Here is a 70,772-nt window from a genome sequence, read left to right as displayed (position 1 = left end):
CCCACAGGAGGTGCCTTTCTCTTGTGACCCAATTCTTTTCTTCCAAGAACTTGACAACTGATTCCACTATTTTCTATGAGTTCCTCTGTGAGGCTCAGTGGGGACAACCCCTTCCTTGAACTGCTGCCTCCAGCCTGACCCGCAGTAGTGGTTCTTGGAAGCCCCGTTTTCCCTACAACGTTATCTACTCCATTATCCAAAACCAGCTGGGCTTTTCAGGGGTAAATGTCCTCTTCCTCAGAATTTGCAGTGGAAAACCTTTCACACTCACAGGCCCGTCAAGTACAAGCCTGAAAACTATGGGAGGACACATTTTTCATTCTGTTGAATTAGGTTGATAGGAAACTGGTTTGAAGAGAATGTGCTTTAAAGAGAAAGAAATTGCCATAAAGAAAAAAATTCTGGTTTCAAGAGAGATAAAGGGAGTCTTCCAGTATCTTTCATATCAGTAATTCTAGTCCTTTCTAAGTCAGTTTCCCTGAACTATGTATGTCATTTTACTAATTATAAAATTAAAACCTGTTTTTTGGTTTACCTAATTCAAATGAATGAGCAAGCTCTTGACTGACTATTCACTACCTTTAATACCAACAAAAATGTATGTTCAAATTTATTAGACCTTGATATACATCCTAAACTTTTCTTCAAATATATTCATGTATGGGCAAATAACACATGGGACTGCACACCTGTCAGAACACCTAAAATAAAAAACACAAGGGCGCCTGGGTGGCTCAGTTGGTTAAGCGACACCTTCGGCTCAGGTCATGATCCTGGAGTCCCTGGATCGAGTCCCACATTGGGCTCCCTGCTCAGCAGGGCGTCTGCTTCTCCCTTTGACCCTCCCCCCTCTCATGTGCTCTCTCTCTCATTCTCTCTCAAATAAATAAATAAAATCTTTAAATAAAATAAAATAAAAAACACAAGAAACAACAAGTGTGGGCAAGGTTGTGGAGAAAGGGGAACCCTCGTGCACTGCTGGTGGGAATGGAGAACAGCATGCCACTGGAGAACAGCATGAAGGTTCCTCAAAAAATTAAAAATAGACTACCCTATAATCCAGTAATTCTACTAATTCAAAAAGATATGTGCATCCCTATGTTTATCGCAGCATTATTTACAGTAGCCAAGATATGGAAGCAGACCAAATGTCCATCAACAGACAAATGGATAAAGAAGATATGTATATATACATATATAGAGAGAATATTTACGCACACAATGGAATATTACTTGGCTGTAAAAAAAAAAAATGAAATCTTGTCATTTGCAACAACATGAATGGATCTAGAGGGTATCATGCTAAGTGAAATAAGTCAGAGAAAGACAAATACCATATGATTTCACTCATATGTGGAATTTAAGAAACAAAATAAATGAACAAAGGAAAAAAAGATACCGGGCGCCTGGGTGGCTCAGTTGGTTAAGTGACTGCCTTCAGCTCAGGTCATGATCCTGGAGTACCGGGATCGAGTCCCGCATCGGGCTCCCTGCTCAATGGGGAGTCTGCTTCACCCTCTGACTGTCTCCCCTCTCATGCTCTTTCTCACTCTCTCTCTCTAAAATAAATAAATAAAATCTTAAAAAAAAGAAAAAAGAAAAAAGAAAAAAAGATACCAAAAAGCAGAGAGAACAAACTGATGATTACCAGAGGGGTGGGGGGATGGGTGCAATAGGTGATGGGGATCAAGAGGACACTTATCATGATGGGCACTGAGTAATGTTTAGAATTGTTGAATGATTATAATGTACACCTGAAACTAATCTAACACTGTTAATAATTATACTGGAGTATTTTTTAAAAACCTCAAATTCAGAAAATTCCTAAAGAAAAACAAAAACTAAGTAAATATCTATAGCACTTGTGGGAAAAACCTTAAGTGTCCCAGGATGAGTTATAGTTACATATAGTGTGTGTGTATGTATATATATATATATATATATATATATATATATAGTATACATAACTCTATGCACAAATGATTTGAATATATTTATGTCAATTAGATGTGCCCAAAGGTACTCAATTCTAATACATCCTTTGTCTTACCCTCTCTAAAATTTTAAAAACCTGTCCAATGTGGAATCAATAAAAGGACAAAATATCCACAAAACAAAACAACACACGGGACTGGAATTTGGTGATAAGCTTCTTCCCGCTCTCATGGTCCAGGACATTGAATGTTAGAACTGATTTTCAGGCTGTTGCCTGCTCTTAACCCTCTTTAGGGTGAGAATGGTGATTTCAAACTGACTGTGTCTCGAGATCTCTCTCTCTCTCTCGGTTTCTTATTTTCTCTCTGATTAAGTATTCCTATAATTACTTCAGGGTTCTTCATTCTACCTGCCTCCAGCCTAGGGGTCCCTGTGTTTATACAACAAATGTGCATTAAATTGACATTGAAAGTAAGCAAGGCATTCTCACTCTGTTCATCCTTTCTTCTCCGAATCAGGGAAATCACTTATCTTTATTTCATTAAGGTCTTTTTCTGAGGTTTTGTCTTGTTCTTTCATTTGGAACACATCCTTCTGTTTCTTCATGTTCCTTGACTCTGTGTTGGTTTTTCTGCATTAGAAAAAACAGCCACCTCTCCCAGTCTTGGCGAGTGGCCTAGTGTGGGAGATAAAGCTTATCAGTTGACCCTGCCCTATCTCTTGGTTGTCTCTCAAACTCTGGTGATTGTCCAAGTACCCTACTTTCTTTTTAGTGGTTCCTATTAGTTGGAGGGTGTGCCAAGACGTGTCAGTGTCCCAGAGGGGAGGATCTCAGTCACCACTAGATTCAGGCTGATTGGAAGTTTCTGACCCTTAGGCAGGAGCTTTTAAACATGTACAAATAGGGGCATCTGCCTGATGCAGTTGGGCTCCGGTTGTGATCTCAGGGTCATGAGATCAAGTCCCACGTCAGGCTCAGCACTCAGCGCAAAGTCTGCTTGAGATTCTCTCTCCCTCTGCCCCTGCCACTCCTGCTTGTGCTCCAGCACTCTCTCTCTCTCTCTCTCAATAAATCAATAAATAAATATTTAAAAAAAACCCAACATGTACAAATATATCTCTTTCAGGAGAATATGGATGTTTCCATCTGCTTCCTCTGTGCTGAGCCTTGGGGTGCCAGCCCACTGAGAACTGGTTCTTTCTTCTCTTCTTTCCTGTTGAAACTGTGAACACAAGCCCCACTGGCCACCAGAGCCAGGCTATCAAGAGATGTACCCTCTGGTGACGCCTGGGTGGCTCAGTCGTTACGTGTCTGCCTTTGGCTCGGGTCCTGGTCTCAGGGTCCTGGGATCAAGCCCCGCATCGGGCTCCCTGCTCAGTGAGGAACCTGCTTCTCCCTCTCCCTCTGCCCCTCCCTCTGCTTGTGATCTCTCTCTCTCTCTCTCAAATGAATAAATAAAATCTTAAAAAAAGAAAGAGAGAGAGAGAGATGTGTCCTCTGGGCAGCAGGCACAAAAGCCGGCGTACCAGGCATGTACAAAATCTCTTTTCTCAGAGACACCACGGATCTGGGGTGGGGCAGAGGGAGAGAACAGATGGCACCCAAGATTTGCAATTCATGTTTTATGCCCCTGAGACCCATGCTTCCCCAAACCTCTAAAGTCACAGTCTCTGTGTCTTTCAACTGCATCCCTCTGGTCACAGGTTCAGGTCCGTAATGCATCATGTACTCAGCAAATACAGAATGGGTGCTTACTCTTTGTAGTCCCTTTTCTGAGCACTGGGGCTCACCAGGCAGAGGACTCAGGCTTCACTTTCCCTGATCTCCCTGACTCGCCTAGAAGAGAGAGCGAGACAGAAAGTAGAAGTAAGGTTAGGTTGGCATGCTCCAGGGAGGCAAGGGCAGAGACTCTCTTGCTCCCTTGAAGTTTTGTCTGATCAGTCCAGAGACCTGGCACAGTGCCCGGCGCCTAGGAGGTATTTAGTAAGTGTTTGTTTTACTGCTTGTGTGAATGAATGAATATGTATATGAGAAAGATTGTAAAGATAAGAAGAGGACAAATTCAGAGAGAGAGAGAGATATGCCTACAGAAAGAATATGAGAGACAAAAAGAAAGTCTGAGAGAGAGAGAGAGAAAGAGAAGCAGAAACTTGGAGGCAAAGCCAACATGTACAAATATATCTCTTTCAGGAGCCTGAGCAGATCCCCTGCTCATTGTTCTGCATTGTAGGGATTTGAGTGGAATAAAAGGAAAAGTTTATTCCCCCAATGGCCATTGGTTGGTTTTGCCTATCTTTGTCCCAGAAGAGAACCCATCCATCCTGAATATCAGGAAGAAGCACCACACATGTCCTTGCTTGGGCGGTGCCACGGAAGGTGCTCAGGGAAAGCCCCCAAAGGGGAACAAAGATAGTGGAGGAGACATTAGCATGGGTGGGCAGTGGCAGGCTGCCTGCCTGGCAGCCTGTGGGGCCATCTGCGAGTATCAAGAAAGTTTGGAAGCCTCGGTTCAGCAAGGAGCCTTGCCCCAACCCAGTTATGTCCTGGGGAGGTCATGTAACATGAGAGTCTCCTCCTCATCCATGTGAGGAATCTAGGGCTGTTTCATGCCAAAATGGGCCTTAGCAGGTGCAGAGTCAGCAAACCCAGGGCATGAGGACCGCTACTCCCTCCCTTCCCCAACACCCTATGAACATGTCTTCGTCCTTGCATTCTGTCTTACCGAGCCCTGAGCCACCCCAGGCTCCTTTGCCACCTTGCACTCTACCCAAGCATGGAATGAATCTCCCATACTGAATCTCATTTTACAGGATGGTCATGGATCTCCTAAGGCCACACAGGAGCCAGTGGGGCAGACACAGGGGGCAGCAATAGGAGCACCTGCAAACACGGGACGGGAGTGAAGTCTGGGCAGGAGATCTCAAAGGCGGCACTGCACAGGGTAATCATGTGCTTGCTGAGCAGTATGTAGAATGGCCAGAGGATTGGGGTGGGCCCCGCAATGATCCTGGGGGCACGACAGGGCTGCAGTGGACCGAGGCAGGAATACTGGGAATGGGGAGCAAGGTTCGGGACCAAGAGTCATAGCAGAGGGGGAGACAGATCTACAGGTTCCAACACTTTTGTGCAGAGCACTGGGTCCACACACAGAGGTCCACACACAGGTGCTGAGGCTAGGCAGGTAGAAGGCGAGGTGATGAGATCAGGTGTTCTGCAAGAGACATGGGTCTGGGCAATAAGACATTGGTTCTGCATGCATTGAGTTTAGGAGCTGCATGGAGGGCTGCAGAAACGGAAACTTCTTGTGTTCATTAAATAATCATGTGTTTGGTGCCCTTGGGTGCGTTTAGGAGAAGACGTGTGGCCCACAGACCTCGAGGTCCTCACATGTCAGAGCCACCGTCTCGGGTGAGGTGCTGGGCACGTGGAAGGCAGGTGGTTCCGTGGCATCTGCTATGTACACCTGGGCGCCCAGTGCGGACCCAGGCAGGGAGAGGGACAGCTGAGGCAGAGCTATGGTAGTCTACCAGGAGAACTGTGGGGCTGGGACTCTCCTGCTCGGAAGAGCCCAGAACCGCACAAAGAGAGCTCATGGTCTGTCACTTCATTCATCCATCAGATGTTCCAGGAGCTTCCACAGTTTTTGGAAACTTCCCACCTGCCTGCCACTGTTCTAAGCATTAAATCCTCCCAGTGACCAATGAAGACATTTCTATTCTATTTCCTTTCTAGAAGAAGGAAACACTGAGGCTCAGAGAGCTGAGGTGTGTTGAATATTCAGCCTCCTGATCCTGATGGTACAAGCCAACTAGGATCTGGGGCTTCTTTGGGGTACAATCCCTTTCCTCCCCTAGTACAGCCAGTGTTTCTCTGCCCAAGAGCTAGTGAGTTCATATGGTTAACCCTGCCCCCTGGAATATTGGCCACCCGAATCCTGGCTTCCTTGCCATCCACAAAGTTCAATCTTGCCACTTTGTTTTGCTTACTTCCCTGACCCTTAGCAACCATGCTGCCCAGACCTCCGTGGGCCTGGGTTTTCAGGCTCCCTCCTGCTATTAACAGCCCAGTGCCAATAGGCAAAAATCAGATAAAGAATTTTGCCTCTCGTTCTGGTTCACTTCCTTTTGCCATCTGCCCACTCAAATCCTAGTTCCCTAGGCGGCTCTCTGATGATGTCATACAGATTCATTTCTTAAAATCTTATTTCCCTTTTAATCTGGTTTTTGTGGGAGCATGAGGCTTTCCCCATCCACTCTATCATAGGCAGAAAAGGATATCTGGATTCCTGGTTTAAATGATGTCTATATCCTGATGACTCCCACAATTATATATCCTTCCCAGGCATCTAATGCTAGTTTAAAACTATGTAGCCTGTTGTCTTCTTAACATTTATACTTTGATGTTTAAAAGGCATCTCAAGCTTCCAATGTACATTTTCCCTGTGTCCCCATGCATAGTAACTGTCACTTACATTCATTCTCTTGCTCAGGCCCAAAATCTCAGTTTTTCTCGATTTCTCTTTGCTTGTGACCCTCCTCTTCTCTTATAGAACCCCATCTCTTCCTTCACATTTAGCTCAAATACTACCTCCACATAAAGTTTTTCCTAAAATTAAAAAAAAAAAAAAACTTTTCCTAAAATAACACTTTCCAACAAGAGTGGTCCTTTTCGTTATTTTGTCTTCATACCCTTAACAGCCCCTGTAATTCACTTGTAAATAAATTAAGTAAATTTATTTGTTTATCTATTTATTGTCTCTCCCCCTCAAAGGAATATAATTTCTTTGATGAAAGGAATCTGTCTAACTCACTTCTGAACCAACAAAGTCCAGGCTTGTTTCTGGAAACATAAGATTTAATTATAATCAGATGAACGAAGGAATGGATGAATCCATTTTAAGCTGATGAGAACGGCAAGTACCCGGAACACCACGGTTGCTAACAACCACGGGCTTACACAGAAGGGCTCCTGCCTGATGTAAGGACAAATACGAATGAGAAATGGGGCTTAATTTTCCCTGTTGAAAATAAAGAAAGAGATTTCCTTCCCTTCCCTTTTTTTAGAGCATTCAGTTGAGAAATTTTGCAATTTTAAGTTCTTTCTCTGTCTCTTCGAAGTGTATAAAATCTTCTTAGAAGCTAAATAAGACTCTTGCCAGAGTATACTTACTGTAATGAGCACTGAATAATGTATAGAATTGTTGAATCACTCTATTGTACACCTGAGACTAATAGAACACCGTATGTTAACTATACTGGAAAACAAACAAACAAACAAATAAATAAGACTCTTGTCAGCTCTATGACCCAGGAATGTCTTTCTCAAACACCTGGGAGCCATCCCTTTAAAATGTAAACTGGGGGGCGCCTGGGTGGCTCAGTCGTTAAGTGTCTGCCTTCGGCTCAGGTCATGATCCCAGGGTCCTGGGATCGAGTCCCGCATTGGGCTCCCAGCTCCGCAGGAAGCCCGCTTCTCCTTCTCCCACTCCCCCTGCTTGTGTTCCCTCTCTCGCTGTGTCTCTCTCTGTCACATAAATAAATAAAAAATCTTTAAAAAAAATAAATAAATAAAATGTAAACTAGGGAGATAGCAGCCCTCTCTCGAAGTTTCTGTGGGAGGGCAGGAGCCTACCTTCAGTGGATACCTTGTTCCCAGTTGAAAAACTATCTCCTGTCATGAAGATAAGAGTTTATTTTTCCTTTGTATAAAATCAATGAAGTAACACAGGTGGTCACCCCATTACCAGGTGAAGTTAGGATGAACTATGTAATAAATGGTGCTGTCAAGTCTTCTTTCTGGATGGCTAGTCATTTATTGTCTATCTTAGGAACATGTACGTAATGGGTTGTATCCGCTTGACCATATAAAAGGGTGAGATTCCTTTCTGTCTTTGTAATCTCTTCGTGACTGCTTATGATCCACATCACATTCTGGCTTGATGCTTATTCAATAATGAAATTTCTTTTTCTTCTACCTTAGTGGGGAGGTTTCCTGGGTTGGGAGATTTTTTTTTTTTAAGATTTTTATTTTTAAGTAATCTCTACAACCAATGTGGGGCTCAAACCCACGACCCTGAAATCAAGAGTCACATGCTCTTCCGACTGAGCCAGCCAGATGCCCCTGGGAGATTTTGTTTTTAATTACATTTCTCTGATGCTGACAAAGGTAGGGAAAAATTACTTCTCTTGAGGGTACATGAATTTTAGACATATTCCAAACACGCTCATTTGTCTCAGAAGCAATAAGCCAAAGGGCCAGATAAACATGAGTCGCATCCAACATAAACGAAGAATGAAGTAACAGTTGGAGGTCGAGATCTATAAATCGGAAGAGGTTTAGTTGTGCTTCATATTTTCCCATCTTTTCATGAGAAAAAATACAGTAGAACTAGATATTTTTTTTCTCGATAGACAAAATATCGAAGAATGTATATAGTATTTATTGCTGTGCAATCCCCACCTATTTCCTGTCTTTTCCTGAACAGATCTACATTTTCCAGAAAAATATCTGATGATCACATGGAGTTCAAGATGACGCCTCCATGGGGCTTTCCCAAGTGACTACCACCCATTACTGAACAGCCTTAGAAAAGAAAATGGCCTTTTTCTGGGGCACCTGGGTGGCTCAGTCGTGAAGCGTCTGCCTTCGGCTCAGGTCATGATCCTAGGGTCCTGGGATCGAGCCCCGCATCGGCCTCCCTGCTCAGCGGGGATCCTGCTTCTCCGTCTCGCTCTGCCTCTCCTATACGCTTGTTCTTTCTCTCAATAAAATCTTTAAAAAAAGAAAAAGAAAAAAAGAAAATGGCCTTTTTCTGTTCTGGGCAAATTAGGAAAGTGCTTAATTATAGATGACCTGTAAAAATTTGAGTGCTCATCAGTAGTTGTTTCTGGGGAGAGAAAGAGAAAAGTCTAAGTTTGGCAAAACGGGGACGATTATGTATGACTCCTGTACAGTGAGACTCGCTAGCTCCGCCCATCAAGATGGGCCCGTTTCACTGGGCTTCGTGACTTTTTTTTTTTAAGATTTTATTTATTTGACAGAGAGAGACACAGCGAGAGAGGGAACACAAGCAGGGGGAGTGGGAGGGGGAGAAGCAGGCTTCCCGCGGAGCAGGGAGCCCGATGCGGGGCTCGATCCCAGGACCCCGGGATCATGACCTGAGCCGAAGGCAGACACTTAACGACTGAGCCACCTGGGTGCCCCTGGGCTTCGTGACTTTCTTTGGCCCAGGGTCACACCCAGGACGTGGTGTGTGTGGCAGCCCATGGGCACTCAGGTGAGCCCACCTGGGTGCAAAGGGAAGTGATGCCTCTATGCTATGGAAGAGGAAGACGGTTTTGCCGTATTTCTCCATGTGGCATCTACTCCGCCATTCAAATTTAATTTCACTGTTTTTCTGGTGGAAAATTCTGCCCACCCATAGCAAACTAGTATTTAAACTGTCTTTTGGCTACTTAGATTTTCCAAGGTCTTTTTTCTTAATATCAGCCTTTAAAAAATTTATAATTGTACTTTATGGTTGATATACTTTCTTTCATACAGAAAACTAATTTAGGGACGCCTGGGTGGCTCAGTCGGTTGGGCGTCTGCCTTCGGCTCAGGTCATGATCCCAGGGTCCTGGGATCGAGTCCCGCATCGGGCTCCCTGCTCCGCGGGGAGCCTGCTTCTCCCTCTGCCTCTGTCTCTCTCTCTGTCTCTCATGAATAAATAAATAAAATCTTAAAAAACAAAAAAAAAACAAAAAAAAAAACCAGAAAACTAATTTAGGAGAACCCATACTTTTCTCGCCATAATTAGCTGTTTCTCTCATCTCAGTTTGGTCAGTTTCACCTTCCTGGTGAAAGCAAATCAGCAACTCTTACACCATGTGGGTGGAAATGCCCGTGGCTAACGTATATGATCTCATGATCTTGGAAAGAATCCTGTTGGACACTTCCCAATGAGAAAATATCTTTTCCTAAAATCAATAAGGATTTGGAGAAAATGTGATTTTCTGAACTTGCTCTAAGCCATATGGCAAGTTTCTCAGGTCCCCAGTAAGAGGAATAGAGCAGTTCCATTGATGGTCCTTTTGGAGATGGAAACCTCTGATTTGTCCACTGATCGCACTGAGATGTGTATCATACATACACTGTTGTCACCCCCTCCATCCCCCCTTGGCCCACCCAAGTTCACCTGCAACTGTAAAGCAAGAGGGCTTCCCCAGTGTGCTGTCATCTTTACATCCCAGGTTTGGGTGTCTTGTGTCTGCCTGAGGCTTTCTGCACCTGACATGAACCACATGGGTACCATATGTGGGTACCGCATGAACTTGCTTGGCTGCATAGACAGGCACCAGAGATAGGGGAATAAAGTTTCTGAGGGTTCCCCTCAAACCGTGGGGCATGGGAGTTGGTGGGGAAATGCTGCAGCCTCCCATACCGAACCGGGGTGATTCTGAGTTTGTTCCACACAGCATCTCAGAGTCCCTCAGTGGCAGTGAGCATAGACCTGCTCATTAATGCCACAGTGGATGGCTTTTCTACCTTCCTTATTTCCCCACTTCCTCATTTTTATTTTTCTGGGGACTATCTTCAAAATAAAGCATGCCATTTAAGTCCTTGTCTCGGGATCTTCTTTGGGAGAACCAATTCTAAGACCATTGGTATAGTGACAAGTCAACTGTTGGTCAGATGACAGTGAGGACTGTTTTGCTAGTGTTAAGTGCCACATGGGGAATGTTGGAAAGACCTGTGGTGGATTGGGACGAGGTACAGATGGAAAGTGAAGCACTAACTTACGCATTAGTCCTAGAATTTGAACTATATGTGGGGAAAGTGATTGGAAGGTCCTAGAGTCGGGTGTGTGGTCAATCATAACCTATGGACATGTTCTGAGAGCCAGAATCCCGCCACGGCAGCATTTAAATACACCCTCGTTTCTTTTCTTTTTTCTTTTTAGATTTTATTTATTTATTTGAGAGAGAGAGAAAGAGCATGAGCGGGAGATGGGGGGAAGAGGCAGAGGGAGAGGGAGAAGCAGACTACCCATTGAGCAGGGAGCCTGACACCTGGCTCGATCCCAGGACCCTGAGATCATGACCTGAGCCGAAGGCAGACACTTAACCAACTGAGCCACCCAGACGCCCCATGGACCTTCATTTCTTGTAGCAAGAAGGCAAACTGTGAAAATTAAGGCCAGGATTTCATTATAAGCGTAGTGGAATTAAAAGGATGTCAATGCGCAGACCTTGCAGGTCTTCTCTGCTAAATTAGGACACTAAAGCTGAAGGAGTAAGACCCTGATACCAAGGACAGGAACATATATTTGGATCTTCTGGAGACCAATGAACCCCTAAATTCCCCCTAAAAAATCTCTAGGTCTATGGAAGCAGTCGCCTTACCTTTGCAAGGGGAGAGCAGGGTCCCATTATCCTCTGGTCATACAAAGGCCTCCTGAAGTGGCTTCCTCCCAAGATGCTGTCTGCCCACCTCAAACTCCACTTCTGCCCCCTTCATGACCCCCAGGCCTGTAACTAAGTTCAGGTCTCAGCAGGGCCTTGGTGAGAAAGTAGCTGATTTACCAAATGAGTGGTATGCTGTGTCTCATTTGTACTGATGGGCCCTGGGGGAATAGGAGCAGAAGGGCATTGTGCGGGTTTTCACTTGCCGTGGAAAAGGCCGGGCACGGAAGTGTTTGTTGATATGAGGGCACTCACAGTGACTCAGGACTTGACATCTTGTAAAGACACATGACCCTGGCCCTTGACCCTGCTGGGAGAGCTCTTTGAAAATATGACATGATGACGCCACAGTAAATGAGGCAGAAATGCTGGAACTGCTATGGCAAATTGTGAGGGTCAGAGTTCTAGCAAAAGGACAGACAAGAATTGAATTATTAGGGGCGCCTGGTCGGTTCAGTCGGTTAAGCATCTGCCTTCGGCTCGGGTCATGATCTCGGGGTCCTGGGATCAAGCCCCACGTCAGGCTCCCTGCTCAGTAGGGAGTCTACTTCTCCCTCTCCCTCAGCCCCTCCCCACTGCTCATGCTCTCGCTGGCTCTCTCTCGCTCAAAGGAATAAACAAAAAATCTTAAAAAAAAAAAAAAAGAATTGAATTACTAGGGGCGCCTAGCTGGCTCAGTCAGAAAAGCATGCGAGTCTTGATCTTGGGGTCATGAGTTTGAGCCCCATATTGGGTGTAGAGATTACTTAAATAAATAAAACTTAAAAAAGAATAATTGAATTATTATGTGATTCCAGAGAAGCCACTAGAATGGTCCTGCAGCTGATTATGATTACTATAACCCAGCTGAGTATGGTCCTGGAGAGGACCTAGAGATTACTCCTTTCACAAAAGCAATACAGGATGCTTTAGTCAGATAGGCACCAGCATCACTGAGAAGCTCAGTGGTGAGGTTTTGTCCTCTGAAGGTCCTGGTGAGGACAGGAATGTGACTAAGAAAGTGGGCTCCCTAGTGTGAGTGGGGACAATAGGATTCCATATAATACAAGCGAGATGGTAAGAGCTCAGTCAGAAGCAAGATGGGTGTGACTGCTATGACGAGAAAAAAGTCTGGCTTTGCAACCTGGGGGCCTCTATCCACCGGGATTTGTGTCACTGGCAAATCGGCCTTCTTCCTAGGTATGAGATTGGATGGGCAGCCCCGGATGGCACTGCTTACCTTCTACAGATGAAGTGAGAAAGAATGGGATTGCAGAAGACTTATGTCAGCAGCCTAGCAGATTAACTGTGAGCTCTTATGCAACTTTGACATCTAAACCAGTTCACAGAGCCCATTGCTTGGATGGGGACCTGGGGACCTGGTGTCCTCGAGAATGGAACCAACAGAGCCTCTGTACGTATAAATAAACATATATTCATGGAGTCTTTTACCAATGGGACCTATGGCCATGGGCCCAAGTCCCTCCACACTGGAAAAAGAAGGATACCCAGATCTATTGAGGGCTATTGGATATAGATAAGGAGCTTACCCGATTACCAGGGTAACTCTAGGGAGAATTTTGTGAAAAAGTAAATAAGGATAATCAGGACTTGTAATTTCATGTTAATTATTTTGGGGAAGTCACTGAATTTTCATCCTCCTTGGATGGCAACTGCAATCTTCAAATCTGTAGTTCTTATGAATCTCCAAAGATCCTTAAAAGAAAAGGGCCTGGAAGCTGTTTCCAGTATTTGTAAAAGCGTATTGGAAATCATATCTACATTAAAGCTTCAGAAGCTAAAAAAAAAAAAAAAAAAAAAAAAATCTGTGCCCAGTCAGAGTCATGCCAATCACAGTGGCCGGAGCTGTGTTGTTTGCACAAGAAATTAGTCAAGTTTTGGAGAATGACAGTGTATATAGATTTCAGGGAGACTGTCTCTTCAATTTTTAATTAAGTCCAGAGGCCATATGGACGGCACCGTGTTCACGCAGGCTTCATGTGGGCTGGTGTGTTTATGTTGTATTGTGCTTTCTCGAGCAATCTGCCATCACCTCGGCTCTCAACATGCATTCAATGACTCACTGCCTTAGACAAATACATGTTTTCTATAATAAACACACACACGTCATTTCCCCGGGAGCACTTTAACCAAACCAATTCCTTTGGAAGTTAAACTTATATGGTGAGCCATTATCTTTCATTTAATGATAATTTGATATTTTGTTATATTTCACTTTTTCGGTTTCGGATTCCTGTCTATACATTCCTTGCTTGTTGATTTTTCTTCAGCTCCTTTTCTCTTATTCAAGGGCTGCTACCCTGCTTTCTTTCTTTCTTTTAAATTTTTATTTAAATTCTAGTTAGTTAACATGTCATGTAATATTGATTTCAGGAGTAGAATTCAGTGATTCATCACTTACATATAATACCCAGGGCTCATCATCACAAGTGCCCTCCTTAATACCCATCACCCATTTAGCCCATTGCCCACCCACCTCCCCTCCAGCAGCCCTCAGTTTGTTCTCTCTCTTTCTTCAATATAGATATTTCTATAGGCTTCTCTTATACTTTTTAGATAGTCTTATCACTATTTCGCTATTTATCATTATTTATTACTTAGTCTTTCATGTAGCGTTAGTGAAGCATTGATTCACTGGAAAAAACATCCTTCAACAGAAATGTAACCGGGCCACAGGGGTGCATGAGCACCTGGCTCCGGGCTCCCAAACAGACCAAGTGTGGCCACTCGCTGCTGACAAAATCCAAAGGCAGAGAGACCAGCGGTGGTGAAACAAGAAAGGAATTTATTTCAGGGAGGCCGACACCTAGAAGACAGCAGACTAGCATCTCAAAGATGGTCTCCAAAGTGCTGAAAATACTCCCAGGTTTATATAAGTTCGGTGGGTACATGCAGGTGGATAGTGAAGGTCAGGTCGATCTCGTCTTGGGGTCAGTCGCCATCATTGTCTTGCTGGCTCAGGGTGGTTCTTATTGCTTGAGGGGGTAGTTTCAGTTCTCACGGGGGATGCTTTGCCCACAGGGTCTTTGGCCTGAGTTAAGAGATAATGCTAGAAAGAACTGAATCAATTAGAAAGGAGGACTGAGGTCAAAATGGAGGTGCTTGAAGTCCTCTTTCAGACACATATAACAAGTATCTCTCTTTGACAGAAAACCAGGACTTCTTCATATTCTGATTCTATTATTAGTAGCCTGTGCCGTTCCAACTATCCATTTGCTCATTTCCTCTCTGTCTTCTCCCCAATCTCTCACCTACTTCTTTGAATAGCTTAAATATTTGGGTCTTCAAATATCTTAAACTATTGGCTTCTTAGTTCTGTGCCTCTGTGTTCTATGTCCCAAACTTCAACAATTTTCTGATCCAGAATCTCTCATCATGTTAAATATTCCATTAAATGTGTGGTTTGGGACTGGGATAAATTCCTTTCAATAAGCACACACACACATTTGGGCATTCTGTGTCCTATTGATGTGGGAAACAAAGGCAGAAGAAAAATTATTAAATTTCCTTACTACCTAGAGACCACTGACAAGTCCTTGAAATAGGCAGAGTGACATTCCTCTAGGGACTCAGCTGCCTCGATGTTAATACTTTGCTAAGGGCAAAAGACAATCCTAGCCCGACTCCCCCGCCCCCCCAATCCTGTAAGTCTACTTTAACATATAAAAATTCCTTTGGAAACTTCCTTTATCTCTAAACCCCCCAAGATACATGTTGGTAATCATCCTCCAAGCATATGACCCACTGATATACACCTGAAGGGTCTCATGACTAAGGTTTTATTAGATAGTAATAAATGACCTTTCCCCAACAAGAGCTAGCCCCCTCAAGGTCTTGAAAACCTTGCTTCCAGAATTCCTTAGAGATTACGCTCTCCCTAACCCCCTCCCAACCTGAAAGTATATAACGGGCCACCCCTCATGACCCTGGTGTAGCTCTTTCTGCCCACGGGTCCTGTCCCTGTGCTTTAATAAAACCACCTTTTTGCACCAAAGACATCTCAAGAATTCTTTCTTGGCCGTCGGCTTTGAACCCTAATAACGTCTTTCCTACATCACTATCACTTTCTGAGAACCCAGAGAGAATGGGATATTCTGCAGGATGGGTTATACTCGGAAAGGAGTTCAGATACGCTGGACCCTTCTGTTCCTAACTACTTTGATTTCATTTAGGGTAATCTTCTAAGGATACCTGTTTTATTTTATTTTTTTTAATTAAAGATTTTTATTTACTTTTGAGAGAGAGAGCATGTGTGAGTGAGAGCATGAGCAGCGGGGAGGGTCAGAGGGATAGGGAGAACAGACTCCCTGCTGAGCAGAGAGCCTGATGTGGGTCTTGAGCCGAAGGCAGATGCTTAACCGACTGAGCCACCCAGGTGCCCAGGATACCTGTTTTAAAAGTATTTTAGAATTCTACATTTTCCTGTGTCATCTTTTATAAAAATGTCTGGTTTTATACACAAATACTAGGAACATTATAATTTTTCTGCTTATAAAAGGAACAAAATCTTTGAGTTCCCATACTCTGATGGCATATGCTGGGAGATTCTCATTTGTTTCTGTCTCAGAGCCCAGTACAATTAAGGAGACAATAAGTGTCTCTCTCACCCAAAGTGCTTGTAATCATTGAGAAGCTGCCCACGTCCTTTACTTCAGTATATAATTGGACACGTAACAATGTAAGTCTGGAGGTTTCAGAGATTCAAATGATCCTTTTGGATAATTTTTAATTGTTATTTCTGACCCTAAACATATTTTCCTACCCCTGCTATTATTTGTTTATTCTTGTTTTTTATTCTGTTTTTTTCATCAACTCCTTCAGGTGGTATGAACGAGTTGATTGTTAAATGGAAGTGAAGAGTTGACTTGGGTAGCGGGTGGGTGGGTGATCCAGGGAAGTATTTAATGGTGACAATCACTTATCCCGGAAGGAAGCCTGAACGGAGAGGCTATTTTGTGACTGAGCTGAGAATTGGTCTCTTTCTATTGCTTGGTTTACTAAAATAACCCATATATGGTTGCTTACGTTATCTTTCACTTTCTGGATACGTAAAGCGTGTTTCTGTGCTTTGCTTGGGCGTCACCCATGTCCCCCTACTTCGTGGAAGTGCTGTGATTCAGCTTTTCCATCCTCTTGGCTTTGGTCTGGAGCTCCCTCTTCTGCCACCTTGCCTGGTCAAACAGCCTCCTGCATGGCTCCCTACAGCGGACTTCTTTTTTTTTTTTTCTTTATAACATTTTCTTTTTTAATGTTCAGTTAGCCTACAGCAGACTTCTATATGCACCATCTGACACACCGTCCCGGGAGGAGACTAAGCCATCTACTTGCTTCCTTTTCTTAGAAGATAAAACTCCCAATATTGGACTCTCACCTTTGTTTTATTGATCTGTTTTCCTATTTCCTAATTCATTCTCAAAACTATTAAAGCTATTTGTTGGCTTATAAAGATCTATTTACTTCTTTTCTTTCTTTTTTTAAGATTTTATTTTTAAGTAATCTCTATACCCAACGTGGGGCTCGAACTCACAACGCCAGATCAAGAGTCACATGCTCCACTGACTGAGACAGCTGGTGACAAGAGCTTCATCATCATAGCTCTGTATGTGTAAAATATTTTTCACATAAGTCCTATTTTACTCCATATTTAAATCTGAGCTTAAATATTTAAATTTAAAATATCCAGACAACTTAAATATTTAAATTAAAAATATAAAGCAATAAAATTTTGCAAAAAAATCTACATGACTACATCTAAAATTTAGGGGCAGGGACAACCATATCAAAGAAGATAAGAAAGCAGAAACTCTGTAATAATAAAATGGAATTACTTGATTAAATACCATGTAAAAACATTTGTGTGATAATATGTTCTATAAACACAATACACAATTAGCACATAAATAATCGATCTAGTAAAAATGTACTTTGCAGATTATAAAATTTGATTAGTTACACAGAAGTAATAACTCTTATGAATTTCTGAGGAAAGACTAAGGGAAAACTGGGGAAAAGGTATGAATTTTCAGTTCACAAAGACCAACCCAAAAAGATACAACCTCCTAGAAAAATATTCACATACATTTGGGTGAAGAAATGCAAATTAAAGTAACAATGGCAGGGCGCCTGGGTGGCTCAGTCAGTTAAGCATCTGAATTTGGCTCAGGTCATGATCTTGGGGCCCAAGGATCCAGCCCTGCGTGCAGCCCCATGTTGGGCTCTGTGTTCAGCCAGAAGTCTGTTTCTCCCTCTCCCTCTGCCTCTTCCCCAACCCCCATGCTCTCTCTCTGTCTCTTTCAAATAAATAAAATCTTTAAAAATAATAGTAAAATAACAATGCCATATCACTTTCTACTCGCCAAACTGAGGGAAACACTGAAATTACTAATGCACACTCCTACTTTGCTGGTAGAACTCTGATTTGTTTCAACCCACCTGGAAATCCACGATCCTCGTCCTCTTCCCTCGTCTCCCTCCCTCTTCTCCGTTTCTCCCAGTCTTCCTTCTCTCCCTCTTTCCTTTCTCTAAAGCAGCATCCCACTCCTGTGAGTCTGAATCTGCCATAAGAATAAAGAAACAAGAATAAGCTTGCTACAAAGCTGCAATCAGCAAACATCTAGGTTCTTATATACTCAGTAAAAAATATAATGAGGCTACTAATATTGGAGACTGTGGAGTGTAAAAGTGAAAGACCCCAGAGCCAGTTCAAATCTCAGCTGTGCTACTCATCAGATATGTGAATATTGGCAAGTTATTTAATCTGACAGTGTTGCATTTTCCAGATCAGTGACATGAGGATAACATTGTATCTAACCTCATGAGTTTGTTTTGATAATTAAAATAGATCTTAACCCACTGAGGCACCCAGGCACCCCACCCCCATCTACTTATTTAATGTGAACATGATTTTTTCAGTGTGTATCTGTGAAAACAAAGGGTAAATACAGAACTGATGCTGGATCCTGAGTAATTCCAGCAACAAGTAATATTCAAGGGTATATACACAAATAACTGAAAAACATCAGCACCATGCATCTCATTAAGAGATGTATACTTAGGAGCACCTGGCTGGCGCAGTTGGAGGAGCGTATGACTTTTGATCTTGGAGCCGTGAGTTAGAGGCCCACACTGGGTATAGAGATTACTTAAATAAATAAACTTAAAAAAAAGAGAGAGAGAGATTTAATAAAAATTTACTTCTATGTTAAATAACTATCAAAATTTATAATATATGCTGTTTTGATCAATATGTACTACTGTTTGTGATAACTCAACCCAAAAGAATTTTATTAACACTTTATATCCTATGGTCACAGGAAATTGAAAACATCAATTCATTGCATATTTCTGTTGAAGAAAATTAGAAAAGCCTGACCAGTAAAAATTTGTAACATAACATTGTGTATAAAATTGTAGGGAAAGTAGAATGAAAATTCTACTCATTCAAGGAAGAAAAGTATGTAAAATTTCAAACTGCGAGCTCATCCATATGTTTGGTTACGTCAAATCACCATAGAATGTAGATTCCACTGGATACATCTTAAAGAATGACTTTCACTTTCAACATTTTTATTTTAAAACGTGTGCATTTAATCATTTGTAACCATTTAAACTTAGGGTGAAACATTTTACATGCCACTTAAAAAATATCTAAGTGGGGGCGCCTGGGTGGCTCAGTTGGTTAAGCGTCTGCTTTCGGCTCAGGTCATGATCCCGGGGTCCTGGGATCGAGTCCCACATCGGGCTCCCTGCTCAGCAGGGAGTCTACTTCTCCCTCTGCCTGCCGCTCCCCCTGCTTGTGCTCTGTCTTTCTCTCTCTCTGTCAAATAAATAAATAAAATCTTTAAAAAAGAGAGAGTTTTGGGGCGCCTGGGTGGCTCAGTCGTTAAGCGTCTGCCTCCGGCTCAGGTCATGATCCCAGGGTCCTGGGATCGAGCCCCGCATCGGGCTGTCTGCTCAGCAGGGAAGCCTGCTTCTCCCTCTCCCACTCCCCCTGCTTGTGTTCCCTCTCTCGCTGTGTCTCTCTCTGTCAAATAAATAAATAAAATCTTTAAAAATAAAAAATAAAAAATAAAAAAGAGAGAGTTTTAAAAAAATATCTAAGTGGGGTGTGGGTGCCTGGGTAGCTCAGTAGGTTGGGTGTCTGACTCTTGGTTTGAGCTCAGGTTATTGTCTCAAGGTTGTGGGATCAAGCCCCACGTCGGGCTCCGTGTTCAGTGCAGAGTCTGTTTGGGGTTCTTGCCCTCTCCTTCTCCCTCCCCCTCTGCTCCTCCCGCTCTCTCTCTCTCTCTCTCAAATGAAATAAATAAATAAAATCTTTTTAAAAAAATCTAAGTGGGCATCAAATTTAGAGGGATTGAAAGCAAAAATTTTGGAGACTATTATGGTACACGCTGTGGTCAATCAGAACAGTACTGAGAAAGCAGAGGCACCTGGGTGGCTCAGTTGGTTAAGCCTCTAACTCTTGATATCAGCTCAGATCTTGATCTCAGGGTCTTGAATTCAAGTCCCAGGTTGGGCTCCACATTGGGCTCCATGCTAAGTGTGGAGCCTACTTAAAAAGTAAACAAACAAACAAACTAAAAACAGTACTGAGAAAGTATACTCCACCTCCCAGAACTATGCGGCATGTCCCTATTTAAGGCCATTCATCAAGCACTGGGACCTACAGAATTTATGATACCCAATAACCTCTGAACTTTTCCTTTAAAGTTGGTGTGTGTTTTGTTTTGTTTTGTTTTAAGATTTTATTTATTTATTTGACAAAGAGAGAGGTAGTGAGAGCAGGAACACAAGCAGGGGGAGTGGGAGAGGGAGAAGCAGGCTTCCCGCCGAGCAGGGAGCCAGATGTGGGGCTCGATCCCAGGACCCTGGGATCATGACCTGAGCCAAAGGCAGACACTTAATGACTGAGCCACCCAGGCGCCCCAAAAGTTGGTATTTTGAGGGACTTTTGTTCCAAGTGGTAGAAAGAGCTATCGTTTAGTGCTCATGGAAAGAGCACTCCATCCCAGGATTCCTCAACTCCACTCAACAAGGCTGAACCTGAACAAGGCGGATTCCATATAAGATAACTTTCCACTTTAAGATTCTGTGAGTTAGTATTAGAAACCTTCTAAATTAAAGGTTTCGATAAACTGAATACAGAGTTTTGACTACTGATGAAATAAGTAACTGCATATGAAGCTGTGGCAATTTATAGTACTGTCTACACACCCAAAGCTGTCCTAGATACAATGATTGCTATACAGATAAAAATACAAGAATTCAGTATTTGGGTAGGACACATCTCTACATTGCTAGGTCCAGGTTTGGCAAGAACGACTAAATTCTGGAGCGGTAATGGACAGTACATACCACCCTTAAAAAACTGAAATAGAAACTCACGAGATTTAGGCATGACAGAATTTGGAGTTGGAAGAAATAGGTATGAGTTGTAACCACATTCTTAACTTCAGAGTTCCCTTCCTTCAGGGCGCCTGGCTGGCTCAGTCAGTGGCGTGTGTGACTCTTGATCTCCAAGTTGTGGGTTCGAGCCTCACATTGTGTGTAGAGTTCACTCAAAAATAATAAAAAAAATCTTTAAAAACAAAGTTCACTCTCTTCTGCTGTCAGGCATCTCAGCCTTGAAAAGACATTTCCTCCCTCACCCACCCACTCCCACACACGTCGTAATTTCATTATCAACAAACTGGAAATAAAAAATATCTCGTCCAGCCTGTTTTTCACAGCAACTACGGGAGTCCCAGCAGGTAAAGTGGACATACTAATCTGCAAACTTTTGAGTAGGAAAAGGGTTATATTCTTTATTATTTGTTTTTACTCAGGGAGGGTCTTGGGCAGAAATTACCTAGATATATAATTTGCCTGGAAAATGTATCAAAACCATATAAATAATGTCAACTGCCTTGTACTATAATATTTTCAATAATGCAAGTAAGCTGTTGGTAAATACTCTATGGTTTTCCCTTCAATACTGATATAGATTACTAAATATTAACACCAAAGTAATAATATGGAAGATTAAGAAAGGATTAAGAAATGTTTTGTTCCTTCCTGTCTTTTATTGTCTGTTGATTTAACACGTGTCACTGAACTTCCTAGTGACTGCCCTTCTTACCTCAGAGATAAAGATCAACTTTTAAACATTTAATCGCAAAGTTCTTGGTGCCTATTCTTTATCAAATGATCCCCTGCAGATAGTCTTTACTAGCTCTTTTTCTGGCATCTTCTAAAATTCCATTTTTGAGATCATTTTCTTCTAATGTCCAATTGTTCTAGAGAAATAAATGAAGCCACTTAATTGCATCAGACAAAATTCATTCCAAATGGCCTGAGGAAAGAACATACTTGAAGGATTTAGACTTCACTTCCTGGTCAATGCGGGATCTCTGTGAGAATGAGTACTTCACGTGGAACTTGCTCTCTCCTACCATCAAAGGCTGCATATTTTCATAGCTCTTCTGCCACCATGAAGGAGGTTTTCTCGAATGCCGTCCTTGTCCTGGCCATCTCCGTGTGGGCTGCCCTTGCAGTTGGTGAGTTATGTATGTATCCTTGCTCTGCCCACGTTTTCTGGGGTATATCCAGTATTACAGTAAAATCAGAGGCAGGAGTGGAAGTGCTGTTCAGTTTTGTTTAATACTAATTCCTTTATGTTACAGATGTAGAAACTGAAACCCAGAGGAAGAGAGGATTCATTCCCTCAATGTCATTGGTATCAAAGCTGGGAGTCAAATCCAGACCTTCCAAACCCAGGACCACTGAACTTTCCAAAATACCTGATTACTATCGAAGCATTCAAACCTTAAAAACATTCATTTCCAGAATCTGTATATTTACATTTCTCAAACCCCAAAGGGAGTGTCAGGCAGGACAGCGAAGCAGAGACTGCCAGGAGGCGGTGGTGAGGGGCTATAGTTACAGGGCGGAATGAGGAAGTATGGGGACTTATGGAATTTTCCCTTTTTTGGTAATCTGAGGAACTGTGCGTGGCTGTAACTGGTCAGTTAGGGCCTATGGCTATTTCATGTGGATTGCTTCATGAGCCTGTTGGTGTTAGCTTGGTTGTCGGTGGTCACTGTGGGCCCTCTTGCCTTCTTCAGATTTCTATTGCACAAGCCTGTTGCCTAAAAGCAGCCTCTACACTCAACAGGTCCTGTTTCCATCTGGACTCTGAAATTCTCATTTATCTTCAATTTTTTACGTTCTATTGGTGCTTTCTCTCACTTAAAACATTTTTTTCAAGCCTCTCACATCTTAAGAGGCTCTGTAACAAATTGAAAACTGTTCTTCCTGCCTCTAGTATCTTATGGGGAAAACCCCTTTTCTTCGTCTACTGAAGAAAAAACTATTTCCTTCTACTCCAACACTTCTGACACCAAATGTGTGGGTTTTCCACACCAAGCAATCCTCCCATTTTCTGTGGACACCAACTGGGTATCCCACAATTAAATATAATTATGGCACTACTATCTGGCATCCATCCAAACACCACAGTTAAGGACTCAGTCCCACAAGACTGCCCCTACTTGGGACAGCAGTCACAAGACTGGGCCTCCAGTACTTCTAACCAACAAGTTATAAGTCAGGAGTTCCCCTGACACCCTCCTCAGGTTCAGTAACTTGCTAGAATGGCTCACAGAACTCAGGATAGTGCTTTACTTACTGTTACCAGTTTATTATAAAGGACACAACTCAGGAACAGCCAAATGGAAGAGATGCATAGGACAAGGTATGTGGGAAGGGGCAGAGAGCTTCTATGACCTCTCTGAGCATACCACCCTCCTAGCACCTCAGTGTGTTCAACCTGGAAGCTCTCCAAACCTTGTGGTTTAGGATTTTTATGGAGGTTCCATTATGACAGTGTCAACTGAGAAAAAGAGGCAAAACTGAAGAAGAACAAAGGCTTCTATCTGTCTCGGAATTGCAATTTGGCAAGCACGGTTTCCAGAGTAACCAGAAAAGTGTCCTGCTCACATGGGAAAGCAAGAGGGGTTTTATGAGAAAGAAAGAGGGTAACTACAGGATATAAAGAAGAGAAAAGAACTTAATTCGGTGCTAACCGGTTGAGCTGCTTTTGGTGACTACCTAGTCGATTATTTTATAGGTGCTATCAAACAAAACTCCTCCTGGAATGCATTAGTCAATGCTTCTGTCTTCATAAAGGTCATGTCAACAGTTTTATGGTCTGAGGACCTGTTGTTCTGTTGGATTTTACAAGCAACTGTTTGTAATACAATGACCCCTTCTGGCCCAGTTCAAGAGTTCATTAGTTAGAAAGGAAAACAGAGCTTCAAAATGGAATCTCTCCTGTCTAAATATTTTATACAATTCCACAAAGGCACGCTTGATTAAATCATTGGTCACTGGCAATTAATTTAATCTCCACCTTCTGATGGGATATGTTGCTTCCTGGGTGCCAAGCAGGGTCTCCCTCATCCTAGCTTTTTTCCCCTAAGGTCAGAAGACAGAGCAGCAACTCTTCCGAATGTGTTTTTGTCTTCCAGATTTCCCTCTTCCTACAGGCACAGGGGCTCGCCTACGAGAGACAAAGGTGAGCTCTACTTCCTTGGTTCCCAAGAACAAGAATGGCGAGTAAGCCAGTTTCCTGGATAGTCCCCAGAGCTTTCTTCTGAGAGGTGGGGGCAGAGGGGACTTGTGTGGGAATAACACCACAGTAAAAGCTGGGTCATCAACTGTGTGTAGCACATTTCATATGTTCCTGGGCCCTCTTCCCATGCATCATTCCAACCAGTTCATACTCTCTTGTGGGATAGAAGCCAAGTATTTTGAACCATTAAATGGATGATGAAGTCATGGCTCAAGTTCAGGTCTGTCCTATGCTGCAGTGGACATTCTTTCAGCCGAGACAGGCCAAAATGTACATCCTGCCTCCCCCACACTAAGGCCTCACAAATATTCTCTCTGTCCCCTTCCTTCTATACCCTACCTCTGCTGTGGTAAGTTTGACATCACTGTTGTCTGAAGCACCACACACAAGTCACTCAGTAATGTTCATAAGAAAAGTCTAACCTTCAAGACATGTTCCTTTCTGTAATCTAACAATCACATTTTGTGGTTGGTAGGGCAGGGATTTTCATCCTAATGAGGAACTTACATTTTAGACTGGGGAGTTCACAGATTATATGTTACATTATAGTATATATTATATTATAGTCATATTGTTGGGTATGTGCCAGGAGTCAAACCCCAAAGCTGCTAAAGACTGTTCCCTGGATGCTTGGTCTCGCATTCCTTCTTCAAGCCCCCTACCCCACTACCAGTGACAATGGTCAGAGGTCCTGGAGGAAGGCATCTGAAGCAGTAATCTGTGTCTCATCTTCAGGCGCAGTGCACTGGGAATATAAATAAGTGCTGGATTTTCTCTTACATCAAGCCAAGTGAACCCATATGTGGCAGTGACCAGGTTACTTACAGTGGTGAATGCCATCTCTGCTCCCAAATCCTGTAAGTCTTGATTTTTATTTTCCCTTCTCCCAGTCAGGAGGCTAAAGGTAGCCAAGATAGGAGTAACCTCTTCAGAACGCTTCCTACTGGTTAGATCTTCCCTCCAGTGACTCCTCCATGATTTGTTCCTCCATTTCTTCGATCTTCCCTTATGCTCTCAGAAGTGATCCCATTCACACAATTGCAGAAACAGAAACCCACTGAGTCGAGAGTGTTCTGTCTGGCCTGGACAAGTATCAAGTGGAAAGTTCTCAGCAGCAACGAGCCACAGCAATCAGATCATGTGACCGCAGATGAGGGTTACCCTCAAGCCCCCTCAGGCCAAAGAATAAAAGCCTGATGAAGAAGAGGAAGAGGGGGCCAGGTGCAGAATCTTCCCAGCTGTTGCTTTATTGATCCTTAAATGGGTATTATCCTCTCAAACAACTTTCTTTAGCTTCCAACTTTCTTTTAGCTTTCATGCTTTAACTTTCATGGCTTAGTCTTTGGGTCCATCATATGTTAGGCATGAAGTGGCCAATGCTTTGGTCTAAGAGGAACAGCAAGGCACAGAGGTTTTCATCAAGGAGGCTGCCTTACAGAGTTTGGAGGAAGATTCCCTGACATCTGCTTTCTCCTTTAAGGAAAAAGCAACACCTTTGGATGACTAAGATTTAGAGATTAAGTCCAGTATTTTAAGAGAGAGAAAAAGCAAAGACAGGAGAGTAGATAAAATTTTCTTTCTCTCCTTCCTCTTGTCTTCTCCTTAAAAGAAGAAATAATAACCCTGGTCACAATAAGAGATGTCAAGCTGGGCAGGATTGGACTTTCTTGCATGCCTTGCTGCATAAATACCAAAATTTACACTAGAACCCATAAAAGACTTGTGAGGTGAACAACTTTAGCATCAGCCTCCAGGACCGGCATAGACAGCTGACGATCAGAATGCACAGTCTGGGGGTTTAGGACATCACAGACCCAGAGAAGGCTAAAACCAGGAGATACTTGAGAGACAGATGACTTTCAAAGAACTCACACTGACTAGTATTTTCTGAAATATATTCTTAGTAGTTAATAGGGGAATGAAAGGATTTTACTGTATAATAATCTAGTTTGGACTGATACCACATTAATTACCAAAGTATTTTTAAAAACTTTGCTCCTGATAGCTCCATTCTACCCCCTCTTCTTTGTATATTATCATGCAAATTATACCTTCATACATGGATGCCCATCAATACAGATTGGTAATTATTGCTTTACGTAGTTGCCTTTTCAATCAGAGAGGAGAAAAAATTATAGACAAAACATACATTTACACTGTCTTTTCTCTTTCCCTATATAGTTACCTTTACTGGTTCTCTTTGTTTCTTCATGTGGATTTGAGGTTCTGTCTAGTGTCTTTTCACTTCAGCCTGAAGGACTGTCTTTAGTATTTTGAAGCAACAAATTCTCTCATTTGGGTTGTTTCCTCATTTTAGCTATTGTGAATAGTGCTGCTATGAACATTTATGTAAAGGTATGTACTTGAGCACCTGTTTTCAATGTTTGGGGTATAAACTTAGGAGTGGAATTTACTGGGTCCTATAGTAATTATATGTGTAACTTACTGAGAAACCACCAAATGTTTCCCACAGGGACTGGACCATTTTACATTCCTGCCAGCAACATTGAGGGTTCCAGTTTCCTCACATTCTCCCCGACATTTTTTAATATCCATCCTGTGGATGTGAAATGATATCTCATTATGGCTTTAATCCACATTTCCCTAATGACTAATGATGTTAAGCATCTTCATGTACTTGCTGGCCATCTGTACACCTTCTCTGGAGACATGTCTATTTGAGTCTTTTGCCCCATTTTTTAAAAAGATTTTATTTTATTTATTTATTTGAGAGAGAGAGAAACAGCATGAGAGGGGAGAGGGTCAGAGGGAGAAGCAGGCTCCCCACTGAGCCAGGAGCCCGATGCGGGACTCGATCCCAGGACTCTGGGATCATGACCTGAGCCGAAGGCAGACCGTTAACGACTGAGCCACCCAGGTGCCCTTTTTCTTTTTTTTACTTCATTCTTTGTCTTTTTATTTTTGAACTGTAAGAGTTCTCTATATATTCTTAATACTAGATATTATAATTTGTAAATATATTCTCCCATTCTGTAGATTGTCTTCCACTTTCCTGATAATGTATTTTGATGCACAGTTTTGAATTTTGATCAAGTTCAATGTATATATATGTATTTTTTCCTGCTGCTTCTCCTGCTTTCAGTGTCATACCTAAGGAGCCTCTGTAAAATCCAAGGGCATGAAGACTTACCCCTATGTTTTCTTCTAAGAGTTTTATAGTCTTGGCTATTAAATTTAGGTTGTAGGGACACCTGGGTGGCTCAGTCAGTTAAGCATCTGCCTTCAGCTCAGGTCATGGTCCCAGGGTCCTGGGATCCAGTCCCACATTGGCCTCCCTGCTCAGCGGGGAGCCTGCTTCTCCCTCTCCCTCTGCTGTTCCCCCTGCTTGTGCTTTATCTCTCTGTCAAATAAATAAGTAAAATCTTTAAAAAAAATTTAGGCTGTAGATCTATTTTTGAGTTAATTTTTGTTATGGTGTGAGACAGAGGTCCACCTTCATTCTTTTGCATGTGATTATCTAGTTGTCCCAGCACCATTTGTTGAAAAGACTATTCCTTCTATCACTGAAAGGCTTTGGCACCCTTGTCAAAAATAAATTTGTCATAGATGTTTGAATTTATCCTGCACTCTCAATTTCATTCCATTGTTCTATAGGTCTATCCTAATGCCAGTGCCACACAGTTTCCATATCTTGGTAGTAAGTTTTTGAAATTGGGATTTTGGGGTTCTCCAGCTTTTCTTTTTTTCAATGGTTCTGGCCACGCAGGACCTCTTGCAACTCCGTATGAATTTGAAAGTAGGCTTTTCCGTTTCTGAAAAAAAAAAAAAAAATGCCATTGGTATTTGGATAGGGATTACATGGACTTTGTAGTTTGCTTTGGGTAGTATGGACATTTCAACAACATTAAGTCTTCCAATCCATGAGCATGGGAGAGTTTCCATTTATCAGGACTTCATTAATTTCTTTCAGAACTGCTTTTTAGTTTTCAGTGTACAAGTCTTTCACCTCCTGAGCTAAATTTATTCAGAAGTATTTTATTTTTTTGGATGCTATTGTAAATGGGATTGTTGTTGTTGTTTCTTTGTTTTTTAAGTAGGCTCCATGCCCAGCATGGGGCTTGAACTCACGACCTCGGCAGAGTTGCATGCTCTACCAACTGAGCCAACCAGACTCCCCTGTAAATGGAATTTTTTTTTAAATTTTTTTTAGAGATTTTATTTATTTCAGACAGAGAGAGAGCGAGAGCATGAGCGGGGGTGGGGGGTATAGGGGCAGAGGGAGAAGCAGACTCCCCACTGAACAGGGAGCCTGACGCAGGGCTCAATCCCAGGACACTGGGATAATGACCTGAGCCGAAGGCAGATGCTTAACCAACTTGAGCCAGCCAGGCGCCCCTGGAATTGTTTTATTAATTTTATTTTCAGCTTGTTCACTGTTGCTATATAGAAACACGACTGATTTTCATGTGTTGATCTGTACCCTGAAACAGTGCTGAATTTATTAGCTTTAGTAGTTTTAATATGAATTCTTTGGTATTTTCTATATGTAGAATCATGTCATCTTCAAATAGAGATGGTTTTACTTCTTCCTTTCCAATTTGGATCTCTCCCCCTACCCCAGCTTTATTGAGGTAAAATTGACAAATGAAATTTTGGATGCCTTTAATTTCTTTTTCTTGCCCTGGCTAGAACTTTCAGCATAATGTCGAATATCAGTGGTGAAAATGGGTATCTTTGTCTTGTTTCTGATCTTAGAAAGAAATCTTTCAGTCTTTCACCACTGAGTATGATATTGCTGTGGGTTTTTCATAAGTGTTGTTTATCAAAAAAAAAAAAAAATAAGTGTTGTTTATCATATCAAGGAAGGTCCCTTCTATTCCTTGTTTCTGAGCGTTTTTATTATGAAAAGGTGTTGAATTTTGTCAAATAAGGGATTTTTTTAATGTAAATTGAGATGAACATGTGCCTTTTACCTCCTTCATTCTATTAATGTGATGCTATTGCATTGGTTGATATTTTTGGGTTGAACCACCCTGCATTCCTGGGATAAATCCTGGTCATAGTGTATAATTCTTTTAATATGCTGTTGGATTCAGCTTGCTATAGTTTAGTTGCGAATTTTTACATCTATATTCATAAGGGATTTGGTCTATAGTTTTGTGTGTGTGTGTGCGTGTGTGTGTGTGATGTCTTTGTCTTTGCTATCATGGTAATTCTGGTTTCATAGAATGATTAGCAAGTGTTTTTTCCTCTTCTAGTACTTGAAAGAGTTTGAAAAGGATTGGTATTTGCTCTTAAATGTTTGGTAGTATTCACTAATGAAGAAGATACCTGGTCCTGAACTTTTCTTTATTAAGAGGTTTTTTATTACTGATTCAATCTTTTTACTTGGTACAGGTCTGTTGAGATTTCCTATTTCTTCTTGAGTCAGTGTGTTTCAGTACTTTGTCCATATTTCTTCTAATTTGTGTTTTTCTAGGGATTTGTCCATTTCATCTAGATTATCTAACTGTTGACATAACAATAGTTTATAGTATTCCTTTATAATCATTTTTATTTCTGTAAGGTCAGTAGTAATGTCTTACCTTTCATCAAATTCATACTTTAATTTTACTGCATATTCTTTTTATGATACTCTGAATTTCTACTTAAATATTCAAGATTATTTTTAATTTTCTATATTTGATTTAAGGCTGAGTATGTTTCACATATCAAATATCTTTGACAAATAAAGATCTATAACAATAGGGATTTTTAAATATTTGCTACATAAGAATTCACTACAAGCAGTGTTTTTCCTTCTCAAATTTAGCTAAAGATTATCAAGTGCAATTTAGTTGTAATTTATAATATGCCATAAAGCAAAAATAATCATTTCAAAATATAATTTCTTTCAGATACAAAGGGCTTAACATAACTAAACTGTACGATGGACCATGTGTAAGTAAAGTCACTCTCATTTTTCATTTTTAGGAGTAAACCAGATATACTGATATGCTGTAGAGAGCTTTAAATGGTTTGTTATAAAAAATTTCAAACATAACATAAAACTAGATACAAGATAATATCATATGCCTGTCATATCAATCCAACAAAGTATAAAGTGTTTGCCACATTTCCTTCCTTTATTATTCCTTTTTTTTTTTTTTTTGCCTAAATATATTAATGCACGTCTTGGACATCATGTCATTTTACTAAGAAGTGTGGACATTTCCTTACATGCCCACAATGCTGTAATCACACCTAATTAGTACCCTGTCATCTTCTAATATGTACTTCATGTTCAAATTTTCCCAGCCACCTCAAAAATAATATCTTCTGGGGAAATAAAAGTATTTCAGCCTAATAATTCAGTAGTTAAGAACATCCAGTCCACCTTTCTGTTCCCTGCCATACCCAATTTCTGGGATTTTTTTTTTTTAAAGATTTTATTTATTTGAGAGAGAGAGAGAAAGCATGCACGAGCAGAGGGGAGGAGCAGAGGGAAAAGTAGACTCCCTGCGGAGCAGGGGACACTCGATCCCAGGACCCTGGGATCATGACCTAAGCCGAAGGCAGACACTTAACTGAGCCACCCAGGGGCCCCCCCCAATTTCTGTGATATTGACAAAAGACACTAACTGGAACATGAAAGGTTATTCAGAGAGTGAATGGACCAGGTCTTGCTTAGCTCTGGCCTAGATATTGTGTCTTTGACTTCAGGGTCATAGGGCCAAAACAAGAACTCAGCTGATGCCATAAAGATCATTGTAGAGTTATGAAGCACAGAAACAAGACTGGGGAAAGTCATCTTGGAACAAAATGTAAAAAAGGTGGAAGGTAAAGCAGGTAAAAAAGACAATTATATACTTTTGTAATAATTTTATGACAATATCTTCTGACACAATCTCAACAAGTTGACAAGACTCAACTGATGTACAGACCAGCATACATATTACTCACTTGGGGAAGGTCTATAACCTGAAAGTTCTCTAGTTCTACTAAGAGAAACATAAAGACTTTTAGGCATTTCCATGATTTGGGGTAACTCTAAAGAGACCTTACATTTCCTCTACCTCTGTCAGATGCCTTTGACCTGGGCTAATTCATAAAAAATCCTGCTGAATCCCCTTCTCTTATATCTGGACCATAGCCCTTTCCAAATAAACTTCTGGTCTTACATCTTTTTCAAATTTGTAACTTCAAAGAGATGCTTTTAATCTTAAGGATATCAATAAGATGGTGTCTGAAAGCTTTCTGCTGGCAGAATTTCTTTTTGCTCAGAGAGGTTGGTCTTTTGTTCCAATAAGACCTTCAGCTGATTGGATGAGGTCCACCCACCTTGTGGCAGGTAATCCTGGATTAAATGTTAAATGTTTTTTTAATTGAGTTTATTTTAATTCTAATATAGTTTATACACAGTATTATATTAGTTTCAGGTGTACAATATAGTGATTCAACAATTCTATACATTACTCAGTGTTCATCATAAGCATACTCCTTAATTCCCATTAGCTATTTCACCCATCCCCCTCACTCACCTTCCCTGTGGTAACCATCAGTTTGTTCTCTATAGTTAAGAGTCTGTTTCTTGGGGGTGCCTGGGTGGCTCAGTCAGTTAAGCATCTTCCTTTGGCTTAGGTCATGATCTCAGAGTCCCAGGATCAAGCCCCGCATCAGGCTCCCCACTCAGCGGGGAGTTTGCTTTTCCCTCTGGCCCTCCCCCCTCTCATGCTCTCTCTCTCTCTCTCAAATAAATAAATAAAATCTTAAAAAAAAAAAAAAGAGTCTGTTTCTTGGTTTGTCTCTTTTCTTCCTTTGCTCATTTGTTTCGTTTCTTAAATTCCACAGATGAGTGAAATCATATGGTATGTGTCTTTCTCTGACTGACTTATTTTGCTTAACATAATACCCTCTAGTTCCATGTCATTGCAAATGGCAAGATTTCATTCTTTTTTTTTTTTTTAAGATTTTATTTATTTGACAGAGAGAGAGAGAGACAGTGGGAGAAGGAACACAAGCAGGGGGAGCGGGAGAGGGAGAAGCAGGCTCCTGGCCGAGCAGGGAGCCCATTGTGGGGCTCCATCCCAGGACCCTGGGATCACGACCTGAGCCAAAGGCAGATGCTTAACGACTGAGCCATCTAGGCGCTCCAAGATTTCATTTTTTTTATGGCTGAGTAATATTCCATTGTATATTTATATCACATCTTCTTTATCCATTCATCTATCAATGGACACTCAGGCTGCTTCCATAATTTGGCTATTGTAAATAATGCTGCTCTAAACAAAGAGGCCTGTGAATCCCTCTGAATTAGTGATTTTGTATTTTGGGGATAAATACCAGTAGTGCAAGTACTGGATCATATGGTAATTCTATTTTTTAACTCTTTGAGGAACCTCCATACTGTTTTCCATAGTGGTCGCACCAGTTTGCATTCCCACCAACAGGGCACAAGGGTTCCTATTTCTCTGCATCCTCACCAACACTTGTTTCTTGAGTTTTTTATTTTAGCCATTCCGACAGGTGTGAGTTGATATCTCCTTGTAGTTTTGATTTGCATTTCCCTGATGATGAGTGATGTTGAGCATCTTTCCATGTGTCTGTTGGCCATGCGATTAAATGCTGAATGTTAATCCCATGCAAAACACTTTCATAGAAATATTCAGAATAATGTTTGATCAAATATCTGGGCAGCATGGCCCAGCCAAGTTGACACATAAAATCAGTCATCACAAAGCCTGTCTGAGAAACACTGGTTGGAAGACAGCTGGCCTCCAGTGCAAAGCACCTACCTGCCCCAGGGACCACTACATGTGCAGGCAATGAACTTTTTATTTTATTCAAGTCTTTTCATGTTTGTCTATTTACTAAATGGCACTTGAGTCTGCCTAAGACAAAAATGAAGATACTATAATCATCAATCCCAGGGTGGGCTTAGCCACAAACTATTAACACTATTAAGGGGATTCTGAAATTGTGCTGGAGGCAAGATCAGTCCACAAAATCAATAAGAGTTCTTTATAGCAGTAACACCCAATTAAAAAATAAAATAAAAAATAATACATCACTCAAAATAGAAACAAAAACTATAAAGTATCTGGAAATTAACTATAAAAGAATAAAAATGCTCAGGACTTCCATAGAAAAAAACTTTAAAACTCAAAAGGTATTTAAAATCATATGAATAACGGAGAGACCGTCCATGCTCCTAGATTATAACTTAAGTAATATGATTGTTAGTTTTTTCTAAACTATTCTAAAAATTCATTTCATTCCCAATCAATATTTCAGTTGGGTTGAAGATCTCCGACAAGTAAAGGACACTATGGTAAGTTAGTAGACAGCTGACAGAACTGGAGGATATTTGCCATTCCCAAAAACAACAATAAGCTAATATTGAGAATATGTGTCTAAATAAGCAGCAAGAAAATATACAGCAAACCAACAGGAAAATAGGCAGAGGCTACGGTTTTATACAAGAAAGATAAAGACTAATTAGCATAAGAAAGATGTTCAAAAGCTCGTGAATAACCAGACGGGTTCAAATTGAAACAACAAGGTACCAATTTGCACTTGTTATACGAGTAAAAATCAGAAAGCTGGGTCATGTCTAATGCTGTACTCTTCATGACATGTGGTAAGAGTGAAGACTGTCCCAGCCACTCTTTTTTTTTTAAAAAAGATTTTACTTATTTATTAGAGAGACAGCAGGAGCAGAGGGAGAGGGAGAGGGAGAAGCAGATTCCCTGCTGAGCAGGAAGCCCGACACGGGGCTCGATCCCAGGACCCCGGGATCATGACCTGAGCCGAAGGCAGCTGCTTAACCGACTGAGCCACCCAGGCGCCCCTGTTACAGCCACTCTTGAGGAGCAATCGACCACTTCCTAGGCAAAGTAAGAAATTAAATACACGCATATCTAGCGGGCCAGCATTTCCAAACCTAGGAAATCACAAAGCAATTCTCTCATAGCTTTGTAAAGTGACATACATGTTTATTGCCGTGTTATTCATGGTGGCAGGTGGCCATTTTGAGGGCAGCCTGGGTGAGACTAGTCCAGAAATCAACTAGTAAACTGTGGAAGGTGTCTTCATAGAGGTCCATGCAGCTTTCAGAATAAAACAGATGTACATTTTGGCAGTGTGAGTAGATCTCACAACATTGCACTGAGTGAAAAAGAGAATAATTCAAGTACCTCAATACCATTATGTAAACTAAAAATAACCACAAACAGTACATATTTTATGCAAACACATAAACAAAAAGAGACATACTGAACTCATTAAAATGTTTGGCTGTAATGTGAGGAGAAAGGGAATAAATGAATAAATGAATGAATGAATGAATGGTGGCCCCTCCCCATAGCCCTTTACCAAAGCACAGTGGCAACTGTTTTTGACAAGATCGAAAAGAAAATAACAATATCCTTGGTGGGAGGACTAACAGTTACCACTTATCGACTGCTAGCTGCGTACCTCGCCCTGTGTCCCATGCTTTGCCTATATCTCCTCCCCCATGTTTCTACAGCCCTCACCATGAGGCAGGTGTTGCTATTAGCTACATTTCATATTGAAAGATGGAGAGGTCTACAGAGGGATGTGACTTGCCCAAGGCCACACAGCTAGGAACGGGCAGGGCTGAGTCTTGAACCCGGCTGGTCAGCCTCCAGACCCTGTTAATAGCACTTTTTATGCTGCCCATGGCACCCCATAGGCCTCTGACCAGACTCTGCTTCACCAATGTCACTGCCTCTATTCTCCACCTTTCTGCCCCCTGGCTCTCCTGGGGTTCAAAGACTCACATAGCCATCTGCATCCTTAGCTCTCCTCTTCTCTTCCCACTTCTACTCTGTGCTCCTGTTCTTCATTGACATTAGAATGTCTCCAGTCTGCCTTAATTCACAGAATAATGGTTTAGCCATTCCTCCTGCAGGACTGTGGGTGTAGTTATCAATGTGGTAGTTTTTCTCTTAACTTTCCCAAATTTGATTTCTCTAAGCCGATACTTCCCTTGCAGGAAAACTCCTGAACTTACCGTGAAGAATTATAGAACTTGCTGAATCCCCGACGATCAAGGGAAACATAATGGTTGTCACTTCCAGTATCATCCCCTGTGGAGGAGAATGCTGATGCTGGAGGAAACCAATGGTTAGAGGATCAAACTCCTTGATGTTTGCTTCTTCAATAAATGATTCTCAGTAGAAATTCTGGCTGGCAAACATTTCTCTTGGTTAATCAGAATCTGTTAAAAATATCAACTATTCTGTGTTCACATCCCAAAACTACAGGACTTATGCCATAGATTCCCTCTGTTCTCACACAGATTGTGAGCAAATGACCCCAGAAATCTAAACGATGGGATAGGTGCCTCAAGAGCAGCTATAGATACAACTCGAAGGCTCTGGTCATTATGGGGCTGAATATGTGTCTTGTGAGCGACACGGATTTCAATACACCAGGATCTGGTTTGAGCAATTTCAACCATACCATAAAAGAGAAACTTTTATCCAAAGAAAATGTATTGAGCACAATACTGCCTGGCCACAGTATGGTTTCTACTATACAAGCACTAACTTACTTAAGCCTCACTACAAACTTAAGAAGTACATCCTCATTTTATAGACAAAGGAATGGAAGCTTAGAGAGTTGCACACAATTCCACACTGAGGATTCTACTAGAACAAACTGCATAGATCCTTATATAAAACATACGGTAATGGTCCTAGGGAAACACATATATACACATGTACACATTAAACTGAGAAAGATGAGGAAATACATGCTTGTGTTAATGTATGTTTATTTCTTAACATGCTTTAATGCTTTTCCGCTTTCCCAAAATTATAAGTTGCAGACTAATGATATCACTTAGGACTAAGGACATTTACTCGAAACAATCTAGAAGTTATAGTCATTTGCTCCAATTTCTTGTCACTTCTTAGGACACAGCATAAAAAGAATGAAAAGAATAGAATGAGATTCTTTTTTTTTTTTTTTTAAAGATTTTATTTATTTGAGAGAGAGAGAGCATGAGGGGGGAAGGGTCAGAGGGAGAAGCAGACTTCCCGCCGAGCAGGGAGCCTGATGTGGGACTCAATCCCGGGACTCCAGGATCATGACCTGAGCCGAAGGCAGTCGCTTAACCAACTGAGCCACCCAGGCGCCCTAGAATGAGATTCTTATCAGAAGTTCTGAAATGAACCCCAGGCAACATGCAGTAAGAATGAAAAGCCTCCCAAACTCAGAAATTCTGATGCAAAACTAGAATTAGGAACCATTTGACTCAATTAGCTTCTTGAGGTCCCATGCAACAAGAGTCCTACAATTCTAAAGAGAAAATTGCTTATATCTGATGGCACTGGGTGGTTAGTGTAAACATGTCTTTTCCTCAGATATGAGAGACCAGACAATGTCTATAGAAATAAAAGAAGTGGACAGAGATTTAATATGAGGATGAAATTGTTTAAGATGCAAAGAGGGGGCGCCTGGGTGGCTCAGTCGTTAAGTGTCTGCTTTCTGCTCAGGTCATGACCCCAGGGTCCTGGGATAGAGCCCCACATCGGGCTCCCTGCTCGGTGGGAAGCCTGCTTCTCCCTCTCCCACTCCTCCTGCTTGTGTTCCCTCTCTCGCTGTGTCTCTGTCAAATAAATAAATAAAATCTTAAAAAAAAAAAAAAAAAAAGACGCAAAGAGGAGGGGCGCCTGAGTGGCTCAGTCAGTTAAGCATCAAACTCTTGGTTTCAGCTCAGGTCATGATCTCAGGGTTGTGGGACCGAGCCCCGCATCACGCTCTGTGCTCAGTGTGGAGTCTGCTTCAGATTCTCTCTCCCTCTCTCTTCCTCTCTCTCAAATAAATAAATAAAATATTTTTTAAAAAAAAAGAGGCAAAGAGGAGATGAGATTAAGGGACAAAGTAGAAACCTCCCCTGAATTCATGTTAGTGGGCTTGAATCTGTTCCAACATGCCCCGCACACATGCATAAAATGACATCTGTATGATAATAACACCACAAAGGAGCAGGCGGATGGACTTACAGAGAAGCAAAGTTTTGTACAGTATTAAAATTAAGTTGGAATTAACATGAACTAAATTATTATATGTTAAGATGTTAATTGTAATCCCCAAGGCAATCATTAAGGAAATAACTAAGAAATATAATAAAAGAGGGGCGCCTTGGTGGCTCAGTCAGTTGAGCATCCAACTCTTGATTTCAGCTCAGGTCATGATCTCAGGGTCATGGGATTAAGCCCCATGTTGGGCTCCATGCTGAGTGTGGATCCTGCTTGAGATTCTCTCCCTCTGCCCCTCCCACTCGCACATGCACACACACTCTCTCTCTCTCCCCCCAAATAAAAAAGTAAAAGAAATGACAGGGGAATTAAAACAGTACCCTGAAAAATATTTAACACACAAGAAAAGGCAACAACAGAGAAATAGAGGAACAAAAAAGACATAAGACAAATAGAAAACAAATTACAAAATTACAGAGGACAATTCTACCTTATCCACAACTACATAAATGGATTAAACATTAAAACCAAAAGCAGAGATTGACAGAATGAATAAAAACATGATCCAATTAGATGCCAGCTACAAGAGACACATTTTGGATTCTAAGACACAAATAGGTTGAAAATAAAAGGATGAAAAAAACTCATGCAAAACAGTAACAAAAAGAAACCTGACATGGCTATACTAATATCAAACAAAGTAGAATTTATCCAAAAATTGTTACCAGAGACAGAGGATATTTTATAATGATCAAAGAGTCAATCCAGCAAGAAGACATATAAACATTTTTGCAACTAAAAATAGAGCCCCAAAATACATGAGGCAAATTAAAGAGATAAATAGACAATTCCACAATAACAGCTGGAGGTTTCAACATTCCATTTTCAATCCTGGATAGAGGAACTAAGCAGAAGATCCAAAGTAAAAGAGAGTAACTATACCTATACAGACATCACAGACCTAACTAGACATCTATAGAACACTCCATCCAACAACAGCAGAATTACACATATTTCTCAAGTGCACATGAAATATTCTCCAGGATAAACCATATCCTGGACCATTAAAAATGTTCAATAAATTTGAAAGGATTGAAATCATACTAAATATATTCTCTAATCACAATGGACTAAAATTAGAAATCAATAGCAGAAGGAAATACCTAACAAAACTATTGGCAAATACCTAACAAACCTAGGTACATACTTTCCTTCCAAGCCAGTAATCTCACTCCTAGGAATCTACTACTCTGAAGACACACCTCTATACAAAAATATATATGTGCAAGGTTATTCACTGCAGCATTGTTATTGCAAATAATTGAAAACAACCCAAATGGGGCGCCTGGATGGCTCAGTCGTCAAGTGTCTGCCTTTGGCTCAAGTCAGGATCCCGGGGTCCTGGGATTGAGCCCCACATCAGGCTCCCTGCTCCTTGGGAAGCCTGCTTCTCCCTCTCCCACTCCCCCTGCTTGTATTCCCTCTTGCTGTGTCTCTCTCTGTCAAATAAATAAATAAAATCTTAAAAAAAAAAAACAAACCTAAATGTCTACGCATAGGGGAGTGGTTAAATACACTACGGTACGTCACACAATAAGGAACAATGCAGCTGTAAAAGAAAAGTAGAAGGTCTCTGTGAGCTGATATGGAGTGTTTTCCAGGGCATTCTGGAAGTGGAGAAAGCAAAATGCCAAAGAGTATCTACAGTATGCTACATTTGTGTAAGAAAGAAGAGGATAAGATAAACTACGCCTGTATCTGCCCATTTGTGCAAAGGGAATATAGACAGGGTAAACCAGAAACAAAAAAGAATGGTTCCCTATAGGGAGTAGGTGGGGAAATGATGGAAAGAAATGGGGAAGGGGAACAAGATAGCAGGAATGAGGGGGGAGCAGCACTTCTCTGAGCATATCTTTTGGTACAGCTCCCTTGAAACCACAGTTATGTTTCACATACACAAACATAAACAATTAAAACCAACCAGGATGTGGGGGGACTCGAAATGGAATACAAACATTAAGGATTGCACTAGCTGTGTTTTAAATTGCATAACCACACTGAAGGGGGTAGGGAAGAAAATAACCAAGCTAAGTAACTTTATGGAACAGTATCTTGACTGGCTACTGTAAGGCTAAAGACAAGAACTCTACGTAAATGCTATCATCCAGTTGGTAATTGTTGAGGGAGAAGATGCTGGATTTTGTGGGGGACATAACAGATTTGATATGAGGATTACATTTTAAGGGCAGATGTGCTGCAGGCAATTGGGAGTGACTGGAGCTCCAAAGAATGTTAGGGAGAGCCATCCACCCTCGCCTAATAGATCACAAGTCTTTACTTCTGCATTAAGAAATGACTCCTCCGGACGCTCCATTCAAGACAATTAGAACTCTAATCCAAAGAGCGGTAGAAGACAACTCATTTCTTCTTTTGTAACTTGCCTGGACATGTTTTCACTTATCAATTTGTAGAGTCGTATTTATTAGCCATTAGGTAAGGGACATTTATTTACTGTAGTTGCCAACAAGCTATAATTGTTTACAATACAGTCTACAGTTCATTCTTGGTCTTTTATGGCATTTATTTACTTATTTAAGTGGCCTAGCCTTTCCTTTATGGCCTCTAGACCATATCTTGCTTGGGAAAGTCTCCTCACCACAAAGGATATAAAAATATTTTCCTAAATTTCATTCCAACATTTTCATCGTTGTATTTCACTTTTACCCATTTAAAGCCAGGCAGAATTTATCATGTATGTGGTTGAGGTTAAAGTGTAGGTTTCCTTCCAGATGAATTCTCAACCTTATGAACATTACTCTTTCCCATGGAATACCATTGACTTTTATATATACATATACTTCACTATTTGATGAAAGTGGATTTATAAGAAATATATTTTGTAAGATAAGTCTATACCCAATCATTTTTCTTTTTAAAAATAATTTTGACTGTTTTTCAAACATTTGTTCTTCTATACACAAGACCCTCATTCTGAAAGTTTTGTCTGTGACTGACATAATCCTATTCCAATGCCATAATTTTAATTATTGTAGTTTACATTTAATATCTAAGCACTATCTCATTACTCCCATTTCTTAAGGTTTTCTTGCCTGCTTTTTTCTGTCATCTTTAAAAATATTTTCTTAAATATTCCCCAATCTCATTTGTAATATTGATTTTAACTGCCGGCATGATGCTTGAAATGTTCTGTATCATGATCTGGGTGATGGTTACTCAGGTGTAGATATATTTAGACATCGCATACTTAAGATTTGTTCACTTTGCTGTATGTGTAACCGCATAAAAATTTTAAAATAAACTTGTATTTTGATACTTTTTTTTCATTTTGAGAAATCTCTGCTCTTAGTTTTAACTCTGCCTTTTTTAGTTTATTTTTTCTAACTTGTAGAGATGGATGGAGCTTAGATGATGGATTCTTCAACCTTCTTTTCTAATATATGTATTTTAGGTTTCAGCAGTATTCTTCAATTTAAAGCAAATTATACCTAAGGACAAGGTACATACAGAAGTCATGTAAGCTTAAGCAGGATGAAGCACCTCCTCAGTACTGTTAGTAAATGTTTTCTATTACTACTGTTAGTTGTCCTTTGCCTCTTTTGTATGCATAAGGACCCTGGTGGTGGGAAAGGGGTTGGGAATGGGACAAAGGGGAGGATTCTGGGATTCCATCTTTATTAGTGCATGGACTTCTTCTGTCCTCTCCATGGGAGAAGATTTGTGCGTTTCTTCAAGTTTGGTTCATGTTGGAAGACTGAATTCTGGGATCCCATCTAGGTCAGGGTCTGGAATTTGGGGAAAGAGCTGGTTTCATATAGCTTCCTGTCTTTTGTTCAGCTGGGTTGTTAGCTTGTTTCTGGGCTTCTCCTGGAATCCCAATGATTGTGCTAGAGAAATTGGGGAACGGTAATGCTGGCTATGGCTTCTATCTCCTGGGTTATGGTGGTCATTGTATTGCCGAGGTTTCTTTTGCTGTGTCTTAGGACAAGGGCTTTATTGAGCCATCCGTGTTTCTTTTGCTGTGTCCTAGAGCAAGGGCTTTACTGAGCCATCCATCTGTGTCTGAGAGCTTTACCACTTACTAAGGACAGTTCTCTTCCATCATGGGTCTAGGATGACCTGCTGACTGAGGCTACTGTGTTGGGACATAGAAGTATGGTCACAGTGACTGGGACTTTCATTGCCCATCTTCTGAGATTTGAAACTTCGTTCAGGCTTGCTGCTAGTCTACCACATCCTGTATTTAGGGGAGTTTTTCTGGCTGTTTTTTTTTTTTCCCCCTGGTTTTCCAGGAGTCCTATTGTTTCATGTTCTGTGCCTGGTGGATTAATTTGCTGGCATTCATTCACTATGTCCTCTGGCCTATGCAGTTTGAGTTGCTGTGATTCCCCTTGTCTGTGGCTCATGGTAGGGTGAAGTACTGCCTTGTCATTTGTAGAGTCAGGGTTTGGGGTCTGGGGTTCCCGGATCCTGGAGGTTAGCAGTTTATGGGTGAGGGTTCAAAGGTTAGAATCCATAGGTCAGGATTTAGGGATTAAGGGCAGGATTACAAGGTTAGAAGATAAGTATCAGGGCCTCAGGATCTAGAAACCAGGTCTAAGGTTAAAGGGTTATAAGTTTAGGGACTAGGGCTTGGGTTAGGGTTAGAAAGTAGTGTCAGAGGAGTTAAGGTTAGAGTGGTGGTCAGGGACTGTGCCGGATTAGATGTTAGGGCTGTGGCAAAGGCCTGAGGTTTAGGGCTTCAGTTTAAGGATCAAGGGTCAGAGTTACAAGGTCAGTGTCAGAAGAGAATGAGTCAGGGTCAGAAGATCTAGGTTTAGGTTACAAGTTAAGAGTTAGATCACTGCCAGTGGTGCAGTTAGGGGTCAGGATATAGAATTTAGAGTAAAAGGTTACGTACTAGGGTTGGAATTTGCTAGGGTTAGGGAAGCAGAGTGAGGGTAACTTCTCTTTTTTCCTTGCTGTGGGCAGATTGTCCAGGAAGATAGAAGGCTTCAGGTTCTATGGTTCCATAAGCCCCAACTCCCAGAGGACACACGTCAAGGTTTCACACTAACTACTCCACTGCACACCCGATTTGACCATGGCAACACTGGGCCCTGAGGTTCAAAGGATCAGTAGTAGAGCGAGGCCAATCTCCCTCTCCTGCAGGCACTTCCCCATATCTGAAAGTCGGACTCTGGAGTCCTCTTCACTTGGCTCAGGGGAATCACCTTTCCTCCTCCAAAGCAACCTACACACACACACACACGCAGGGAAGAAGCAAGTGGACCTGGAGGGCAGCTAGCCAGATTTTCCTCTCATTAATAAAGCCAGAAGAAAGGGTGGGCTAGAGTAACAAAGATAGGTACAGGTACTGAGGAAAAACAGAGAAGGATAATGGGAAAGAGAATGCAGGGAGTGGGTGTGGCTTTAGATCGTGAAATCTGGCCAGGCTCTCTGAGGAGGTGACTCAATGCTGAGTGAATGGAACAATATTGGGTAGAAGAGCTTTCAGACAGAGTGAGCAGCTCCTGTGGAGGCCCTGAAGTGGGAACAAGGTGGTGGAATGGTAGGAGTGAAAGGGAGAGTGGTTTGTGAGGAAGGAACAGAAGTCAGCACGGGCCAAGTCAGGTCGTGCATTAAGGGCCATGGTGAGGAGTTTGGCTTTTGTTCTTAGTAGAGCAGCAAAACACGGAAGTGCTTTAGGCAGGAGAGTGACGTGACCTGCTTTATGCATTAAAAAGATCAATATGGGGGCGCCTGGCTGGCTGTCAGTGGAGCGTGCGACTCTTTGATTTCTGGGTTGTGAGTTTGAGCCCCACAATGGGTGTAGATTACCTAAAAATATCTACTTATTTTAAAAAATAAAAATTAAAAGATCAATCTGATGGCTGTATGAAAAACAAGCCACAGAAGGGATAGACAGTACATGAAGGGATGAGGCTGGCTTGGGCTAGGAGATGGCCAGAGGTGATCTGATTTAATGTACAGCTGAAGGTTAAGTGGACAGGTTTGCTGAGGGATTGTTGAGGGGAGTCTGGCAAAAAATGAAACCAAGAATCATGCCTGAGTTTTTGGAAAACTGGATGGCTAAAGGCAGGAGTGCAGCTCAGGGGATTGAAAGTTCTGTTTTATAACATTTATGGCAAAAGAAAAAATACACACTTCATCTAAAAAGCGAGTGTGAGGGTGTTTAAATATTTTTTTTTAATGGAAAATATGTTTCAGCAGTTGTGAGCAGAGATGGTGATTCAAAGTTAGAAACTTCTATCAGGATTTTTATTCTTAAAAGTAAATGCTCTCTCAGTTATGATCCACTTGGTTTGTAAATATTCATTAGCTAAACTTGACTAAACTAATCCTTGGGACTTAATCTCCTGATTAAACAGGCCAGTGACTAAACTGGATATGAAATGGGTTCCAAATATTTGTATTAGTGTCTAGGATTCCCTTGCTCTTTTTGGCATTGTCTGCTAATATTCAGGGGTTTAAATACTGTTATACAGCCCATGCCCCCAAAACAACATTCAACTCATGTTGTCACCTCGGAAGGAAACTGAAACCCTCAGGGCTAACATGGACCAGAGCTGAGTCTGCTTAAAAGGGAGAAGGTCAGAGATTCTGAGAAGGGAAATAGCAGACCTGGCCTAACTGATGATGGGGCTTACAACGGATACTGATAAGGCATTATTCATCCAGAAACAGCCTGACACATACACCTCACTGGAACTCTAGAGGTCTTCTGGAGAACCCATAAGCAAGTGAAGTTGATATTTTATAATCCATTCACTTGCCCCAGGGAAGAATACTGGCTCTTTGTTGGCTGCTAGCTGATGAGCAGTCTACCCACAGGAAACAAAAGCTACAATTTTCACACAATCTGTGGTTTTTCCTTCTTCCCTCTCTGCTCTTTCTTATACATAAATCGTTTTTGCTGCTAAATTAAATCAATTATTGTTTTCCCTTATATACAAGTAGTTTTTCTTAAGTTTAGGTATTTATTTAAGTAATCTCTACACTCAACATGGGGCTTGAACTCACGACCCTGAGATCAAGAGTTGCTGCTTTTTCGACTGAGCCAGCCAGGCGCCCCTTTATAAATAAGTTTTTAAATGACAGGGGAAGGATTGGTCTTTGACCTTGTCTTCTGTCTGCATTCTTTCCCATGGTCGGTTCTTCACTGACGTATTTCTGACTATCACCACTCTGATAACTCCCAAACCTAACTATCCAACCACCACCAAGCTAGTTCTGCTTGAATGTCCCACCATCACTCCAAACTCACATCCCAAATGAATTCATTTTCATCTTTAAGCCAACCTCTTAACCAATTCCCAAACACACAGGCTGAAACCAAAGAGTTATTTTCAACTCTATTAGAAAGGGAATGCTTCCTGGACTGATTCCTTGCGTCCACGAGGATTTCCTCTATACACTCCTGAACTCTTAGGGTAACTCTCCTCCCCTGGCTGAAGCTTCCGGGACAGAGAGCCAGGTTAAGTGTAGCTTTGCCCTTTTTTCCGTTCCTTATTTTGGAAGCCAGCTGCCCACAGGTTCTGCTGCTCTGTGTTGGAAGTTTCACAGGAATAGGCTCTGCCTTTTGGCAGAGGTGGAGGGATGAATGAATGAAAACATTCCTTTTCAAAGGAATGTTAGGATCTCTTGTTTTGGCAGAGAACATAAAAGAGAGACCTGGTGAGGAATTTGGGAGTGAAATATCACATACAAGTTGAGGCTATGATGGGACCAGCACTTGAGGCATTTCAAACACTTTTCAAGTTGGCCATGTGGAAATGCTGGCCACTTTGTTCACTGGCCAGAGTTTTTATAACTCCGATTTTATGTACAGGCAGGGATGAATGAGTACCTTAGCGAAATGCCAGTCACGTGGCTCAGCAAAGGCACTGTCCTTACACAAGCACTAGGGCTTAAGCATGTCAGGGTTAAGGTGTGGGCACTGACCTTGGCCTTAGCACAGACCCACTGCCTTCCTTTGTGGGGTATCTGCAAAGCCTAAGCAGCAGAGAAGACCTTGGTGAGCAGGCCCTGCTGAGGCACAGACTGGACTACAGGGAAGTCTTTCCCTCTACACGCCTTTTAGATATTGGGGTAAAACAAGTATTTGGTCCTTTACTATGTTTTTTAGCTAGTTCGACAGGCCAGGGGCTTTAAAATGCAATTAAATTCCACACATGCTAAGGAACACAAGTGTGTAAGCTCCAAACTTTGTTAGTCCCAGTCCAGCAGAAAGCATGAAAAGGCTGTCCCAAATTCCATCCCTTATGTTCTGAGCTAGACTCAAAGCCAAAGGCTAAAACCAGAAGAATTCATGTGTTGTTGTTTTCTTTTCTCCATGGTTTAAGGGTCACTCCCCACTTGCAAGTCTGTTTGTCATAACTCTGGCTAGGGTTTTATAGTTCTGAGATTTACAGTGCAGCTTCAATCTTAAAAAGATGGTAGGTTTTATTTATAACAACAGAAACAATGCCCTTATTACAAATAAAATATGTCATCTTCTCAGACTGAAGCAGAAAAACCACTCAATGCAATAACCACAGCCACAGAGGTTGACAAGGTGAGAAAAGCCTGTGCCTGGAACACAGTCTTAAGGAATCACGCATGTTCAGGAAGTCCAGGAAGAAATGCATAGCTTTAGAAACCTACTCCATCAGATTGGAAGCAGTACAAGAATGAAAACAAGGAAAAGAGATTTTTTTTTTTTAAAGAGAGATTTTCTTAGAAGAAAGTTGACATCTTGGAAAACAATTGACAGACAAATCTCCAGGGCATGGCCCTGGTTCCTTCCCTACTTTCTGTAGCCTAGCAAAGAGCTGGCTCCAAGGTCTTCCTTTTCTCCAACAATAAAAATGCCAGAAATTCACTGAGCCTTCTGGAAAGGAGTAGGGGAACACAGGCGGAAAAAATTGCCAAAAGAGAAAAGTGTCTGAAAGAAATGCTACTCCCCATGTGACCCATCCAGAACCTGAAGACAGTATCTTGAGGAATGGCAGAGATCTCAATTCTCACTGGGTCCCTGAAGCAACAAACTTTAGAAGCAAGAACATCAGCTTCAGGTTAAAAAAAAAAAGAAAAAAAAAACCCTGCCAGAGTGATTCTCAACTGGAACTTATGGGGTAAAGGACCACCCTCCTGCCCTCCACACACAGGAGCCAAGTGTCCTGGGCCTGACCAACTTAACAGCAGAAGGCAGGGGCCAACTGAGGGCTGCTCACAGTGGGGCTGGGTAAGCTAGGTCCTAAGAGCCCACTCTCAATGCAGCCTGGGGATGCCAGAAACAAAGGACCCAAAAGAGAAACGGTATTAAGAAATTTGAATATGCTGGATAAAAAAGAAAGGCATCTCAAAGACCTGGTTTGGGGCTGCCACTACCGTAAATTAACACTGCAAGAAGGTGGCATCGTCTTAAATACCCCTGGCTACAGACAAGACTAGACACAGGTAGATGCCCCTCAGGATATAATGAACACAGGTCATAATTAACCTCATAATGGATGATTCTCCCAACTGAGTTTAGACTCACAAGTTAGGACACTCTGAATAACTGGTATAGAACTACTTGAGTCCCAGTGACATTGAATCAAGACTTTTCAGCCTATTCACCTTCCCTCACATACCACTGAGTATCAGAGTCTTTTGACAGGTTTCTAGGGACAAAATCTGCTACAAGCGAGAGGTGGTCCGCTTTTTAAATTCAGTGAATGTGGGGCAATACTGTGATCATTTTGTATGCCGTTAACGATTTAGATTCTTTTTGTTGTTGCTGTTGCTTTAAAGCTTTTAAGAGACCTGGCATTGAACTCTGGCAGCACAGAATTAGAAGGCAGGCGAATTTGGTTCTCACTCTAAGTTATGTTCTCCTTCAACTCCATCAGTATTAGATAAGCTGATATTTGGTCTCCACCTGCCTGCCATTCCTCTATTTCTGTTGGTTCTGAGCCCAAGTTCAGAAAAAGGCTGTCATTTATTGGGTCTCCTCCTAAAATCACATCTGCCCTTACTTTCATTATGTAGGCTTGTTGCTGAGGATAGTCAAAGCAACTATAAAATACGGAACTAAAGCCTTCTCCAGTGTGTGTGTGTGTGTGTGTGTGTGTGTGTGTGTGTGTGTGTAAGACAGGTGAACTAATCACCATGGTCTAAAAATTGGCAAAGTCCCTTTAGTTCAAAGGTATATTAGTGAAGAGAAAGGTAGAAAACGGGGTGCCTGGCTGGCTCAGCCAGTGGAGCATGCCACTCTTCATCTCACAGTTGTTAAGTTGGAGCCCCCTGTTGGGTATAGAGATTACTTAAAAATAAGACCTTAAAAAAAAAAAAAGGTAGAGGGCGCCTGGGTGGCTCAGTTGGTTAAAAGACTGCGTTCCGCATTCAGCTCAGGTCATGATCCAGAGTCCTGGGATCGAGTCCCACATCGGGCTCCCAGCTCAGCAAGGAGCCTGCTTCTCCCTCTGACCCTCTCCCCTCTCATGCTGTTTCTCTCTCTCTCTCTCTCTCAAATAAATAAATAAATAAAGTCTTAAAAAAAAAAAAGGTAGAAAACAAAATTGGACCTGGTGTACTTGGAAAATAAAACTAAAACGTGACGTCTGGGCAGTATCACGTGGTTGTTTACTCTCATCCCGTGAAGGCAGAAATGAACCTGTGCCTTCACCAGCGTGGCAGGACTGGACTTTCCCAAAGACACCTGGTGGAAACAAGCTCCCAGAAACACCGACCTGCCTTCCAACATTCCAGGAGTGCAACACCTGTGTATCTGGCACCAGAGTCAGTTAAAAATACATATATACTTACACTGATGACAGTTATGGCTTATTTTCACTGTTCGCAAAGTCAGTGACTCTTCCCAAGAAAAAAATGTACCACCTTCTTCAACCTGCCACGCTGTCCCCGCTCCATACTCAGACTACACACCAAGAATACCCGCAGTTCTCATCTCACCCTGCACTGCTTCAACAGACTCCTGGGTAACCCACCGCACCCCAAATTTCTTAGCGACACGTTCAAGGCCCTTACGACTAGCTCCCCTCACGGCCTACGGACACCTGGACCCCAGCCAAGAACCCTGGGTCATCACCCCCACATGAGCTGTGCTCCCTCGTGTCTCCGTGTCGCTCGCAGCTCGAGACTTTCAAGGGCGGCCTCGGCCCTCGCGATCGAGCACACACGTCCTTCGGCCTCCACGTACCTCCGACAAGTACTGGCCGCCAACCACGTACCAGGCACTAGCCTAGACAGAAAAGGAAGAGAGGACAGTCAGGCAAGGTCCGTCCCACCGCCGGACGGCCACCGCCCCCCGCGCAGGGCCGCCCGGGCACGCCGGCCTCCCTCCCGCCTGAGGGCGCCCGAGCCCCGGCTCGGAGCGGCTGCTCCCGCCCAAGACGGCTCTGTCCTCCCGTGCGGCCCGGGGTAAGCGCTGGGGAGAGACGAGGGCCGCCGGCAGGGCCGACCCTCGGGCTGCAGGCCGCCTCGCCTCGCCTCGCCTCGGCCGGGCCGCTCCCCCCGCGCCGTCTCCCCGCGGGCCTCACACACCCAGCCTCCGAGGCTTCCCAGGTCCGCGGCCTCCCGGCAAGGACCCCCAACAGGGCTGCCCGGCCGAACGCCCGAAGGACCCCGCTGGGGCCGCGCAGGGTAGCTATCGCGGTGCCTGCTGGCCGGCCTCCGCGGTGGAGGACCAGGTGAATCCAGAGCAGAACTCCGGTCGGGCTGGGGCCCGAACAGCCCTGAATCTGGGGTGCGCTTAGGTCCTGGTACGAGGGCCAGGAGTCGCGCGGCTGCAGGCCCGGAGAAATGAGGGGCAGCGAGGAGAGGGGTTGGTGTCAAGAAATGGGGCTGAGAGCCTGGGGGGTTGGGGAGCTGGGCCTCAGGTGTCGGGGTGGAGGGTAGGGGATGGGGAGCCGAGACAGAGTTGGGGGGTTCCAGGTCCCCGCGGAGCCTGGGGGTGGGGCGGGGGGTGGGGGTGGGGCTTGGTCACCGTCCTCCCGGAAGCAGAGGAATGGGCACCTCAGGTGTGGAGGCGAATACCCAGGCAACTTCTGAAATTTGGGGTTCTCTGATGGAGTAACTTTAAAGTTGAGCGAGTTTCTTGACCTGTCAGCATTTGTTTTAAACCAAGGGCCGAGACAGTCATTACTTAGCTGGCATTAGGAAAGGAACCACATCCTTCCCTGGAGAGCCCCTGGCAGCTTGGCCTTGCAATAGCTGGATGAGGTTCATTCATTCATTCATTCAACAAATACAGTTGAAGAGAAGGCTATGTACTAGGCATTCTGCTTAGGTACTGGGAATAAGATGATGAGCAAAACAGACCCCTGCTTTAATAGAGTTGACCTAACAGGTGAAGATGTAACTGAAGAAAATGTCCAAAAAGCTATATAATAGGGGAAGTGAGGTAAGATCTAGTAGGTGAATAGGAGGTAACCAGAGGAAGCACATTCTGGACTGTGGAAACATCTCTCGCAAAGCGTTAAGGAGGGAAATGATATGATTAGATTTGCATTTTTAGTTCACTGGCTGCTGTGTGAACAGACTGTAGAGGCTGGCAGGAGTAGGAATTGAGAGGCCATGGAGGAGGCTGTTGCGGAAGTCCAGGGAAGGTTGATGATGAATCCTGGACTTGGGTGGTGGCCCTGGAGAAGGAGAGGATTGTATGGATTTGAGATATATTGCTTAGGTAAAATTGCCAGAACTTGGTGATTAACACGGATGTGGAGAGTGAGGGAAGGGAAGTGTTAAGGATATCTCTCCCTAGATTACGTTGAAGATTCCATTTGCTTTTGGGTTACTCACAACTGGGATATTAGGGAGAGTGGTTTGGCTGATCTTGCACTAGTTAGGCTAGACTTAGTTTTGTGGTTTGAGTGGAGCATCCAGCTGAAAACTGTAGAAAGGACATGAGTAGGGGAGACCCTAGCACTGCCTTTAACATGATTGTCAGGCTACTCTCAGCCTAAGAGAAAGGAGAGTGTTGTCCAAACTGTCCCTGTGTGTGTTCATGGAAGCCTTCTCCATATTTGTTGGCAAATTTAGGAGCTCCACCAGGTAATCTTTTGAGACCTAGTTCTTAGTCCTGATCAGATGATCAATTTCTCACATCTGAATAGAATTTCACAGTTGAGGGGCGCCTGGGTGGCTCAGTCATTAAGCGTCTGCCTTCGGCTCAGGTCACGATCCCAGGGTCCTGGGATGGAGCCCCACATCGGGCTCCCTGCTCTGTGGGAAGCCTGCTTCTCCCTCTCCCACTCCCCTTGCTTGTGTTCCCTCTCTCGCTGTGTCTCTGTCAAATAAATAAAATCTTTAAAAAAAAAAAAAAAAGAATTTCACAGTTGGGAGAGACCTCAAATTCTCTTAGTCCAGTTTAAAAAATACCTTTATGTTCCTTATATCATTTCCACAATTATTTATTGAGCTCTTACACCATGCTAGACACTAGAAATACAAAGATGGACAGAATAAGACTGTATAGGTTCAGTTAGTCAATTAAATTGGACCTTTGTCCTAGGCACTGTTTCAGCTGCCAAATGGTTACAACTGGTCCTTGGCCTTGGAGTTACATGTCCACAAGCCTTGTCATTGAGGATAGCCGAGTGTATTAAAGGATTTGATTTGGGAGATCCTGACCTATCTGTAAGATTAGATAAGAGATGGTACGTATCCAGCAGACTTCTTTGGGGTATCCTGGCAACATCCCAATTCTTGTCCATCCAATCTTCCAATTCTAGAACTGATGGGAGCACACTATGGGATAGAAGGCCTTATGAAAGGAAACAGTTATTGTACCTTTGTGGCCAGGCTGTTTAGCAGTGTAAATTATAAATCCTCTAAAACACAAAGAAAAGTTAGGAAGTGAAGGGAATATTGGCAGAGACAGGTAGTGTTTAAACTTGAATTTCTCCTGAATAGGTAACTCCTTTGTATGTAACTGCCACAGGCTTTGGGAGTGAGATCGCTGTGGGTTTGCAAGGCTGCATGGCTCTGGAGTAGGGAGGGTGGGGAGCACAGCAGTGATAGGTCCCTAATCCAGCTTTCTGATGGCAGGAGTGAGATGACCTCAATCTTGCGGAGCCCTCAGGCTCTCCAGCTTACTCTGGCCCTGATCAAGCCTGATGCTGTTGCTCACCCCCTGATTCTGGAGGTAAGAAGGAATCCTAAGCCTCTTACTGTAAGCCCTGGGCACTGCTTCTCTTTCTGGTGCCACAGGGCCACTTCTGAAGACTGACAGCACAGTCCTGTGCAAGATGCTGTGGGGAGGCAAAGCTAGGAGCCATGGGCTCTGACCCTAAAAAGACTAAAAATCTACTGGAGAATTGGGGCAGATTAAAAATATAAGGATCCGATACAATAAGAAGAACCAAACCTCAAGACAGTGTATGTATATTAGTTTTCTATTGCTGTGCAAAAAATTACCACAAACTTAGCAGCTTAAAACAACGTTTATGATCTCACAATTCTAGAATTTAGAGGTCCAGTAGGCTCAGGTAGGTTTTTCCTCAGGGTCTCACAAGGCCAAAGTCAAGGTATCAGCTGACCAAGTCCTTAGCTGGAGGGTCTGGGGGAAGAATCCACTTCCAAACTCATTCAGGTTGTTGGCAGAATTTGATTCCTATGGTTATAAGACTGAGGTCCTTGCTGGCCTTCAGGCGAGAACTGCTATCAGTTTTTAGAGACCACACGTTGCTCACCACATGGCTCACTTCATCTTCAAGATAGCAACAGTGTGTTTAGTGCTTATCACGCTTTAAATCTGACTTCTCCTTTAGTCCCTGGCCAGATAAAACTCTGCTTTTAAAGAGCTCATGTGATTAATTGGGCTCCTCTGGATAATCTCCCTTTTGATTAAAGCAAAGTCAACTGATGGGGCGCCTGGCTGGCTCAGTCAGTTGAGCGTCTGACTCTTGATTTCAGCTTAGGTCATGATCTCAGGGTCATGGGATCAAGCTGTGTGTTGGGCTCCACGCTCAGCAGGAAGTCTTTTTGAGATTCTCTCTCTCTCTCTCCCTCTGCCCCTCCCCCACACATGCTCTCACTCTCTAAAATAAATAAATAAACCTTAAAAAATAAAGCAAAGCCCACTGATAGCAACCTTAATTACACCTGCAGAATTCCTTTTGCCATGTAATGTAACAATCATATTGCTTCATATTCACAGTCCTGGAGAGAAGGGTGCAGAATCTTGTTGGAACTGGGGGAGGGTCGATAAGTACTAACTGAGCAGCTCTGCTAGGTAAGCTCACTGTGGTGCAGAGGAAGACCAGAGCATTCAGGCATGGTGGCCCGCAAATGTTGGGACCTGGCCAGGCTCGAAGGAAGGGTGGACTTCGGTTGGTGCACAGGAGGGCAGAAGTTCTACAAAGGGAGATACTGAGGCAGGAATGTGTGTGGTGGATCTGGGGGCCACAGGCAGGCTAGGGTGATGGGACTAGAGAATTGGAAGAGGTGGAGGTCAAGGAAAGTACAGCCTTGAGCACTGGGCTAAAATAGTTGTACCTCATTCCATGAATAAGGTTCTGACCAGAGTGTGACATGTAAGTTACGATGTTTTTAATCTGTCAAGTGTGATGGTTTGGAGAGAGTGGGACAAACTCAAGGCAGGACCACTATCGAGATTTTTCGATGGTCTGAGGGTGGGTCATGTGGGCTTCAGCTCAAGGGGCTGGAGGAACGGAAGGGCAGAGATAGCACCCGAGGCTCATGCTCTGGCCGCGTGACGAAAGGTCTTTACCTCACCCCACCTTCCTGCTCTTCTGACCCAACAATGGGACAGGCTCTCAAGTCCTGGGCTCTGATGGGTCCTCATGGTTCTTTTGGTCATCCTGGGTCCCCTATTCACTCATATAGTCCCTTTGACCGATTTTTATCTGACGTTATCCAGGCTGTTCATCAGCAGATTCTGAGCAACAAGTTCCTTATTGTACGAATGAGAGAACTTCTGTGGAGAAAAGAAGAATGCCAGAAGTTTTACCAAGAGCATGAAGGTAGGATCAACAATCCTCTGAATGGGAGGCTTCTCTATCCCAAGACGTGTGCAAGAGAGATTTTAGCTGGGTGCACAATGGCAGGCTGTCTCTGACCTACCAACTGTCAAATTGCAGACATTCTTCTAAAGCCTTGCTTTATACACAAACTTTTCATGATTATCAATCTTTTAAAAATATTTTCAAGGGGGCGCCTGGGTAGCTCAGTTGAGTGTCTGACTGTTGATTTCGGTTCAGATCATGATCTCAGGGTCATGGGATCGAGCCCTGCGCCAGCTCCCTGCTCAGTTCAGAGTCTGCTTGTCCCTCTCCCACTGCTCCTCCCCCCGCTTCTGCTCTCTCTTTCTCTCTCTCATTCAAATTAATTAAATCTATTAAAATATATATATTTTCTAGGAGGGTTCCACTTCGTAGTCCCGACCAGAAATTTAGTTTTATGTCCTGATGATATCAGTAGTTATTAGTGAATGTTTACTCTTTCAGACATTGTCCTAATGCTCGTGGTTTCATTGAATTTTCTCTAGTGCCCTATGACATAGGTATTGTTAGATCCCCAGTACACGATTAGGAACCTGAGTTAGGGAAGTTAATGACCTACCGGAAACTGCACAGGTTGTAAGTGGCAGAGCCTGGATTCAGACCCAGATATGTCAGACTCCAAGATCCTTCTCTAAAACAGTTTTTATTGGGGTGCTGGGTGGTGCAGTTGGTTGAGCTCAGGTCATGATTTCAGGGTTGTGGGATCAATCCCCACGTCAGGCTGCACATTTAGCATGGAGCTCCCTCTGCCCCTCCCACCTGCACACTCTCTCGAAAGTGAATGAATAAATCTTTTTAAAAAATAAAATTAAATCAGAGTTTATTATTCCAAGTAAGGAGGCAGAAGTACAAAAAATTCTCTTGGGCACCATGTCTTGATGGTTACTCTCTCTTTGCAGGGCGTTTTTTCTATCAGCGGCTGGTGGAGTTCATGGCCAGGTACTTCTAATTTTCATTTCGGCATCTTTATCCACCAGGATTTACCTCCCCCTGCTCCCTAAATTTGTTGATTTCATTTGACACTCTTTAGAGTTGTAATCAGTGTTAAGTGTCTGAAGAAACATGGCTTGGGGCCATGGCTAAGCCAACACCGACCTGGTAGCACCTGTCCCATGATGGTTATTGGTCCAGTGGCTATAGAAGAGTATCGTTGAATGCTACTTAGCAACTCTGCTGACCTCCATGGCCTTTTCTGTACACCCATAGTGGCCTTCCATCACCTGCAACTTGAAGCAGCATTGGTATTTAGCAGGGTAACTCTCAGGATGTAGTGTGCTTTTATTCGCGCCCTGCTTACAGTGTGCCCTCCTCGACCACACAGCCAGGTTCCTCACATGTGTTCCTTTTGTACACAGCGGGCCAATCCGAGCCTACATCCTCGCCCACAAGGATGCCATCCAGCTCTGGAGGACACTGATGGGACCCACCAGAGTGTTTCGAGCACGTCACGTGGCCCCAGATTCAATTCGTGGAAGTTTCGGCCTCACTGACACCCGCAACACAACCCATGGCTCTGGTGAGTCTGCCTCCCCTGTCCTCAGCCACAAATAAGGGAGGATAGTTGGTGGTTGGTGGTTAGGCCATACCGTGGAGTTGAGAGCCAGGTAACCCTGCCGTGAACTTTCCTCCCAATTGCATTTCTGGTCCTTTATGGCCATCTCAGCAGATGTGGCCCCAGGACTGAGGATCGGGCAGAACTAGAGGCTCAGGTTTCTAAATCTGATTATAACTGCCCCTTGCCTCCATCCTGCACTCCCTATGAGAACCCCTTCTTTCTTCTTTTTTTTTTTTTTTTTTTTTAAGATTTTATTTATTTGCGAGAGAGAGAATGAAAGACAGAGAGCATGAGAGGGAGGAGGGTCAGAGGGAGAAGCAGACTCCCTGCCGAGCAGGGAGCCCGATGCGGGACTCGATCCCGGGACTCCAGGATCATGACCTGAGCCGAAGGCAGTCGCTTAACCAACTGAGCCACCCAGGCGCCCAGAACCCCTTCTTTCTTACCTCCCCTTACAGACTCTGTGGTTTCAGCCAGTAGAGAGATTGCAGCCTTCTTCCCTGACTTCAGTGAACAGCGCTGGTATGAGGAAGAGGAGCCCCTGTTGCGCTGTGGCCCTGTGCGCTACAGTCCGGAGGGAGGCATCCACTGCGCGGACGGACCAGGAGGCCCAGAACCAGCCTCATGCAAGCCCGTTGGTCTCTGAAGACTGGTGGCATTGCCCAGCCTTTTCTCGGAGACCTCCTGGGACCGGGGAGGCCTGGGGATCATGGCGCCATCTCTGCTGGCCACCACACCCACCTGAGGATCTAGCTCCTCACTGCCACCTGCTCTAGAATCTAGTTCTCTATCTACCTCTTTTCCAGAATGTTCATGGGTGATTCAGAGGAATAATGGCTCCTCTTTTCTCTGAGAACTATTCATCTTTTTCAAGGAATTTGCCTAATTGACTTGCCTGAAAAATGCAGTGACTCTCTAATAAGCACCATGTGGCCTGTCTTCTTCAGTAAAAGTCAGTGTTCTACTAAATCCTCAAGGCTAGCAGCACTACTCTAGGTGCTTTCTCTCTCTCCTTAAGTGAAGTAATTAAACCTGTCCCGGGGTGCCTGGGTGGCTCAGTCGGTTAAGCATCGACTCTTGATTTCGGCTCAGGTCATGATTAGGTCGTGCCGTCAAGCTCCATGCTCAGTGCAGAGTCTGCTTAGATTCTCTCTTTCTCGCTTTGCCCCTCCCCCTGCTCTCTCTCTCTTTCTCTAAAATAAATTAAAAGGGGCGCCTGGGTGGCTCAGTCGTTAAGCATCTGCCTTCGGCTCAGGTCAGGATCCCAGGGTCCTGGGATCAAGCCCCGCATCGGGCTCCCTGCTCCGCGGGAAGCCTGCTTCTCCCTTTCCCACTCCCCCTGCTTGTGTTCTGTCTCTCGCTGTGTCTCTTTCTGTCAAATAAATAAATAAAATAAAATAAAATAAAAAATAATAAATTAAAAAAACAACTGTCCTGAAGCCAAGTTTCTATGCTAAATGGAGAGAATTGTGTAGAAATCTCCGAGAAGGTTCACACACAGTGTGCAAGCTTGTCTAGTGCATAAAGGCACCCAGTGACAGAGCTGAGTATGGGTCCGAATCCATGCTGTGCACCTGGCATACGGCTGCATCCTAGAGGGACACTTTTTATTTGAACAAAGGTGTGTCTGCCCAGTAAAGGCATGTTTTTATGACTCACTTTTTTTCTGATTTGCATAAAGCCACTCAAGTTGGCCATGTCTCTGTTGTAGATGAGGATGACAGTTACCTATTGCTGCATTACAAATCACCTCAATATCTAGTGGTTTAAAACAATGATTAATTTTTATGTGTCTCTGAATTGGCTGGGTGATTCTGCTGGTCTCACTTGGACTCACTCATGTGGCTGCATTCAGCAGGTGGATCAAATGTGGTTTTTTATCCTTAGCTGCTTCATAGCATGATTGTTTCAGAGTTCCAAGGGGGCAGGCCCCCCATTCACAAGCTTATCAAGCTTCTGCTTATATCATGTTTGCTAATATCCCATTGGCCAAGGCAAGTCACATGGCCAAGCCCAGCGTCCATGTGGGAAGAGATTGCATAAGGGCATGGATCCTGGCAGGTGTGAATCATTGGGGGACCATTACTACGATAATCTACCATACAGGGAGTAGTGAGGAACCTTGAATTTATATAGAATTTTGAAAACAAATATTTGTACAAGCTAACAAAGGAGATGAAGAAATAGCCCAAGAAGGAAAGAAAAAAACCAAGGATGTGTGCATCAGGAAAGTCAAGAGAAGAGAGTGTTTCTGGAGAATGAAGCAATGTTGAATATTGTTGAAAAGTCCAAAATGATGAAGCCTTTAAAATACCCTGTAAATGTGGCAGCATGGAGGTTACTGTGACCTTGGCAAGAGCAAGCACCTCTGTGCCAATAGAGGGGTTACCTTGCGTGGAAGATAATGGGCCAAAGCATTTATAATGTCATGGTACCCTGGGGTTAGAGTGAGATGTCTGGGAGTCAGAGAAGCTTCTCACAACTGAATCTATAAATGTATCTGCATATGCTTCCCTCTTCTCTTCTCTTCCTATTACAACATAGGAAGGGCCCTGCTTCCCATTAAGCCAGTCCCTCCATGTGCTCTGAATCCCACCTTGCTGTTTTGGTTTTCTGGTCTCTACTGCACTTTCACCTTTCCCTGCTGAGTCCCTTCCCTTTGAATTCAAACATGTTTTGGTGTCTCCCATCTTTCAAAATCTTTTTAGTCCCACTTTCCCCTTCAGCTACCTCTGTTTCTTCATCTCTGTACAAACAAACCCGCACCGGTTGTCTGCTCTAACAGGCTCATCCCCATTTTCCCAGCAGCCCACTCCAGTGTGGCTTGCACATTAACCACTCCAGAGGAGACGGCTTTCCTCGTGGCTTTATCACTATTGCCCAGTACAGTGCCAGACATAGGTATCATTGCTTTGTAAATAGCACTAGGCCATCCATATCCTGGTCTTTGACATCACTTAGGATCCCTCCATCTCTAAAGTCTTTAAATCCTACTTTTAAATCATAGTCTTCTATATTGCTCTCTCACATCTTCTAAACGTAGACCATCTGCTCATCCACTCTCCTAGGTAACTTTCATATATTCTCTCTCCAAACCTCCAACAACCTCTTCCTTCTTCCTCACTGTCCAGCTGTTGACCCCACTTCCTCTTTCAGGAAGGTAACAGAAACAGCTAGGAAAGAAACTCCTTAGACTTCCAAGACCTTACTGAGCACCCACGTGCATTTGTGCTCATGTACTCTGCTTCCCTCCTGTTTGGATGAACAATGGACAAACCTTCCAACCTCCTATTTAAAGCCTTCCCCATTTTGTGCAGGAAAGCTTATTGTCTGCTACCTATTCAAGGCATTGCTCCAGTAATTATTTCCTATGCTTCCTGCATTACAGGAGATAGATCTTACAAACATGCTGTCGTTTCTCTCATTAAAAAAATAAATAAGGGCTCCTGGCTGGCTCAGTCTATACAGCATGCAACTCGTAATCTCAGGGTCATGAGCTCAAGCCCCACGTCAGGCATGGAGCCTACTTAATATTTTAAAAAATAAAAATAAATAAAAGCAAACCTTTCTTAACATCACATCTCCTTCATGCCACTGTCCCATATCTCTGCTCACCTTGTAGCAAAACTCTCAACAGAGTAACCTAGAACAGCAATGACCAGTGACTTTCAGTCTAGACAAAATGATGTAGACCCATTTATCTCTGCTCTTCCCTGCTGAGTACAACTATAAACCTGAAAATAATGCAAGAAACAATCAAGGAGAACTCTGAAAGGTTCTCCGAAGGAGACTTCCAAACTAGAGGAACAACACAGCAGCAGGGCTTCTTAGGTCTCCCTACACAACAGAACAAGGTGATCCAGACTAGGAATTTCCCAAACCCTAACCTGGAAACAGATGACAGCCCATCTGGCCCATTCTTTGCCATGACTAAATGGACTAAATAGAAAGTCCAGCTCAAAACACCAGGCAAACTGACAAAGGAGAATTGATCAGGAGTGCCAGCTATCAGTAAGCAGCCAGGGGAAGCACTCTACTTCCTAGCCAGGTCTGAGGCTACCATCACCCATGGAAAAATACTAAGGTGGTGGGTTAACACCCACAAGAGAGACCGAAACAAGTGCCCTAAGTCCAAGTTCTGTGACCAAAGTTAGATATCTAAGTCAAAGTCAAAGGTAAGCTCCAAGATCCAAGTCAATCCCATGTCTGAGTTCAATGTCCAGGACAAGTTGAGTTCCAAAGTAAGGTTCCAGTCTAAGACCCAGGTCCCTGAGTCTAGGTCTAGGATTCTGGTTCAGATCAACATTCCAGGTCCAAGGTCATGTTCTGGTGTAGGTCTGAGGACTTGACATGATGTCAAAGTCTCAGGTTAGAGGTTGAAGTTCAAGTAACAGTTCCAAAAAAGCAAGTCTGAGGACAGGTCCAACATCGCAGACGAACAGAGTTCCACAGTTGAGATTTGATGTTCAAGTCCAAGGTCCAAGTCTATGTCCAAGGACCAGTTTGAGATCTAAAGGCCAAGTCCAAGATCCAGGCCCAAGTCTGAGGTTCCAGGTTCAAGGTCCAGGTCCAGAGTTTGAGAACAAGGTCATTCAGTCTACAACATAACAGATCAAGGTCCAGGTCCAAGATCCATGTCCATTTCCAAAGCCCAGGTCCAACATAAGTATCCAAGATCAAATGCAGATTCACACCCTACATTCAGGTCCAAAGGGCAGATCCAAGTTTAAGATATTCAGTGTCAAGTCTGCGGTCCAAGATAAAGTTCTAATATCAAAGTCCAAGTCCATGTCCAAGGACCAGGTTTAATATCAGGACTAACTTACAGGCCAATTCCACACCCAAAATCTACAAGGTTCAGGAGCAGGTCAGTGTTCAGTTCCAAAGATTATATCTAAGATCTAGATCCAAGTCTAGGTCCATGGTCTAGGTCCAACATCTATGTTCATATTTGAGTCTCAGTTCCAATGTTAGTGTTTAATGTCAAATCTAGGTCCAGGTTCACAGTCTAGATTCAAGGCCCAATGTTCAAGGTTGAGGTACACTCAACCAATTCCAAGGTTCAAGTTTAGGTCAAGACCCAAAGTCTGGATCCAAAATCAGATCCAAGCCTGAGGTTCAAGGACCAGGTCCAAGGTCCAATTCTAGGTCCACTTCCCAGGTCTAAAATGAGTCCAAGATCCAGATTAAATCCATGTCGAAAGTCCAGGTTGACTATCTAGTACCAGGTTGCTCCAAGATCCAAATCCAAGTTCTAGTTCCAAGGTCATGTATAATCCATTCTGAATTATAGGGTTAGGGTCCAGAAATGAGGTTCAGCTTTAAGATCTGATTTCACATTTGAGATCCAAATCCAGGACTGAAGCGTAAGTCTAAGAACTACATCTACGTCTGAGGTCCAGGACCAAAGTCAATTTCATTGCTAAAACTCACTGGTGAGATCCAAAATCTTGTTCATACATGCAGGTTCAGGTCAAAGATCCAAATGTAGGCACAATTTCTATTTTTAAGGTAAGGTCTATTGTCCAAGAAAAAGCAAGATTTGAGATTCAGGGTCTCCTGGGTGGCTCAGTCAGTTGAGCGTCTGACTCTTGATTTTGGCTCAGGTCATGAGTTCGGGGTCGTGGGACTGAGCCCTGTGTCAGGCTCCATGATCAGCGTGGAGTCTGCTCGTCCCTCTCCCTCTGCTCCTCCCCCCACATCTCTCTCTCAAGTCCTGGTATTTGTCTAATGACCAAGTCTAATGTCAAGTATATGTTCCAGGTAAAGTCAAGGCCTTAAGTTTAAGTCCAACATCCAAAACCAGGTCCAGATTTAGATCCAAAGATTAGGTACAAAGTCATGTAAATTCTGGTCCAAGGTCCAAGTCCAAAGTTGAAGTCCATTTACATCATCTAGATCATGGTCCTAAGTCCAAGATGCAGATTGAAATCTGAGTCCCAGGTCCAAGGCTGAAGCATAGGTCAGATCCTTGACCAAGGTCCAGGTCTAATGTCAGTTCCTAAATGCTGAACAAATCCAGGTCTGAGGTTGAATTCCAAGGTTCAGTTTCAAAGTCCATGTCCACATACAAGGTCCAGCTCCAATGTCCAAGTCAAAAATCCAATTTCAGTTCCAAATTCTAGGTAAAGGTTATATGCAGGAAACTGGGAAAATCTAGGTCCAAAGTTCAGGTCCAATGTGCATGTGCATATCTAAAGTTCATATCTGAGGTCCAGGTCCAATGTACAAGTCTAATGTCAGGTAAAAATTCCAGGTCCTATGTATGTCTAAGTTTCAGGTTCAATGTCCAGGAGAAGGTCAAAGTTCAGGATGGACATCCAGGTCTAAATTCTTGGCCCAAGGTCATGTCCACATCCAGATCTGAAGTCTAGGCATGGGGTCAGATCCATGGTCCAAGTATAAAGTCCAAGTCCTTTGTTAGAAGTTCAGATTCAGCAACCAGGGGTGCCTGGGTGGCTCAGGTCATGATCCCAGGGTCCTGGGATTGAGTCCCTCATCAGGCTCCCTGCTCAGCGGGGATCCTGCTAGCCTGCTTCTCCCTCTCCCTCTGCCCTTCCCCCTCGTTCATTCTCTCTCTCTCTCAAAATAAATCAATAAAATCTTTTTAAAAATAATTTAGGTCCATGTCCAAATCCAGGTACTGGGTCCAAGGTCCAAGTCCATATCCAAAATCCAGGTCTGATCTTCCAGTCAAAGTTTCAGGCACTCTTCCAAAGGTCAAGGTCTAGGTCTAAAGTCAGGTTCAATGTTCTGGTCAGGTCAACGTCCAGTTCCAAGTCCAAATTCCAAGTTCATATACAGAGTCCAAGTCAATGTCCCGAAGATACCACTTCACAGGATTATGGGTTGAGTTTTGGTCCTCAAAAATTCATATGTTGAAGTCCTAACTCCCAGTACTACAGAATGTAACCTTTTTTGGAAATAAGGTTGTTGCAGATGAATTAGTTAAGATGAAGTCATACAGGAGTAGGTGGACCCCTAATTCAATATGACTGGTGTCCTTATAAAAAGAAGAAATTTGGCACAGACACACATACAGGGAGAACTACCATGTGAACATAAAGACAGAGATTGGGGCAGTTCATCTACAAACCAAAGAATGCTGAAGATTGCCAGAAAAACACCAGAATCCAGGAAAGAGGTACAAAATTGATTTCTTCTTCACAGCCCTCAGAAGATATCAACCCTGCCAACAGCTTATCTTGAACTTTTAGCTTGCAGAACTGTTGAGACACTAACTTTCTGTTGGTTAAGTGATCCAGTCTGTGGTATTTTGTTACAGCAGCCCTACCATATAACACTCATGCTCCAGATCGAGATCCAAGTTCAGGCCCATGACCAAGGTCCAGATATAACTCAGGTCCAAGATTCTGGAAAAATACAGGTTGGAGCCCAAGATCTAAATATTGTCCAAGGTCCCGGGGTCTAAGTCCAGGACAAATTCCAAGGCCTAAGTAAAACGTTCACATCCACTTATAATATCTAGCTTATGAGCATTTCCAAGGAACTAGACAAATCCAGGTCCAAGGTGCATGCCTAACGTACATGTGTAGACCTAAGGTCCTGATCCAATATCTATGACTAAGGTCACGTCTAACATATGAAGTTAAAGGTCCAGATCCAAGGTACAGTTCCAAGGTAAAAGTGAATAAATACAGTCAAGATACTGGGATGCCTGGGTGGCTCAGTTGGTTAAGTGTCTGCCTTCGGCTCAGGTCATGATCCCAGGGTCCTGGGATCGAGTCCTGCATTGGGCTCCTTGCTCAGCGGGGAGCCTATTTCTCCTTTGCCTGCCGCTCCCCCTGCTTGTGCTCTCTCTCTCTCTCTGACAAATAAATAAATAAAATATTTTTTAAAAAGTGAATAAATACATACCAAAAAAGTCATCTTTTACTTTCACTTTCTTAATAGTGTCTTTTGAAGCACAATAGTTTTAAATTTTAATTAAATCCATTTTATCATTTTTTCCTCTCATTTGTTGTGCTTTTGGCGATCTAAGATTTCACTGCCTAACCCAAGATCTCAAAGGTTTGTGCCTATGTTTTCCTCTGAGTTTTATAATTTTAGCTCTTACCTTTATGTCTTCCATTAATTTTGAGAGCAAATTACGTATCTGATAAAAAGGCTTGTATCAAAAACATAAAGAACTCTCAAGGCTCAATAATAGGAAACCAAACACCCAATAAAGAATATGGGCAAAATGAAAAGATGTTAAACATTATTACCCATTAGTGAAATGTAAAATAAGACCAAGATGAGATACCACTATACACTTATTAGAATGTCTAAAATTAAAAATGTTATCCATACTAAATGTTGGTAAGAATGTGGAGGAACTGAAACTCTCATACACTGCTGGTGAGTATAAAAAATGGGACAACCACTTTGGAAAAGTTTGGTAGTTTTATAATAAAAAGTCAAGCATACACCCATTATATGACACAATCATTCCACTCCTATGTTTTTACCCAAGGTATCTGAAAGCATTTGCCCATACAAAGAATGGTACATGAATGTTCATAATATAGCCCAAATTGGAAACAATCCAAATGTCCATCAACAGGTAAATGGGTAAATTATGACTTATTCATACAATGGAATATTACTCAGCAATAAAAAAGAATAGACTATTGATAATCCATGGGACAGAAAGGAAAGAGCACTGGATTGAGAGCTGGGCTTCAAGAACTGGTTCATCTTTTTTTTTTTTTTTTTTAAAGATTTTATTTGTTTATTTGAGGGAGAGAGAGAGCGCATGAGGGGTGGGGCAGAGAGAGAGGGAGAAGCAGGCTCCCCGCTGAGCAGGGAGCCTGATGCAGGGTTCAATCCGAGGACCCTGGGATCGTGACCTGAGCTGAATGCAGATGTTTAACTGATTGAGCCACCCAGGCACCCCAAGAACTGGTTCATCTTCCAAAGAGAAGTTTGACAGTGAAAAGAAATCATAATAGATACTACATGTTGTGCAGACACAGATCTGGCTCCCTATGACCATTATTTCCTGTAAGAAAATAATGTCCAAGGTTTAAAAATGATGATTTACAGAAGATGGCTACATGTATTTGTTTTAACCTGAAATCAAGTAAATTCATTTTCTATTTCTGCAATTTTACTTAAAATCAAATGAAACACTTATGACTAAAACATACCAGATTAATAAAAATATACTATATTAATAAAAATATTCCAGATTAATAAAAAATATCTTCAGCACAGATTCAGCTTGAAAACAGGTGGTAACATAGAAATCCAGCAAAATTTGGACATTTCAAAAGACAATTTCCTCTTCACAGTAGCTATAGAACATTCGAAAATTTTTTCACCTGTCAGCTTCCTCCCACTGCACATGATCCTCTCCCATGGAATTGGAATCTCTAAGTTCAAACGTTCATCTACCCAAGAATTCCCTTCCATGCATTCATTATCCAACAAATTCTCCTCAGGCTTATTCTTCTTGGTCACATATGGGCCTAGGGAGCCTGGGCCCTTGAACCATCCAAGGGCAGGGTGAAGAGTGAGATTCACTTCCCCAGATGAGCAGCCTGGATGCCTAAACTGAGTCCACATTTATCCCACTTCTCCAAGAGCATCTCCAAGGATTCACCTGTCCTGGATTCTAAGGTTCTGAGAGCCCGTGATCCCTTTAAGACTCATATATGCCTGAGCCTCATTCCACCCTTCTCTCTCTCTCCCTGGAGAGAGGCTCACCCTAGGGCCCAGCATCTGAACTACAGGAGCCACATATGGGGACTTTAATTCCCATCTCTCACCCCAAGACCTAGAAAGAGACAGGGTATGCAGGGCCCTCTCAAGTGTGGAAAGTAGGAGCAGAGGCAGGGGATGTGGGAATGATGATGGAAACAGCTGCAGAAAACCAGGACCCCTGGATTGAGTCAATAGAGCACTCCCACAAAGCCTCATGGGAAAGTGGCCTCTAAACACAGACCTCTTAAGATGTTAAAACTGTGCAATAGTGGGGTGGGGTAATGGGGGTACCTCCATTACTCGGGGAGGCAGAGGGTAGGGAATCAGTTACAGTAACTAGAGATGACCGAAGGTTCTATCTCATCCCTGCAGAAGTTGGGATAGGGGCAGACACAGTGAGCAGCCCTTCCAGCGCCCTCTCTGCCCCACCCCCACCCCCCCCAAGCCCTCTTCCCCACAGTCCCAGCCTGCAGGTACTTCAACATTAAAAGAAAATTTGGGACGCCTGGGTGGCTCAGTCAGTTAAGCGTCTGACTCTTGGTTTCGGCTCAGGTCATGATCTCAGGGTCCTGGGATTGAGTCCTGCGTTGGGTTCTGCACTCAGCGTGGAGTCTGCTTGTCCCTCTCCCTCTGCTCCTTCCCCCGGCTTGTGCTCTCTCTCTCTCTCTCAAATGAATAAATAAAATCTTAAGAAAAGAAAAGAAAATTTGAGGAAGGAAGGAAGAAGTCTATACTGAGGGACAAAGCTGAGAAAAAAAGGGGGTGAAGCCTTTGTAGGGCTAAAGAAAATTGCTTCAAAAGGGGCAGAGCCAGAGAACTCTGGGGCGAGGTTGAAGGATGATGCCAGTAGGAACACAGGAGCTGTCCTGGCCTCAGTTTCACTTATCAGGCCCTGCAGCCTTTTAAGTCTCTTATCATCCATCAGAAATGAGCCATTTGCCCCTACAGCAAAACTTCAGCTAGGAGCACCTGGGTGGCTTGGTCGGTTGCGCGTCTGGCTCTTGATTTCGGCTCAGGTGTCAGGGTCCTGGGATGCGGCCCTGCATTGGGCTCTGTGCTCAGCATGGATGGAGTCTGCTTGTCCTTCTCCATCTGCTCCTCCCCTGCTCTCTTTCTCTGTCTCTCTCTCTCTCAAATAAATAAATAAATCTTAAAAGAAAAATAAAAAAAAAGAGGAAGACACAGGAGGGACTGATTCCTGACCGAAAGGAACCCAAAGCTATCTGCCCTGGCCTGGACATTGGTCCCCTCTGCATCTCTTCCTGTGATTCCTGAATCTGACAGTGGTCTCACAGGCATGTGCGGTGTCTCTACAATGTCTGTGTGCATTTTAATAGAAAACAAACATTTTTTCTTTCCATCATGTGGGCCAGGAAGGGCCATTTGGGCCCTGGGGAGGTAAGACCGGCAAGAGTGGCTCCGGTTCAAAGAGCTTTAGCAGCATAGTGAGGACAGATATGAGCATGTGGCTAAAAGACTGGACACAGAGATTGGGGGCGCTTTAGAGGGGCCGTGCTTAAAAGCCCCAAAACCTGGTATTGTCAGGCTGATGGTGGGCATTGCTAGTGATCTTACACCTGCCAGGGAGGACCAAAGCAGCATGGTTACGAGATCTAAGTCCCGACACCAAAGAACTTTGGGGTGTGGTTAAAGGGACCTGGGTTTGGGATTGGAGGGGTAGCAGGAAGACATGGCTGAGGAGTCCCTCAGATTACAGGCTAGAGACTGAACCCTGAGCAATCCCTAAAGGTAGGGGTTGAAGAGGATGCAGCAAAGGTTTGGGACATAGAAAAAAGGGAAACAGGAGAGTGTCATAGAAGTCAATGGAAGTTGATGGACTTGCAGAAGGAAGTAAAAAGTAGTCGATGAGGTGTGAAGACCACTTCTCCAAGGGGATCATCACCTGGTATCTCTGTTCTCAGAAGCTAGACCTCTGCCACCTTCACACTCACAGAAGGGGTCAGGGGTCAGAAGACTGTCCCTGAAGCCCTCTCCGAGCTGGCATGGGGTTGGTCATGTATGGAGGACAGATGTGACTCTCGGTGTTTCTTAAGCGGTCACCTCCAGCTAACACTTTGCACTCCCTGTACACAGGCTTCTCCCTGAGTATGTCCTCTGCTCTGTGATGAGGAGTGATGTCCAGCTAAAGCCTTGTCCACATTACCTTACAATTCAAGGCTTCTCCCTGAGTGTGTCCTCTGGTGTGGCTGACGGTTGACTTGTTGCTAAACACACACCCTCGCTCTCCGCACACCTAAGCCTTTTTCCTGAGTGTGTCCTCCAGTGTCTCATGAGGGCTGACTTATAGCTAAAGCCTCACCCATATTCCCTGCACACATAAGGCTTTTCCCCTGAATGTGTCCTCTGATGTGTGCTGAGAGTAGACTTGGGGCTAAAGTCTCACGCACACGCCATGCACTTGTAAGGCTTCTCTCCCATGTGTGTCCTCTGGTGTGTGCTGAGGACTGTCTTGTGGCTAAAAGCTTGCCCACACTCCCCACACACATGCAGCTTTTCCCCTGTGTGTGTCCTCTCATGTCTGATGAGATGTGACTTCCTGCCGAAGCCTCGCCCACACTCCCCACACACACGTTTCCCCTGTGACTGACTTGTCTGAATAGGTTTGTCTTCTGGCTAAAATCTAGTCCATGCTCTCCAAACTCAACTGCTCCAAATCCTGAGGTTTCTACCCTCTCAGGAACCGTGTGCACACCCCAGAGCTCGTCCTATGGGCTGGACTGAGTTTTACCTTCAATACTCAGTTGCCTGCCTGGGAGCTTACTGATGGTCCCTGGGGTGAGTTAGGGAAAACCTTGGAAGTCCCCCTCTCATTTGTACTCCCAGACGAGGGTTTAGAACCTCCTCTTCCTTGATCTTCTGCTTTGGCCCCCTGGTGGTTTTTATCAGAACGCAGTTGCGGTTGCCGTTGCTGCTGCTGGTCCTCTCGGCAAGAATCTCCTGGTTGGAGTGGATTTACTGAATGTAAATCTGGAATATAGGATGACTGAGTAGTTAACTTTGACTGAGAAATTGCTGCTTGCCAAAGGCCAGAAGGCAGGAGGGCCAGGGATGAACTTCCAGTTTTGATTCTGCTGAAGAAAGGAAGAAATGAAGTTCTGAATCAGAGTAGTCATAGGAAAGGCTCACAGGGCTCTTCTTCCTTGTCTTACGGTTAAGATCTAATCCATTAATCATTCATAATGACTCATGTCTGTCTCCCCAAGATGAACTTCACAGGACCTACATTTCCATTCAACATCTTTAAACTTTTTATATGGAAATAGTTTCAAATGTACAGAATAGTTGCAAGATTAAGAACAATACAAAGAACATCTGGGCACCCTCTACCCGAATTACCTATTGTTAACATGTGTATGTTATATTTGTGTGTGTGCGTACAGGTATATGTATGTATATTTTTTCTCTGAACCATTTGAGAGTATACTGCATACATCATGGTCCTTTAATCCTAAATACTTTGATGTATATCTCATAAAAGTGGGGTATTCTCTTTCATAACTACAATACAGTTATTAACTTCAGTAGATTTGACATTTACATCATACCCGTATCTAACTTCCATATATATTCCAATCTTGTCAGTTGAGCCAATAATATCCTTTTATAGCGTTTTCCCTGCAGTACAGGATCCGGTCTAGGATTAGGTATTATAATTAGTTATCACGTTTCTTTAGTTTCCTTCCCCTATTTTTAGAGAACATTCCTCATGGTCTAGAATATATACGAATATATAGAGAGCGTTCCTGATGTTTTCCCATGATTAGATTCAGATTATGCACTGTACTCAATTTTTACATATTACATCTTTTACTTGAACCCAAAAACCCACAGCAAAACCTATTATTTACCTAATATTGTACATATTATCCTAACAAGGAATCCTCCAAGTAAGCATTAGGGGCATCTTCAGCTCTGTAAGTGTCTGTAATTATACTAAAATTATCTTCTAGGCCATAACCAGTTACACTGACACAAATAGCTACAACCATTTGTTTCCAACAAGAGAGAACCATCTTTATGACCTATATGGAAATGTCCTTCGTGACTTTTCCTATGGAAAGAAAGAATGGTTGACATAAGAGTCACTCAGTGTGGATGTCCTCCAACGTAGAAGGTAGTATGGAACAGTGGTTAAAGAGCATATGTGAAATCTACGTTTGAGTTTCCCCATCCATTCACAGATATTAGTTAGAGGACTAGTATGCACCATGCTACCAGGCAGTGGAGATTCAGCAGCAGAAAAGACAGGCAGGCACAACTGACTTAAGTGACCTTGGCTCTTGGCCTCCCGAATTAGTCCAAGATATGCTCTTCTGTTTCCAAAAATCAACACATACACAAATTTTACCATTTGGCTGCACTTACCTAAGAAATAATCAAAATTGGATCGCAATTGTTTCTAACCATCTAAAGATGATAAACCATGAACTTTTTTTTGTTTAAGATTTTATTTATTTATTTGACAGAGAGAGAGATGGTGAGAGCAGGAACACAAGAAGGGGGAGTGGGAGAGGGAGAAGCAGGCCTTCCACCGAGCAAGGAGCCCGATGTGGGGCTCGATCCCAGGACCCTGGGACCATGAACCGAGCTGAAGGCAGATGCCCAACGACTGAGCCACCCAGATGCCCCAAACCATGAACTTTTTGGAATCATGGGAGACCAGACCGTTTATTGGCCCTAACTGAAGACTCTTTCCAGATTCATTCCATCCCAGGCAGAATGCTAATTTTTTAATCTTTTATTAGCACAAATGCCATAAAACTGCCTTTCTAGTCCTTAAACATCCCTGACATTTCTCTGTGAACTATTCAGTAAAAGGTTTTCTACTGGTATTTATATCTTTATCTGACAATTAAATAAACTCAGAATTTTTTTTTTTTAGTAAGTTTTGGTGGTCTTTGCTTTATGACCTGACATTTGGATTGTAAGAGTTGTTTTTACCATTAGTATTTGCCATAATAAATAGCACTTGCTATGGCCCAGCATTTTGCTATACAATGTTTTTCATGAAAATCAAATTTAATTCTGCTATTATCATTTCATAGATGGGGAAACTGAGGTTTAGAGGGGCTAAGTAACTTACCCACAGTTACAAACTAAGAAAAGACAAGACAGGTCTCAGGATGTGCTCTTAAATAAACCACAGATAACTGACTACTTAGCATACAAAGGCTTATATCCTACTAAATCTGTCCTTAAAGGGAAAAAAAAAAGCTTCTAAGCAAAAAATGACACTCTTGCTGCCTTGACTAGGTTTTTGTAGAAAAGAAGCCAATGAGAATTAAGCCCTGGACACAGATGCAGTCTTCTGGGGGAAAAGCTAACCAAATTTGGCATATAAACTAAATCTGGAGGCAGTCTAGGGCTGCAAAGCTGCCACCAAGACATCCTGATCAGATTTCCAAACGCCCAGCCCAACTGCCCTGACTCAGGACAAAATGGGGGTAGCTAAGTCATGCTGCTCCAGAGGACCTACTGAACCCAATTCTACCAGGACCCTCACCCATTCAAAAGGTAGTATTTCCTGGAGCCTGGAGAGCTCTGTCCTGAGATCAGGAATAGAGGAAAGGGGTGGGAGTGGTGAATAAAGCCAATGCTTTCTCTTCCTTCTTTTTTTTTTTTTTTTTTTCTCTTAGAGAGAGATGGGGGGAGAAGGAGGGAGAGAAAATCTCAGGCTGACTCCATGCTGAGCACACAGCCTGAGGCAGGGGGTCAATCTCGTGACTCTGAGATCATGACCTGAGCCAAAATCAAGAGTCAGATGCTCAACCAACTGAGCCACCCAGGTGCCCCTCTTCCATCTTTATTCTACATTTCTAATAAATAGGATTCTTCACTTAAAACATTTTTTTTAAAAGTCCATAATGTTCTGAGTAAAAGCCAAGCTCCTCAGAAGGCCTGCTAGGTTCCACCTTCTCTGGTGATCTGCTGCCTCTCTGACTCCATCTAGTCTCCACCCTTCATTGCTCCACCGGACCCATGCTGATCGCCCCTCCTGAAGCCTTGCACTGGCTGGTTCCTATGTCTGGAACACCTTTCTCCCAGACATATCACTGGTATCTTCCAAGAACCCGAAGCTGGGCCTAACATTGAAGAGTTAATAGATATTTTTGAATGAATGAGTGGTAGGAGCAGAGTTAATTAAGAAAGAACTAAAAGGTGAAGTAGAAGACAGGTAAGAGATTGTCAACACCGTCACAACCAAACCCTCCTTTTTTAAAAGATTTTATTTTTAAGTAATCTCTACACCCAACGTGGGGCTTGAACTCACAACCCTGAGATGAAGAGTCACGTGCTCCTCCAACTGAGCCAGCCACGCACCGCCAAAGCTTCCTTTTATCATCTGTTTTCTAACATCTCATTTACTGTCCTGAAATGAAATTTATATTTAATAAGTTGTGCCCATACAAAGAATATTTTTAAGATAAGGTAATACCCTATCCAAAATATCAAAAAGGAATTTTAAAAAAGGAATTTACAATAAAACATTATGCATTTCAATATGATTTTCTTGTCAGGAC

General features: G+C 42.9%; 2 protein-coding genes and 2 long non-coding RNA genes across 8 annotated transcripts; 2 read left to right on the top strand and 2 right to left on the bottom strand.

Moving 5' to 3' along the window:
• Window positions 1-14,154: 14,154 nt before the first annotated feature.
• On the bottom strand, window positions 14,155-20,915 carry LOC116637241. The gene is made up of 3 exons (XR_004300433.1): window positions 20,764-20,915; window positions 17,812-17,933; window positions 14,155-14,410 (listed from the first exon to the last, which is right to left on the bottom strand). It is a non-coding gene; the product is annotated as an uncharacterized LOC116637241 (long non-coding RNA).
• Window positions 20,916-21,435: 520 nt separating this feature from the next.
• Window positions 21,436-25,510, top strand: SPINK8 (serine peptidase inhibitor Kazal type 8 (putative)). Its single transcript, XM_032412658.1, has 3 exons — window positions 21,436-21,914; window positions 23,886-23,932; window positions 24,725-25,510. Exons 1-3 carry the CDS (start codon window positions 21,776-21,778, stop codon window positions 24,848-24,850), a joined length of 312 nt encoding a protein of 103 aa, XP_032268549.1. The 5' UTR covers window positions 21,436-21,775; the 3' UTR covers window positions 24,851-25,510.
• Window positions 25,511-27,433: 1,923 nt separating this feature from the next.
• LOC116637240 lies at window positions 27,434-48,539 on the bottom strand. The gene is made up of 3 exons (XR_004300432.1): window positions 48,487-48,539; window positions 48,032-48,184; window positions 27,434-27,762 (listed from the first exon to the last, which is right to left on the bottom strand). It is a non-coding gene; the product is annotated as an uncharacterized LOC116637240 (long non-coding RNA).
• On the top strand, window positions 48,305-55,581 carry NME6 (NME/NM23 nucleoside diphosphate kinase 6). 5 transcript variants are annotated; one of them, XM_032412653.1, is made up of 6 exons: window positions 48,305-48,363; window positions 50,992-51,088; window positions 52,826-52,928; window positions 53,867-53,906; window positions 54,323-54,483; window positions 54,981-55,581. In XM_032412653.1, the coding sequence occupies exons 2-6, from the start codon at window positions 50,999-51,001 to the stop codon at window positions 55,166-55,168; spliced, it is 582 nt and encodes a 193-aa protein (XP_032268544.1). In that variant the 5' UTR covers window positions 48,305-48,363; window positions 50,992-50,998; the 3' UTR covers window positions 55,169-55,581. The 5 variants fall into 5 exon arrangements, with proteins under 5 accessions (XP_032268544.1, XP_032268547.1, XP_032268546.1 ...); XM_032412656.1 differs by lacking the exon at window positions 48,305-48,363 and adding an exon at window positions 48,379-48,632; XM_032412655.1 differs by lacking the exon at window positions 48,305-48,363 and adding an exon at window positions 48,531-48,766 and having other exon boundaries at window positions 54,996-55,581.
• Window positions 55,582-70,772: the final 15,191 nt, after the last annotated feature.

Source organism: Phoca vitulina, unplaced genomic scaffold, assembly GCF_004348235.1.
Source record: "Phoca vitulina isolate PV1807 unplaced genomic scaffold, GSC_HSeal_1.0 scaffold13, whole genome shotgun sequence".
Lineage (NCBI taxonomy): Eukaryota > Metazoa > Chordata > Mammalia > Carnivora > Phocidae > Phoca > Phoca vitulina.
This window is presented reverse-complemented; position numbering and strand designations above follow the sequence as displayed.

What these genes read in the sequence shown, in the direction of transcription:
- NME6 (XM_032412653.1), top strand. Translation starts at nt 50,999, where the DNA reads ATGACCTCAATCTTGCGGAGCCCTCAGGCTCTCCAGCTTACTCTGGCC. An exon ending in CTCACCCCCTGATTCTGGAG is followed by an intron (nt 51,089 to 52,825) that starts GTAAGAAGGAAT and finishes GACGTTATCCAG; the next exon opens with GCTGTTCATCAGCAGATTCT. An exon ending in CTGGTGGAGTTCATGGCCAG is followed by an intron (nt 53,907 to 54,322) that starts GTACTTCTAATT and finishes TTTTGTACACAG; the next exon opens with CGGGCCAATCCGAGCCTACA.
- SPINK8 (XM_032412658.1), top strand. Translation starts at nt 21,776, where the DNA reads ATGAGTACTTCACGTGGAACTTGCTCTCTCCTACCATCAAAGGCTGCA. An exon ending in GTGGGCTGCCCTTGCAGTTG is followed by an intron (nt 21,915 to 23,885) that starts GTGAGTTATGTA and finishes TTTGTCTTCCAG; the next exon opens with ATTTCCCTCTTCCTACAGGC. An exon ending in CTCGCCTACGAGAGACAAAG is followed by an intron (nt 23,933 to 24,724) that starts GTGAGCTCTACT and finishes TCTCATCTTCAG; the next exon opens with GCGCAGTGCACTGGGAATAT.